Source organism: Diplotaxodon limnothrissa, linkage group LG22 (genome assembly GCF_057381915.1).
Source record: "Diplotaxodon limnothrissa isolate DT_005_m linkage group LG22, D_limnothrissa_male_GT1.1, whole genome shotgun sequence".
NCBI lineage: Eukaryota > Metazoa > Chordata > Actinopteri > Cichliformes > Cichlidae > Diplotaxodon > Diplotaxodon limnothrissa.
In genome coordinates, this window is record NC_140616.1 from 5,151,470 (window position 1) to 5,202,659 (window position 51,190).

General features: G+C 39.8%; 2 protein-coding genes and 2 pseudogenes across 4 annotated transcripts; all 4 read right to left on the reverse strand.

Annotated features, from left to right (window-relative positions):
• Positions 1-1,188: 1,188 nt before the first annotated feature.
• LOC146609254 (major histocompatibility complex class I-related protein 1-like) lies at positions 1,189-4,470 on the reverse strand (annotated as a pseudogene).
• A 5,662-nt stretch (positions 4,471-10,132) lies between these two features.
• Positions 10,133-22,549, reverse strand: LOC146609255 (major histocompatibility complex class I-related protein 1-like). Of its 2 annotated transcripts, none has more exons than XM_085346285.1 (7): positions 22,432-22,549; positions 20,958-21,224; positions 18,195-18,473; positions 17,789-18,091; positions 17,383-17,484; positions 10,669-10,686; positions 10,133-10,377 (listed from the first exon to the last, which is right to left on the reverse strand). In XM_085346285.1, the coding sequence occupies exons 1-7, from the start codon at positions 22,508-22,510 to the stop codon at positions 10,331-10,333; spliced, it is 1,095 nt and encodes a 364-aa protein (XP_085202411.1). In that variant the 5' UTR covers positions 22,511-22,549; the 3' UTR covers positions 10,133-10,330. The 2 variants fall into 2 exon arrangements, with proteins under 2 accessions (XP_085202411.1, XP_085202409.1); XM_085346283.1 differs by having other exon boundaries at positions 17,383-17,487.
• LOC146609256 (uncharacterized) lies at positions 11,653-16,582 on the reverse strand (annotated as a pseudogene).
• A 17,249-nt stretch (positions 22,550-39,798) lies between the features above and the next one.
• Positions 39,799-43,005, reverse strand: LOC146609257 (major histocompatibility complex class I-related protein 1-like). Of its 2 annotated transcripts, XM_085346291.1 has the most exons (6): positions 42,888-43,005; positions 41,679-41,939; positions 41,279-41,557; positions 40,861-41,163; positions 40,367-40,468; positions 39,799-39,975 (listed from the first exon to the last, which is right to left on the reverse strand). In XM_085346291.1, the coding sequence occupies exons 1-6, from the start codon at positions 42,946-42,948 to the stop codon at positions 39,926-39,928; spliced, it is 1,056 nt and encodes a 351-aa protein (XP_085202417.1). In that variant the 5' UTR covers positions 42,949-43,005; the 3' UTR covers positions 39,799-39,925. The 2 variants fall into 2 exon arrangements, with proteins under 2 accessions (XP_085202417.1, XP_085202416.1); XM_085346290.1 differs by lacking the exon at positions 40,367-40,468 and having other exon boundaries at positions 42,888-42,991.
• Between the last annotated feature and the right edge of the window lie 8,185 nt (positions 43,006-51,190).

Below are 51,190 nucleotides of genomic sequence, written 5' to 3' on the forward strand. Positions count from 1 at the left end.
TAGCCCCTGAGTCTAAAACAATGAAAGTAATGTGGAAATATCTTAAAGCTGGATTCTTTTTTTATTGCCCAACTCCTTTTGATGCTAAATGAATTTTACTGTACCAAAGTCTGTGAGAACATGACCACTTGGCCCACTTCAGCTTCTTATTTCTGGTCTCAGTCACTAGTTTTAAGTCTTATTTAATGCAGCATAATAATGTTTTAGTTCAAAATCCCATTGTTCAACTTTTATATAAAGTCGAACTTTTAAAGGGTGCATATCTGTGCATAACTGTTATCCAATCAAATCAGATCCAATTAAATCACTTTTATTGTTATTTGCAAAATACTTCACTGAACAAGTAAAAAAAATTACTACAAACCAAAAAACAAGCAAAATACAAAAGCACATGAAAAAGAAAATCTTTTAAGAGCAGATTTATGAAGCACTAATGATTAAGCCAGTTTGACCTCAAAGGGTCAGTCACCTCTCTTTAATTAGCTGATACCTTGAAATAACCAGAAGAACTCAGTACACTGAATTCTTTAAAATAATCAACAATTTAATATTATTTAATATAATAAAGTCCATTTAAAAATCAATACAGAAGTGACCAGGCAGCCTGCATAGTTTAACAACTTCTGAGAAACATGTTTAGATTATTAAGGCAGCTGGGACTGATGAACTAAATATTGATAGATGTGTGTCATCTGCATACCATTGGAGAGCTATACTATATTTTAAATGATCTGGCTGAAAGGAGTAGAGCAGGTATGATAGATAAGTCGTAATAAATGCACAGCTGGTCATTTAATGTCAACACTGATTTCTAGTTAATACAGGAGAATGGATGGTGTTAATGGATCACATTGAAGACTTTCAGGATAGCTCTGTCTTTATGAAGTCTAAAGCCTGTTGTTAGTATTAATAAAATGAATTCATTCAGGTGAAAGCCATTTCAGTTGAATTAACTGATGTCAAAGGACTAAATGAAAACTACAGTTAGAAGTTGTTTAGTAATTACTAAGTAACAGCGTAATCAGCTTTGAATTCTTCATTAACAACTTAATGATCACATCCTCATCAGAAAAAATTTAATAACTGTTATTAATTAAAAATAATAAAATGATATAAAATGACCAGTAATCTTCTTTGGTCTTAACTTGTTTCAGTAGGGTGGTGTGTTTGTGTATGTGGCCTCTGGATTCAGTCTCTCAGGGATCAAGCTCTTAAGTTCTCAAGTTCAGAGTTGTTGCCCGGAGCTGTAAGTTCCAAAACACACTTTTCGTCAGACTAATCTTGTACTGACTTTTACATGCAGTATCAATAAAACCCAGAGTAACAAAGAAAACTACTTACATGGTTCAGTATCTTTTTCTGAAATAAACACAAAATCAAATATTTTAGAGTGGCAAAGAAGTTTAGTTTTGCAGTCTGTAGAAGAGAATCAGCTCACCTCCTTTGAATCTCTCACCTTTCTTGTTTTTGTAAACAGCAAATCCAACGACAGCAAAAACAACAACAACCACTGCAGTGATAATGGCGATCGTCATGGAAGAGGGTGTCTCTGCTCAGTAAAACACAAATGTGCAGATAAAAAACAGAAGTCTATCCATCCATCCATCCATCCATCCATCCATCCATCAATCCAGCTCTCCAAATGTAAGGTCAAAGATAAAAGTTACAATTGTTACTATATACAGGCATTTAAAAAACAGGGTCTCCATTACTTATTGTCACAGTAATAGTTATCCTTATTGGGCTCCAAACCAAAGAAAAAAACGATAAAATATTCAAATATTACATTACAGACAGATCTTCACCATCAGCAAACAAAACTAATTCAGTGTTTTTCCTCTCACCTTTCCTCATGTTTTCCCGTGTGTTGGTTCTGATCACTGCTTCGTTCAGTTTTGTGACAATATTCTCAACACCAGAGAGTTGAAACACGCAGTCATATCTGCTCCAGTCTTCATGCTTGATTGATGAAACATTCAGATCAATACTCATCTGGAAGGTATCATCATTGTTCCAGAGGATCTCGTTGTGATCCACACCTTCATGGATCTCCTCTCCATCTCTCCTCCAGAACATCATGGCTCTGTTAGGATAGAAACCTGTAGCATGGCAGCTGACAGGAGAGGAGGGAGTCTTCTGGAGGAGAGACAGTGAAGGAAGAACTGGAAAGACAGAAGATGGGAAAGAGGGGAATGGGGGCAATGGAGGGAGAAGAAGTAAGGATTATTTTTTTCTACCTTTTGATTATAAAAGAGACGTGTGTATAAAGTTCATAAAAGAGTCCTAACCCCCTGAAGTAACTCTTTTAACAACAAGTCCTTTTTATTCATATGTTTTATGAGTAATGAAATTTGATAAGATTTTCTACTCTTCAGTGTGAGTAAAAATGTATATTTTGTCATTCTCTAACATGTCATCACATCTAAGATATTAAAACATAGGCGTAGTTTGGGTGTAACAAAACTGATTCAGCTGACATCACCTTAAAATGAAACGACAGGGAAAGGATGTGTTATTTTGTTAAATGCCTGTGTCCTCATCTTCTTCCCTTGTCCTCCCACCCTAAGGACAGTGCATATATACAGTCTTGTCTATTTTTCTGACAGCTATGCCTGTACCTGTGCTTATTTCCTCCATATTCTTTGTTCTTTGCCACATTCTGAATCTACTGTAATCAAGCCTGTAAATTGTGAGGTTTTGTTTCTTTTTTGCTTTGTTTTGTTTTTTTAAAGCATGAGTTGGTCACTTGGTCTTGTTTGTTAGTTTCTATTTTCCTATCATTTTTAAGCACTATTTCTACCTGAAGATGTTATTGATCCAAATGTTAAACTGTAATTACCAATTAAATGTTGTAGCAGCACACCCACTTTCAGAGTCACCTTCTAAATCACAAAATACAAAACTAGGCTTCAGGTGACATTTTCTTTGTAAAAGACAGCTGGGTGAGTATGACAGCAAAAAATTAAAACTTCATCAATAAATCACAAGTAATACTGTATCCATGAAATTGCATCAGGTGATTCTACCTGTTCTCTACAGGAAGTGTCTTCCACCATCCACATACTTCTTCAGCCACTGTGGACAAAACTGAGTGAGGAGAGTTTCAGCGTATTTTACAGAATCCCGACTAGCATCCCATATCTTTTTGATAGTGCCAGCCTCTGGTTTCAGTGCAATCCATGTCAGTGTCTGAAAGTCAAGTTCGAGAAAGTCTTCTCCATTATAAGCGTACTGCAAGACACCTACTGCCTCTCCAGTGTTTTCATCCCATTCACGGCCACTTTTCATCTGTAAAATGTGGACACCTGAGGAGAGAGACAGGAAGAACATTAAGAACACAAATCATAATTGTGTGAATCACGCCTGTTCTTCAAGGTTTAAGTTATGTTCATGATTCAAGTCACATAATCTGTCAGTCTTTTTCAAAATTAATAATGAAATTTAACTTGAATGTGCAGAATCCAACATCGACAAAGACGGAGACAGCAACCGATTTAACCCATTTAATCTGACAGATCTTTAGGTTATAAACTCTGAAAAACAGAAAAAAATCATAATATAAAAGGCTGTTCTATTATTATTATTATTATTATTATTATTATTATTATTATTATGATGATTATTATTATTTTAAGGCACAATGGAAATCTAGCAAAGTTTTTTTTAATTCAGTAAGCAAAGATTTTATTCTTTTTCATCAGTAAGCTTTGTTTAGAGATATTCAGTGATTTATCATCTGATAAATGAGTGAAATAATAATAATAATACACCTGCACTTTGGTTGAATTGTTGTTTCAAAATAGAAATCCAAGTTCTGAACACATTTGGGTGATCTTGAAAACACATTTGAATGTAAGTCTCCATCTCCTTTGGATCATTTTCCAAAATTTTCATTGCCCAGTCCTTTCTTGGGTGTAATATCATGTTGCTGGTTTCACAGTAACCCGTCTGAATGTCATCGACCAACATTATAACCATACACTCTGGAATGTTTGGGACTCCATAGGATCCAGTGGCAAAATACTTCAGAGTGTGTTTCACTGTGGAACAAATAATGTTTAAAATGTTAAGAATTAAAGAAAGAAAAGGAGTACTTACACACAACATAAAACAGTCCACCCTAATTGAAAATATGAGACATTAAAACACGAGAAAACCAAAAACATATGCAATCTAGATAATAAATTCACACATTTAAACACAAAAAAGCAAACACATCAAAATATCACATGGCACAGACTACAGTACAATTCTATCCTGTTTTATATCCTTATTACTCCAGAGAATAACTACTAAAATTCAGTTAGTAAGGTTCGGGCTAAAAAAAAAAAAGAGAAAAAAAAGAAAAGGTGAAACGAAAGTAAAAACGCAGTTTAAAGTCAGGCGAGATTGCTGTTAGAGGTGAAAGGATTTTTTTTTCTTACCTGCAAACAAGCTACGAAAGAAGAGAAGCAGAAAAAATAGTTTCATCCTTTATTTATTCTTAATTTCACAATTACTCCTTTTGTTGCAGAAATATGAATCACAAGTCGCAGCCTCCGTACAGTGATCGAACGATGTCGTTACCGGTAATAAAACCTGCCCAGATGTGCCTCCTTTGCTCTGCAATTTTGCCCCCAAAACACTAGATGGAGTATGTCTCTTAAAGTTGATCTTTTCAATCAAGACTAAAACGTATGTCAGAGCGTTTTCTGCTTTGCGGAAATGCAAAACAGAAAACGTTTGTATGGAACCGACCACACTCTTGACGTGTAGCTATTTGTGTGGACGTGAACATTACAAGATCAATAAAGTGGACAGTAAAAAAGAGTACAGACGAGTAAGAACAGAAGAAAGAATGAATGTATTTAAAAAAAAGATTTAATGAAACAGAACTGGGGTGAAATATATCAGAAACATGACGTTAAACATAAACTAGTAACAGAGTCAGTACGGAGTTAATAGTTAATAGTTCGTATAATTAATTCCTTAGAATATTTACATTAATGTATAATACCAACTCTCCAATAAAGCAATATAGTAGGAAACATAAACATATGGACTGTCAGTGGATAACAAAAGGTCTGCAAAATGCATGTATAAATAAAAATGCTCTATACAGAGATTTCTTAAGAAAGAGAACTAAAGATGCTGAAATCAGATACATAAGTTCATTAATATAGTTAGATATAGTAAAAAGGAATACTATAAGAAGCAGTTAGATATAAATATAAATAATATTAAAAGATTATGGGAAATACTGAACAGTGTTATAAAACGTGGGGCTGGACAAAAGAACTATTTTATTTTAAGTATTTCATTTGTAATGATCATGAAGAATACAATACGGATGTTGTAGCAAATAGTCTCAATGAATTCTTTGTAACTGCTGGAACAAATGTAGCAAGAACAATCACTGATCCTGGGAAAGCAAAGGAAAAACTGGATACACTGATAGACAGAAATCCATATTCTATGTTTCTCACAGCCGTTGATGAAAATGAAGTTTTTGAAATTGTCAAAAAAATGTGAAAATAAGAAATCTTTTGATTGTAATGATGTTGATATAATAGTGGTTAAAAGAGTCATTGAGGCTATTATAAAACCGTTTACATACATCTGTAATTTATCATTTCAAACTGGTCAATTTCCAGACAGAATGAAAATAGCAAAAGTTATACCTCTATAAAAATCTGGCAACAAACGCCATTTCACAAACTACTGGCCTGTCTCTTTACTACCTCAATTCTCAAAAATTCTTGAAAAACTGTTTAGCAACCGACTGGAAAAATTTATACATAAACATAAACTACTAACAGAAAGTCAGTACAGATTCAGATCAAGGAGATCAACATCATCGGCACTATTAGATTCAATAGAATACATCACAAATTCCATAGACAAAAAGCAATATGTTGCTGGGTTATTCATAGACTTCACAAAGGCATTTGACACAATAGATCATGATATATTAATAAGAAAACTGGAACGTTATGGTGTCAGAGGGTTAGTTTTAAATTGAGTCCGGAACTATTTAAGTAACAGGAAGCAGTTTGTGAAATTAAATGGTGGTTGCTCCTTATGTATGGACATTGCTTGTGGTGTACCCCAAGGGTCAGTTTTGGGCCCAAAATTCTTTAACTTATACATTAATGACATTTGTAAAGTGTCCAAAGTATTAAAAATGGTACTCTTTGCTGACGATACAAACATTTTTTGCTCTGGTGATGATGTCATGCAGGGAAGGACAGATTTTGTTTTGAAGTTGTTTTGCTTTGCATGTTTGCTGTTTCAATGTGGATAGTTTTATTTATGTTTTGTATTGCATGTTTTGGTTATATCTGTTAATTTGTCCCGGAGAGACTCCGCCCTTCCCTGTTCACTAATTTGACACACCTGAGAGGTGACAGCCGCTGAAGAGAGTGCTCGGAGACGCAGGGGGGTAATACTGCAAATGATCAGTGACTCATGTTAACACTAAACTTTAAACGGTACCTCTGTGTGTCTGTGTGTGTGCTGAACATCTAGGATTGAGTCAGGCTGCATTGACTGTGGGACTTTGTTGACGGCTCAGAAACATTTGAAGATTAAAATTTAGCATTATGGCTGCTGGTGGTTTGTAACGCCTCTACTCAGCTGTATTTTTGTTACTAATCTATGTTTGTTGTTGTTTAACACAGATTTCAGAAGAGCAAATATGCTTAATAGTTTAACTAGATTTCATTTGTCAGTGTGGGACTGCTGAGTCACCTGAAGAACTCATTTCATTCATTCTCCACATGATGTTCATTTACAGAAATGTTTCACAGGAACTGATTTCTCCCAAAGGTTGAACTAGTGTGTTTCCATAGATTACCTCTGTATGAATGTACTTCTTAAATGAAGGCAAGTGTTTGTCCTGTTTTGTTCCTCAGGTACAGTACGTGATATCAAGGGCAGGCGGTCAACACTGGGGGAAGACAAGAAGCAGACGTACTTCCAAGAGGGAGCTGCAGTGAGGACACAGCCAGGTCACTGAGGTCAGAGGTCAGAATCTGAAACAGCTCAGGTTTATATTTTAGGTGTTATAAAAAATCAAAATGTATTTATAAAGAAACCTTTAAATAATAGTCATAATTATGATTATTATAAGAAATATCAAACATTTAAGTGGATTTTCTGTTACACATATTGTGTTAGCCCTGCAATAAACTGGCAGCCTGTCTTTGTCCTGTATCAGCTGGGATAGGCTTCATCCTCCCGCAACCCTGAATTGGATACATTGTATTCCAATTATGTAATCTGATCATTTACAAACTCAAGGTATCTAATCAAAATGTAAGTAATAATTATAAAATGGGAAAGCAGAAATAAGTGTGACATACAGTGGGGCAAAAAAGTATTTAGTCAGCCACCGATTGTGCAAGTACCCCCACCTAAAATGATGACAGAGGTCAGTAATTTGCACCAGAGGTACACTTCAACTGTGAGAAACAGAATGTGAAAAAAAAAAAATCCATGAATCCACATGGTAGGATTTGTAAAGAATTTATTCGTAAATCAGGGTGGAAAATAAGTATTTGGTCAATAACAAAAATACAACTCAATACTTTGTAACATAACCTTTGTTGGCAATAACAGAGGTCAAACGTTTACTATAGGTCTTTACCAGGTTTGCACACACAGTAGCTGGTATTTTGGCCCATTCCTCCATGCAGATCTTCTCGAGAGCAGTGATGTTTTGGGGCTGTCGCCGAGCAACACGGACTTTCAACTCCCGCCACAGATTTTCTATGGGGTTGAGGTCTGGAGACTGGCTAGGCCACTCCAGGACTTTCAAATGCTTCTTACGGAGCCACTCCTTTGTTGCCCGGGCGGTGTGTTTTGGATCATTGTCATGTTGGAAGACCCAGCCTCGTTTCATCTTCAAAGTTCTCACTGATGGAAGGAGGTTTTGGCTCAAAATCTCACGATACATGGCCCCATTCATTCTGTCCTTAACACGGATCAGTCGTCCTGTCCCCTTGGCAGAAAAACAGCCCCATAGCATGATGTTTCCACCCCCATGCTTCACAGTAGGTATGGTGTTCTTGGGATGCAACTCAGTATTCTTCGTCCTCCAAACACGACGAGTTGAGTTTATACCAAAAAGTTCTACTTTGGTTTCATCTGACCACATGACATTCTCCCAATCCTCTGCTGTATCATCCATGTGCTCTCTGGCAAACTTCAGACGGGCCTGGACATGCACTGGCTTCAGCAGCGGAACACGTCTGGCACTGCGGGATTTGATTCCCTGCCGTTGTAGTGTGTTACTGATGGTGACCTTTGTTACTTTGGTCCCAGCTCTCTGCAGGTCATTCACCAGGTCCCCCCGTGTGGTTCTGGGATCTTTGCTCACCGTTCTCATGATCATTTTGACCCCACGGGATGAGATCTTGCGTGGAGCCCCAGATCATGGGAGATTATCAGTGGTCTTGTATGTCTTCCATTTTCTGATGATTGCTCCCACAGTTGATTTTTTCACACCAAGCTGCTTGCCTATTGTAGATTCACTCTTCCCAGTCTGGTGCAGGTCTACAATACTTTTCCTGGTGTCCTTCGAGAGCTCTTTGGTCTTGGCCATGGCGGAGTTTGGAGTCTGACTGTTTGAGGCTGTGGACAGGTGTCTTTTATACAGATGATGAGTTCAAACAGGTGCCATTCATACAGGTAACGAGTGGGGGACAGAAAAGCTTCTTACAGAAGACATTACAGGTCTGTGAGAGCCAGAGATTTTCCTTGTTTGAGGTGACCAAATACTTATTTTCCACTCTGATTTACGAATAAATTCTTTACAAATCCTACCATGTGGATTCATGGATTTTTTTTTTCACATTCTGTCTCTCACAGTTGAAGTGTACCTCTGGTGCAAATTACTGACCTCTGTCATCATTTTAAGTGGGGGAACTTGCACAATCGGTGGCTGACTAAATACTTTTTTGCCCCATTATAAGTACAGTAATGAAGCATTTGTACTTTGTTGTTTCCCACCTCTGACTGTATTACATATAATTTAATAACAGAAATAACACTGATAAAAATGATTAAATAAACAGATAAAAACATTTATAGATAATTTTTAGAGCTCATCTTAAAAAAGCAAAATGTATTTGGCACAACAGTGCATGTATATCATAATTCTGATTGCAAATGCTGCCAGACAGGACAGGATAAGAAAAGAAGGAAAGAAAGAAAGGAGAAAAAAAAGGTGATTGGTGTTCACAGAGCAGCATCATGTGACTCTTGTTCTGCAATAAATGAAGCAATGGAGTGGAGCCTCCTTAAGGCAGAGAAACAGCTCACAGAGAAAAAAAAACAGAATTAGAAATATAAATAAAATAAATTTATTGCTAATATTAATAAATTCATTGCTTTTGTTTTGCAGAGGTATGACCAGGATCATGATAACGTGTCTCTTTGCTTTTTTATAACTACCCCACACATATAAAGTGTATAAAGTTGAGTACAGTAGGCTCCAAAATATAATTCTACAACATGTGTAAATTATCCAAAAACAAATATTGCAATATTTATACTGAAAATAATCATTTTTGTCTCATAACATTTATTAAAGTATATTATTTGTAAAGTTAGTGCACAGCATATTTTGAGGACACTGGGCAGTATAAGAACATAAAAGAGTTATCAGTATACATTAGATGTACTTGATATGACTCCTCTCAACTATGTTCAACTTTATGTTTCAGTAAGCTGAACGAAATACAGACTGAAACTGGTGAAAGTATTTCACCTTCTGAAATTATATTGATCACTAAAGCAGATATATATTTGATATAAATGACCATAACTTGCAGCAATAAAGCAACCAGCACAAAATCAAATAATTTACCATTCATTAACAAAACAACACATAAGCAAGTAACACTCAGATTTTGCTCCAGGCATGCTTCAGATGTTTTCTTGTTATTTTTTTATTTTGTTCACTGACAATTTTTCAATGGTAAAACATGTTTGTTTTATGCCTAACAACCAAACTGTCATTGCATAACATACATTAAATTTAATACTTGTTTTATAGAAGAGTGATGATTCTAGTGCATGTGTACAGTGAAGCAGATTAAAAAATCAAATACGTCTAAACACAGACAGCTGGAAAAAAATTTCCGTCTACATACGAATATCTAATTGTGCACTAATCTACAGCAGGTGTAGCAACCTGTTCAACAGTGGTCTTTAAAATGCTCTCGGTAATTGTAATGAGTAAAACATGACTAGAGTTTTTAATGTAAGTCTTTGAACTGTAGAAGCTGATGAAGCATCCAGAGGAAAGCCATACAGAGAGTGGAGAGCAGAACTGCTTGCAGGCCAGTCACATTTGATTTAGTCTCTCAGCCTGCTCAGAACCATTATCAGGCACTGTAAGATCAAAAACATACAATCTGGATATTTTCAAAACTTTTCAAAGGTGTAATATGCAGTGACTGGTGGTTTCTGTTTGCAAACGTGCCCCTGCTCCCCAGTTCAACAGAGAGACGATTAGTTATGGTCAAGCAAGCAAGAGTATAAATAACAAAGATGATCTGCACTGGCAAAAAGGTTTTGCTTTTGCATAAATCTGTGCATGTCTTAAAATTTAATCCTTTAATATCTTTAATGACACATCACATCTCACAAATTACATATATAATACAAGCAGGTTTTACTTACTGGGCGGAGAATATTCAGCTGAAATAAACAAAAAAACTTTTATCAGTTGTTAGAGTTTTTTCATTTCACATACATTTTGTGTGCCTCCGTCATCTATTGATTTTTGTGTTCCTCTTTCCTGTTCACACTCTTAGAAGGGATGTGTTAAAATTGACACATCATGTGTTAAATTTTAACACATGTGCTGCATCAGATTAGGGACAACACATGATGTGTCAGTTTTAACACAATTAATGTGTCTGCTCCTTTAACACATCTTCTGTGTTAAAAAATGTAAACACAAAGATGTGTTATTTTGACACAAAGATGTGTTAAAATGTGTACATTTCAATTTTTTTTTAAAAAGGAGAAAAAAGATGGGTATATATTATACACTTATTGAATTCCATTTTTTATTTGGCATATTATAAATCATTACAAACTGAATGAACAACAACTGTCAGAATCTTTTCAATTAAAATGTTTTAAATTCAATTTTAGCCAAAGCTATATCACAATTTTTACTTTACAAAATCAAACAAAATTCATATCTGACTAGCTTTCTATCTCTCTAGATCATTAAAATGTCAAAAAAAATTGAAAAAAGGGCAATCATATATATGATTGCCCTTTTTTCAATTTTTCAATTTTTTCAATATATATATATAATGTTCTGATATAATCCAGACAATACATGAATTAAAATTTTTAAAGGTAACAATTGTCATCTTCAACAAATTGTCAACATTTAACAAATGTGCAGTTGCATGCAAACAGAAAAACATACATTTTGGCGAATATAGCATCCAGGTTATACAATTTTGTACCTTGGGTTTAAATACAAAAATCAAAAATTTCAGCCAATCAGTTCATATTGTCTGACCTTTCCACTGCATAGGCATAAAAATGGTCAGTCCTGATAAGCAGTGTATTTGACAAAGATGCCAAATGAGGTTTCTCACCTCTGTGAACAGAGACTCTCTACATTTTGGACAGGTGAACATTTTACTTGCATCCTTTAATCTGTGCAATCAGCTCCAGTACTTTGGTTTTCCTTTGGGTGGACAGCGGCAGGTCATAGACAAACTCAAAGAAGGTGAAGACGGAGCCAAGTGGTGCTGGATAGGACAAGTTACATACCCAGTACAGTTTGAAAAGCTTATCCACAGCACACGTCAGGCCATCATTCAGAGAAATGGTTACTCTGTCATTCTTAGCAACAATGATGTACTGCCTGGTTGCCCTCTTTAGATCACCGATGCATATCAGCTGGGGTTGGTGTGTTGTGGATGATGCTTCAGGATCACTGCAAAGCGATGCAATACTTGTTCCAGGCTTGGAGATGGGGGAAGATAAAGATAGTATTCAGTGAGGTGTAGACAAATGCTTTCCTCAGGTAAATACTAGGGGTGCAACGATATTCGTATCGATATTGAACCGTTCGATACAGTGCTTTCGGTTCGGTACGCATATGTATCGAACAATACAACATTTGTAATTTATTTTATCAATTTTCCTTCTGACGATGCTGTCTGTGTTGAGCGCTCAGTGAATCTGTGTTCGACTACTCCGCCTAGGCTGCACTGTCGAGCGCAGATCCACTGAGCGCTCAACACAGACAGCATAGTCAGAAGGAAGAGCGCAGGGCAAGCTAGTGAGACAGAAGTTAAGCTCTCCTTGCAAGATGGACCTCCCCCACTCTCATTCAGATCTGGCGTTTGGAATTATTTTGGTTTTCATGTGACGTATGACCCTGAAGGTAAGCGAGTCATGGACTAAAGTAAAACAGTATGTTGGATGTGCCATGCAATGCTCAATTACATTGGTGTGAACTAGTGTGTTAGCGCAGTTAGCTCGTTAATGTGTTGGCCGTCTAGCCCCATGCACGGAGCGATAGGCGGTAGCTCGTTAACGGAGATTTGCCGTGTTGTGGCGTTAAGGTCATTTCAACGAGATTAACCTGAAAGCACTAGTGGGAACACAACGAATATGACTGCACATTTACGCCGACATCATCCTAGTGCAAAGACAAAAACAACAAGCATGCTACTAACTTTAGCCGAGTCATTTAGACAGCTGTTAGCACATGATTCTCCTTATGCTGCTGAGAATATAGCCCAGAAGAAGCGGATAGTATAGCTTTTATTTTGGAAAGAGCCATTTCTCTGTAATAAACTCTCTTTTCCAAAGATGAGTGATTCCTCAATCAGATACAGGGCTTGCAATATCGCTAGCCCGACGTCCCGGAGCTAGCGATTTTTTCAGTCGGGCTACCAAAATCTATCTCTTCCCTGCCCGTCGGGCTATTGTAGGAAAAATATATGTCAATGCTTTTGCATTCTTTCAGAAATGTAGCTGGGTAATTATGTCATTGGCATCGGTGAGCCACTGTCAATATGTGACATATTGAAGTCGCGTTTGAATTTGCGCTTGTTTTTTTGCTTTCACTTTGCAATCGTGCGAACTGTGTATAGAGAGCGACAGTACTGATCTGTGAGTGATGATAATTTGTGCACCAATTCCTCTGACATCGTCTTATTAATCGTTAGCTTACTATGCAAACATGACAAGTGAAATCTCCCGCAGCAAGCTTAAACATGTGAGAGGTTGATCGCGCAGAGAATCGCTGAGCTTATGTGAGTGCGTGTGTAAAAGCAGCAGGATATATATTTTAGTTCTGCTGAGCCAAATAAGACAGGTCAGGGTGAAGAAGTGACAGCCAAAGAAAAGCTTACCACAAAACGGAGAAGTTATGACAAATCAGGCTATAAGGCAAAAAGAAAGTGCAGCTTTATGGTTTCATGGACAAAAGAATTTCTGTGGCTGCAATATGATGAGCTAAATAACCAGGGCTGCACATAAGTGGTCCGCAGGTGCACATTCGCTGTCAAAATAAAAAACACGCACAAGGGTGAGGGTTAAATTTAAAAACTGTACTTTTGAGTTAAAATATATATTTATAATTTTAATAAATGACAAATTAAAAATGCATGAACATTTTTTTTGTATCGAAAAAATATCGAACCGTGACACCAAAGTATCGAACCGAACCGTGAATTTTGTGTATCGTTGCACCCCTAGTAAATACCGTGAGAACTTTACTGAATACATACCAGTGCAAAAAAGGCTGCAACGACTGGCACCAACTGGTGGGAGTAGGTGTGTTAACACATGGCGGGGGGGTTCTTGTTTCCAGGGCAGCTACTGATTTGAGCTTCGGAATGATACTGGCTTCCCATTTTCGCAAAAAGAGATCCACCTTTCCTCCTGTAAAATTGCCAAACTCCAAGTCCAGCCTACGGAAATAAAAGAAGTGTTTAAGTTTAAAATGAAGCATTAAATACATTAAATCAAAAGTACATTCTGTCCATTTGGTAGCTGTATGGCTAAAATCAAACTTTACAGTATCACATTTCTGTTACCCATTCCACATCAAGCTTACCTACACAGTGAAACAACAATTTACTTGGAGTGGTATTTGAATACAAGTCCATTATTCCTTAATTTTAGCTATGATTTGGGTCCCATCAGACCCTGAGAAAAAATTAGGACTTTTGAGCTGATGTTCAACTTTCTAGCAGACAATTTCTTATGTTGTCTATCTGCGGTTTGTCCTGTAGAGCTTTTTTGTTGAAAATAGTGCTGCTGAAAGCAGAGTTTCATACAGATTTAGGTGATTTTTTGTAGGGTTTTCACTTCCACGAGCAGCACTTTCTGCATTGTCATTTGATGTCCCTACTATTAGATAGTCATTTGGTGGTACGACTAAGATTTTGGACCATGTGAAAAGTGATGCTCATTGTAATCAGTGCGCAGGGAGTAATGATCAAACTCTGAAGTTATAAAACTTTCAAAATATTCACTAGGAGCTCATAAACATACCTCCAAATGTATCGACTCCTGTTACATACTTTGTATGCAAAACACAACTGAGTGGAGAAGGAGTACATAAACCATTACCAGAGAACCAAGCAACTTACCAGACTTGGCATGTCCAAAAACCGTGGGTACTCTCCGAATATTCCAGGCTCTGAGACTGGTGTATGTTTCCTCCATGCCTGACATGATAATTGGAAGGTTCTCAGCTGAGGGCCGCAATAACTTGGGTGACCCACTCATCTGTGCTGCTGGTATTCCCATCCTCTCGCCTGAGCTTCTTGTCTTCACCACAGTCATCTGTCACTTTTCGCTTCTTATAATGTCTCTGCCCCTGGTCGAGATTCCGTCTAAGGTTGCGCAGTTTAGTCTCTAGGAATCCACAATGAGAGACTGGATCATAATAATGCTCCTGAGGAAGAAAGGACAGAGGTATATGGGTAACAGCTGAGCAATTTTAACTGAGAAAAAAAGCTCTAATAAATAATTAGATAAAGGTTAAACGATACACAGTAAGTGGGAACAAGTGCAATTTACAGTATGTAGTGGAATTTACATTATTAAAATGCTAAATTTACTTACAAATCCTTCCCCCTGTCCTGCCACTTAAGGGTGGAAAAGTGGTGAGGATGCTTTTTGCTACAGTTAGCTTCTCTGCACTAAGAGGGTAACTGGAAAACAAAGGTAAACTTTTTTACTTCTGTGCACTTCAACATTTTTAAAGGAAAACATTCATTGCAAAATTTTAACAAAGTACAGTAAAGTGCGATACTTACTAACCACACCTCTCCACCAAATCCCCAATGCAAGTCTTCACAAGGAGCCTCCTCGATGGCACCGACAGGTTTCATACTCCTTAAGAATCTGTGGGGCTTTCCTGAGTGACTTCAGGGGTTGACTTTGTTCTTCTGTGGTAATGGTAGACTGTGTAAAGGCAACACCAGACACTTTACCTCTCTGCAATAATCTTCAAAGTCATGACAGCAAATTTCCACAGAGCATAAAAGCACGAGTTTACTCAAAAAGCTGCAGCAGAAGAAGGCGGTTTCTTAACTACGTGATTATAACGCAATGACTAAAAGAAATTCTGAATAATAAATAAATTGATTTTATCTTCTAGTTGCTACTTGGTGAATAAATCTGATCCTGACTAATAGTGATGTCTGATGTCTGTGGCACTGCTGACAATAAGAATTTTTTTTTTTTACAAATTTCTTTCTCATCTATAAAAGTAAGATAATTTGCATAGTCAAGTTGCTGTTGTTTGGTTTTTTAAATAACACTGACTATTACTTCCTCAGAAGTTTTGCATAAAAAAGAAACTATATCAGAGCATGTTTCCAGCAATAAGCCTTAAAAAAGAATGTGCACATACTTTAGTTAATCATACTAGATGCAAAAACTGCTTTAACTGCTTGAAAAAATAATTATCTCCTCAATATGAGGTATATTTCATGTTAAAGTTACTCAGTCTTTATTCCTATTCTCTGCTAGTAAACGAATGGTCGCGGTGATAACTACATTTGCTATATTCAGAGCTAACGACAATATTGTCATTTTACTCAACACTGCTACGGTTAGGTGCTGACTCTGGCGTTGCTCATAGACAACATAATGCCTGTCGGAGCCGCTAGCCAACTACCACACTGGTTCTAAGAGCAATTTCTGAATACTCTAATACATAAATAAAGTAAATAGATAAATACATGAATAAAGTAATACATAAAAATACTACCAAAACACATTAACTCTAATGGAGTATGGCACGAAATCCAAGAACTAATAATAAAATTAAGAGTAGGATATGTTAGCAAGACTGTTACATTAAGGTTAGCTAGGTATAGTTAAGCAGTAATTAACTTAAACTCTAAACTCCTATATTTTATATAAATTCACATTCTTCCAGAAACCCGGCATATTTTCAGTACATTAAGATAAACTGGTAAATGATACTTACTGTAAGGTCTGACAACATACTAGGCGACGTAACCTCCATCTTTGTCTCCTTTGTCTCATTGGCGCGAAAGATAGCGCCCCCTTCCCGCCGCCGGTATGTCATGTTGCTGGGCAGAATTTGTTTCAATTTTAAGCATGTGTGTTCTTACTCATTTCATTTTCTACTTTTGCTTCAATTGTATTCACATGTTACGGTCAAAATTAAGCCTGTTCTTTGTGGATACTTATGCTTATAGTATAGCCATGGCCATTAATTGGTATGCTATACATATTGAGAAATAAAAAATTAATCCTCTTTCAGAATTTTAGTACACCATACACCTTGGTCCACATTACATTATAAAATGTTTTATTTGTTGAAAGTAATGAGGAAAGGATTAAGGAAAACAAACAATAACTAAACATTTTATTTATTCAGTTAATATAGTTATAATACATTGTTAATCTACAATTTATTTCACTAAACACAGGGCTAGCATCAAATTACTGAGCTGCTAATTTTAGGTCCTGTTGTTAGATTCTGAAAATAACACACAAAATGTGTTAAACTGTGCAACACATCAAGTGTGTTAAGCGTTTTACACATTTTTTCAATGTTTACACATTTTCTTACACATGTTATGTTAAAATTTACACAAAATGTGTTAATAGTGTAACAACACATTTTTTGTGTCATTTTTTTAACACATCCTTTCTAAGAGTGCAGAATGAAGAAGCCCATTTCAATTTCTATTAATTTGATTGGTTTGCTCTCACATCACTATTATACTGTCATGGTCCTATGGCTCTAAAACTCATACTCTAATTTTAGATTTTGGCCATTTGTAACCAAACTCATGTGACAGTATGGATTCACGAATTCAAAAAATAAAAATAAATATTTCTCCCATTTAGATTTCTCACCTTTCTTCTTTTTGTAAGCTACAGATACCACAGCTGCGATGAGGATGAAAACTAGAACAACCATTGCAGCACTGATGAAGATCACCATGTCAGTGGGCTTCTCTGCTGAACAAAATATTTCAACACTTGACATATGTCAATAGTACAGAAAAAATGTGTTCAGGTATTAAAGAATGAGTTAAAAATGAAAAAGAAAGGACCTGATAGTTAATGAGTGTCTGAGTGAAACAGCAACACACCACTACTGCTGCTCCATTACATTTACTCTGATCCCAGTTTTAGCCATGACTTATATTGCATGTTAATATTTATTACTTGTCACAGTTGGAGTAAGCCAAGTGTGATAATTTGAAAGCTCAAGAAAACCAAATGATATTTTCAAAATCCCTGCAGGTTTCAGTCTTACCCCGGTTGGTCCTGATCACTGTTTTGTCCAGTTTGGTGATAATGTCGCTACTAACTCCAGAGAGCTGAAACACACAGTCGTACCTCTGCCACTCTTCAAGTGTAAGTGATAAAAGTTTCAGATCAACACTCATCTGGAAGGTCCCGTCATTGTTTGGGAGGATCTCGCCAGGATCAACACCTTCATGGATCTCATCTCCATCTTTCCTCCAGAACATCATGGCTCTGTCAGGATAGAAACCTGTAGCGTGGCAGCTGACTGGAGAGGAGGGAGTCTTCTGGAGGAGAGACACTGAGGGAAGAACTGCAGAGAGACAGGTTTTTGAAATTTACTGTAAATTTCAAAAATTAATACAAGAAGGCAATATGAATTCTCTTTTTTACTAGATGAGATTCTATAATTCTACCTGCTGTCTGCAGAAAGTTCCTCCCATAGTGCACATATTTCTTTAGTAAATCAGGGCATTTAGAGGTGAAAAAGTTTTTATTGTATTCCAATCGAGTTTTTTCAGTATTCCATCTCATTTTGGTGATGACAGCCTGTGGTTTTGGAGCAATCCATGTCACTGTCTGCAGGTCAAAAGCTAGAAAGTCTTCTCCATCATAACCATACTGATTAAACCCATTAATTTCTCCAGTCTCATCATCCCATTCACAGCCATTCATTCTTTGCAAAATATGAACACCTGAAAATAGAGATAGCAACATTAATTGCAATAAACAAGTGAGAAACGAGCAGATATCACACCTAATCGATGAAGAAACAATGCAAACACAAAATCAAAGGCTCTACACCTGCAACTGGTACAAAAATCAGTCTATCAGCGTTGAAGATTCTTATTTTTTTCCCTCTGGCTTCTGGCTACTAGTCAACCTGTTTGCCTATTGATCCCGCTAAACTGTTTTGTTAGTTAGTTTGTTTGTTTGTAACTAATCCTCTGCACTTTATGATTCACTGTCTTCCATGTGTCAACTTCTCTCTCTCTCACATTTTCTTCATTCATCCCCAAAGTACTCCTTCCACCTTCCTAACATATTCTCTTCTCTCTTTAGTATATTTTAATTTCTATCGTTGATCATCCTAACCTGCTGCACATCATTTCCAGCTGAATCTCTCTGCCTAGCTGATAAGGACGAACTAGTCCCCAATAGTCCAGTTCCTATCGATCCTGCTTATCTGTTCCACTTGCACTTGCGCTACAATCAGCTGATTTCAGTTTGTGTTCCTGAGAAGGAAAATAGTGGTGCAACTGTTTCTATTACAACATCTCATAGGTTCAAGGAATTTCAAACAGGACACCCTCTCACATCAGTTCTCTGACATCAGCCAGCCTTACCTTGTTCACGGTGGGGTTCCTAACGTGGGATTTGGAGACCATTAGAAAGGCTCTGCGAGATGAGCCTGATTTGAGTTCCAGTACCCCCAACCGTTGCTATGTGACACTCTGCTGTGATCCACTAGGCTCACACCACCCAGTTTCCCTGTCACCATGGTTTGATAGAAACCTCTCACTGCTCAGACCTTACTTCTAGTGGGATACTCTGGAGAAAGACGTCAAGGACTATGTGGCAGCTTGTTCCATCTTTGCCAGAAATAAAAGCAGCTGTATGCAATAGAGAAAGATCATGACCATGCCCTCTGTATACCTACAATAGAGCCAGTAGATCTGGACTCAGACCAGAGAGGCTTTGCTCACAACCACTAAACAAATTAAGATGTATGCCGATTCCCACAGGACTCCCACTCCTAGCTTTGTAACTATTCAAAAGGTATGGCTTTCTGCTAAAAACATTCCTTTAAAATCTCTAACTTATAAACCTGCTCCCATTACATTGGACCGTATGAGACTGACTCAGTGATCAGCCCCTCTGCAGTGAAACTCAAGTTGCCTCCATCTCTACAAATTCATCCATGTCTCTGAAATCAAACCTGTTCAGTCTAGTCCATTATGTCCTCTGTCCAACCCACTATCACTTGCCCATCACCCGGCCTACACCGTCAGCCAGATTGTAGACAGCTGACATCGAGGCATCACCGGTTTCTCATTGACTAGCAAGGATATGGCCCAGAGGAGCATTCCCGAGTACCCCGTTCTTTAATCCTTCACCCTTCCATAAGCTCTGATTTTTCAATCAGTCATCAGTAGTTTTTTGAGTAATAACTGCAACAATGATAACAACAAAGAGGGGAAATACCTCCAACATGCAAAAACATTTGACAACACAGCATGCAATTAATTTTCACAAATGTAATATGGTTGATAGTGATGGTGGTGACTCTTAAAGTGGAGCCAATGAGAACCAAATGAGAATTAATAAAGAATAGAATTGAGAAGTGATATCAATAATTGAATTAGAATCGCTAAATTCAATTCCCATTACTACTAGCCAATCAATACAAGTCTTTTCCTCCTTCCTTAGTGTCCAGCCTTACATACAACTTGCTATAAGCCTTTTCTTTCTCTTTGCTACACACCTAGCCTCCCAGTACTCCTGTCTACTGTCTTCATCTCCCTGGCTATTCCACTTTCTCTTTGGTGACTGCTTCCTTTAAATACTTTCCTGTACTTTCTAAGTCCACCACCAAGTTTACTTGTCCTCTTTCCTCTTTCTAGAGAATACACCAAACACCTTCTTAGCAGTTTCTCTCAATACAGATGTACTTTCCCAGTCATCTGGTAACTCTTCCTTACTACGCACAGCCTGTCTCACCTTTGAATTCTATGCAACATTCTTCTTTATTCAACTTCCACCGTTCAGTTGTTTGCTCGTCTTGATTTAACACAATACCCTATGTACTGTACCTCCCTCTTCTTAAAGTAGGTGTTCACCATACCCAAATAATTTTTTCTCGTTTTTATATAGCCCATTATAGAGCACTCAAAGCACTTTAACATGCCGCTTTCACACTGCAATGGATGCATCAGAGACCAACTTGTGGTTAGTATCTTCCACAAGGATATTTGGCATTTACACTAGAGCAGCCAGGGATCATACCACAAATCTTCCAATTAGTAGATGACTTGCTCTACCTCCTGAACCTCACCCACCACTCTTCACCTTTGCTAAATTCACCCACTTGACCCATTCAACATCAATCTTGTATTTTAAAATAAACGAATAATAATAATTTCAACAATCATCAGCAGTCAAATGAAACAAATCCATACCTTCAGTTTGGTTGAAACGTCGCTTTATCCTCTCAATGTGACCTTTGAAGAACTGATGATTACCTAAACACTGAAAAATGTACCACTCCAGGTGTTGAGGATCATCCTTTAAGAGATTTTTAATCCAGTGTGCTTTGAGTTCTGGTCCCCTTCCGCTGCTATTGCAGTCACCTATCTGAACTTCATCGACAAGTGCAACAGCCACAAACTCAGGGATGCTTTGGATTTCAGTGGTTTCAGTGAAGAAATACTTCAAGGAATGTTTTACTGTAAAATTGATGGGACTTTGTATTAGGTCATTTTCATGTATGACTGTCAATAGTATAATCAAGAATGTTTTTGTTATATTTTTTTACTTGGTGTCCATACAGAAAGGGAAATTTTTGTGTGGGGTTATGATTATTTGTGTGAATGTGTGTGTGAATGGGAGGATGACTGAATGTAGTGTAAAGCGCTTTGGGGTCCATAGGGACTAAGTAAAGCGCTATACAAATACAGGCCATTTACCATTTACCGTTTACCATTTAAGAAGGACAAGCATATCAGTCAAACTTATTTCGTGTTTAGCATTAACTTGAAAACACTTTAACTCATAACACTGTTACTGGAGTTTACATGGCTGCAACTGGATATATCACTAAAAAATATCTGTGACACATATTTAGACTTACATGAACTGTGGCCTCTGCAACATTAGAAAACTACACCCTGGATTAAATACTAACCGTTTTATGTGGTTTTTAGTATTTATGATATATAAATACTAACTGTTGCTGCTGGGTAAAATTACATTAATGGTCAACAAGTAAATGAAAATTTAAAATTAACTCTTAGAATTGCTAATATCATTTTGGCCTATGCATCTATTTTTATTTATTTATTTATTTTTTTGTAAAATATCAATGAAACTAAACATTTTTTTTATTTATTATATTTATCACATTATTAAAATGAATTTAAATGAAGACTTAATTTTTAAAAGAAAAGATCATTTAAATATGCTTTGAGTAGAATATGTATTTGTGATTATTTTGAAATATTACAATAAGTAGAAATTCCGGGTGGGGAGGGATCTCAAATTGCAGCTGTTAATTTCAATTGTATTAAAATTAAATGTTTTTAACATTTTTGCCTGTTTAGGCTCACATGTGGTGATTTGGACATGAGAATATTCAATGGCATATTCATCATTCACTAACCGCTGAAACATTTTAAAGAGCTACAACTCTCTAACCAAGTAAGTAAACTTGCATTTTAATCAGTGATAAACTATACCATAAAAAAAGGCTTTATCTATGCAGTCCCTCGAAAATAATTTGACATGTCAGGGGCTTTTTATCTTTCCTCTGAACTTGAGAATAACTAAATGAAATTGCAACAGCTCATAGTGAAACTAAAAGTCAAAGTCGCTTGCAATTTAAGCTGCTATAAGTTAAGGAGAACTTTATAAAAAATACTTGAAATATGATCTTACCTGGAAACACAGCATGACAGCAGAGGAGTAATATGAACACATTCTCCATCTTCTTTTGCATTTTTCTGTTTGCTAACATAAGAAAAACAACTGAGAGAGCTACTGTGTAACTTGTCCAAGTTCCATTTCCTGTTTGTGTGTGCCAAAGTTTTCTGAGTCAGAAAAAATTAAAGATTAAACAGGTTATGTGCTTTCAACAGCCTCCCTGCTTTTCCCAAACATCTAAGTCTACATCCACTGTGATGTGGCTCCTCCTACTTAAGAAAATGGAGACCTATTTAGCTTTCAGTTAATATCAGGGAAAAGACACAGTTATGGAAAAATAATGGAGGTCCTTCTCAGTGAAATGGATTCTTTTAGTCATCTGAAAAAATAATCATTCAGGTGCATCTGCTTATTACCCAAACATAAGCATACTGGTAACTTCACTATTTATTATAACTTAAACATTACACATCCCCTAAATCATCATTATCAAGTTGTCACAGTAGATGTAATCATAAACATAGACAGAGAAGACAGGCTCGGATGTGATAGTTGTGACAGTACAAAATGTGAAAGCCAAAGATACAAAAAAAGAGATTCAGGCAAGTTCTGTTCAAATATATCATTTTGAAAAGTTTATCAGATTTTATTGGTTCAGATTGGATTTTGTTAGTGAAACAACTCACAAAAAAGTGACTGCATCTGGAGAAAAATTAAGAGATAAATTTGTTTTAAGAGCAATGTTTTTGTGTTCTGAGAAGTTGTTTTCTTTTCAGTTATTTTCTTCTTCTTTTTTACCCACAAGCAATATTGGTGCAGGATAAATGATGTAGTGAAGTAAATTCTATCCACTGTCAGATAACGACTGTGTGATGACTATTCTTCCCGTCCCATGAAGGCCACCTGGGTTGGCTGGCAGACTGTTTACTTAGCCTGATAGAGCGAAGGACACTGTCTCCACTGAACTATGGACACGCACACACATACACTTACACTGATAAGCACTCACTCATCCCCCCTCCCTTTCCAACGCCTTCGATGCTTGTTTCCGGCGAGGGAACACAGCGGGTCTGTGTGCCGCGCTGGAATGATAGCGCTGTGCAGGGTGGCTGCTGTGTTTCTTCGGATTACTCCTCACCCCCCACCCACCCCTGTGGCTTGTCATGTCTTCACAATGTTGTGCTGTGGACATTTATGTGCTTTTTGTGCAAAGGAGTTTTTTTGTTTCCTGTTCTCATGCTGTCCTACCATGGAAGCACAGCATGAGTAGGGGTCTCTTTTTTCCTCTTGTACTTTCCCCACTGTAGTGTACATTTCAATGTTTTTTCCTGATTCTACCAATCTCCGACCTGTATCCCCATGTAATGTTTGTGCTATATGTGTATGGTCGGGGGGGGTCCCATTTCACTGCAGGGCAACCTGCATGTGACGAATAAAGCTTTGATTGATTGAGATGAACTTTTACCTGTACTGCTAAATAAACTTAAAGACAAACCAGAAAACCATCAAAAATGCATGTTGCTTGAATTACAGCACAGCACAGGCAATCAAAGGTCAAAGTCGTGGAACCTCACAAGTCACATGCAAGAACTCAAGCAATTCATTCTCACAAAAACATCTAATAAAATAATAAACTGATAACATTTTATTTCCAGACGGAATTCTGTTGCTGGCATGCTTCAGATGTTTTGCTGCTATTTGGTAATGGGTGTCTGTGTTCTACACTGTCCATTTGTTAGTGGCATAGCATACTGTTGTTGTTAGATGCATGACCATCCCTATAGCTAAAAAATATGCTTACGTTTTGTAGAGGACTTGTGCTGATGCCAGTGCATGTTTAGTCAATTAAGAAGATTCAATTCAAAAATGCATGTATCACATAGACAACTGGAAAAAAATAATTAAAGTCTCTACAGGCAAATATCTAATCTACAGCAACGGTCTAAAAAATGCTATCAGTATCTGTGGTTAATTTTCAAAGATATCCATGTTTTATACATATAAAAGAGAAGATGGGTGCACTGAGACTACAAACGTTGACACATGACACCAAATGTCCACCGTGATGAAACTACAATGTGAAGAAGATGGATTGGTGATCTTACTTCACCAGTGTTCCCTTACCCATTTATATAACCTTGTCTTATGAAGGTTATATAAAAAGGAGCAGCCTATAAAAATATCTCTTCATTTCAAAGGTTGGAATTTTAAAGGAGGAACATTTAGGGCGTGATTTACTAACGTCTGCAGCAGCACAAAGCCTTTTTTAGATTATGCATGTCTGGTTGTAAGAGTTTCACTTTTAGGAGGAGCGGGAGTCACAAGTTCAATTCCCACCCAGCATCCAGTAAGGGTCCGGGCTAGACCCCACATGCTAAAAACCAAGCCCTGGAATGGCGCGGCTATGTCTGCAGCCTGTCCGCAGCTCGGACACAAGCATTTCACTACATGCTGTACTCTGTATGATTGCGTATGTGACAAATAAAGGTTGTTTGTTTGTAATATTTCAGTGAGTTACGCAAAAGTAAATTACAAAGTCTGAACACAATTTACTCCAAATTGTACAAAAAAAACCACCAAAAGAAATCCTTTTATATGCCTGTTATGGTTATGATAGCAGCTAAGGGGCTGTTTATTAGAATAAGTGTACTTTGCGTGGATGACTAAAAGTTGTTATTGCAGTGGCAAAAACTTGTCCCTGTCCTAAAACTCTTCAGTCTTCATGCTGCGTGCTTAGAGGTTAGCCCCATCTTTTGCATCTCAGTAATACTGGGACTAAACTGAAACAGAGCAAAAATTAATTGAATGGAACTTTTTCTTAGCAGTGCACACACATTGACTTTAATGAATAATGTACAGTAACAGTGTGCTATTAAAAATACAAAGCAATTAACGCATTTATGCACATGGCAGAGACTTTATCTTGCTGTTTTCAGAAAGACCCACATTTGTGATTTTAAATCTGAGTATACAATAATTTATTTTGGACAGGGCCTACATCCCTCTCTACCTCATGCCTCCTCCTCAGGTTTGCTGGTTTTTACTGAAGTTAACTGGCTGCAAATAAATTATGGCACACTGTTGGGAGATCATCCTGGGATTGCAGCATCACAATAATTTGCTCCACTTTGTAAATCTTACCCATAGTCTGTAAAATGAAATACATCTCTTTTTTTTATATTTATCTAATGTGATCCAGTGGAACTCCTTTCATCCTCTCTGCTGAGGATTTCTGTGACTGCAGTAAAATTCCATTCATCCATCACTTATCCAAGCCAACCTCAAGGAAAATGTAATTTAGGATAATCCTAAACCTTGCAAAAGAACAACAAACCTTACTAACTAATTATACAGAACCTTAAACACACTTTGATCAGTTAATATAGATTAGAGAGGTCATATAAATCTCTGTTCTTTGTGCAAGGCAACAACTCAACAAGAAGTAGTTTTTATTATAACAGTGTTGTTGTAACAAGGACCCAGACTGACAGGCAGTTTTGCCAGCATGTGAATGTTCTTATATATGAGCACAGTGTTAAGCACATTCAGCGGCACGCTCCTGCTCCAGCTAAGGTCATGATCCTGGGCCATGTTGGCCCAGCATTCTTAGTTTTCGTGTGTTTTGTGTTTTGTTCTTTATTTATGCCATGGTTTCTAGGTTGTTCTGTTGAGATGTTCCTTATTTGATTACCCCCTGTGTGCCCCTCTGTGTATCTGTGAGCCCTTGTTTCCCCTCCTTGTGTTTTATTCCATGTTTTCCCCAGCACGTTATGTCCGTGCTCTCCCCGTGCTCTCTCTCCTCCTGTCTGAACCTCTGTGTACTTCCTGTTTTACTTTGACAGTCTCCCGTCAGTGTTGCGTTCACTCCTGCCATGTCTTGTTATGATTATCAGTGTCACCTGTGTTCCCCGTGTGCTCCCACTTCCCTCGTTAACCCTCTGTGTATTTATGTCTGCGTCTCCCTCAGTTCTGTGTCGCGTTCTCCCTCATTCATGGCCATGTGTTTCTCCGTGTAATATGTTATAGTTTCCAGTTTAGTTTGTATGGTTTTTCTCTCCAGCAATAAAGCTGTGTTTTGAGTTCATTCCTGCCTCCGTGAGCTTGCGTTTGGGTCCTCATCCTGCCTGCACACAGCCGCAACCATGACAGCTACCTACTAAAATAGAGAAAGCATAACCACCAGATCGGTCCCAACTACCAGCCAGCCTCACTGACACTTTCCCCTGAACCCACTGCCCCACCCACAGCATGAAATGGAAAATGCATTTACAATTAATGTTTTCATAAATAGTGTTTACATTTACTTTGTTTATAATGTTGTGGCAGGGAGGTGTGATCTTTGGCTCCGCTGCAGAGGAGGGATGGTGCAGCGGGCTCGAGGGGCAGTGCCAGGAAGGCTGAGGTTCAGGTGGAGGGAATTAGCGTGATGAACTGTTCCTTTTTTAGTAATGCCAGGGACCGGCAGTGGAGAGTGGAGTGTGGAGCCAGCTAGAAACCTGTCCACGGAAAACTGAGAGGTGCCAAACTGGAAGCATTGTGTGTGCCATAACCTTTGAATAAAAAGCAATTAAACAGTTACTGAACACTGTATAGGTCCGAGTCATTCACAAATGTTAATTGTTTTCATGAGTGGTCTGGCCTTTGCAATGAGTTATGGGATGGCATTTTCCCCTATTCTTTAAGGCTGGTCCCAGTGTATCCTATCTTAAAAGAGGATCCTATGCTTAGCATTTTTTATTTTCAGTGGAGAAGACTTTCTTGAATATAACATGGAGGTGGAGCTATGGACCGCTTCAAACCCTGCGGCTAAATGAACTAAACACCAGTAATTTCATCTTGTTGACTACCTTCCATCAGACTGCAATTTCTGATATTATTTGTGTGTAGACACATTTAAGTCAAAGTACTTGAATCACAGATGGTGATAAAGAAAATCAGTGTTAAAACAATATTTACATCCTCAGTAAATTTAATAATCTAATTCAGTCAATATTGCAAGGACTGCCTGCTCACTGTTGTACTATTGGTAAAATTTGTACAATTTTAGGTAAAGATTTACTTCAAGTCTTTAAAGAATAAGTACTTATTCTGTTTTACTATTAAACACTTTAATCATCATAGTTTATAAAGTCAACTATTCATGAGCTAAATAAAAAGAGCTTGTAATAAGTTCCACTAAAGATTTGATATAATCTGCTACGATAGTTTTTTTTTTTTTTTCCTTTCCTCTGTTACTGTAGCACAGTTCCTGTTTGTCTTGGATCAATAAGGCTGTAGCGCCTCTTAGTGGCCATTAAATACTGTACATTTCAATTAATGCACTGATTAAAATGAAAGACGCACTGATAGTTATTTAAATAAACATTATTCCAAACTAATGATACAAACTTTGTTTCTGATGTCTCTCCTCCAGAAGAGTCCCTCTTTTATAATCAGATACCATGGTACAGGTTTTGTCATGGTCCTGGGCCATGTGGGCCCAGTATTCTTAGTTCTTTGTATTTTTGTATTTCGTTCCTTATTTAGGCCATGTCTTCTGAGTTGCCCTGTTGTGTTGTTCCCTAAGTGTTTTCCCTTCATGGCTCTCTCCCCCCTGTGTGCCCTCTATGTATTGATGAGCCCTCGTCTCCCTTTGTGGTTGTTTCATGTTTCCCCAGCCCGTTATGTCTGTGTTTTCCCCGTGCTCTCTCTCCTCCTGTCGGAACCTCTGTGCCTCTACATGTCATGTTCAGTTCACCCCGCCCTGTCTCGTTATGATTATCAGTGTCACCTGTGTTCCCCGTGTGTGCCCACTTTCCTCGTTTACCCTCTGTGTATTTCTGTCTGAGTCTCCCTCTGTTCGGCGTCGTGTTCTCCCTCATGCTGTGTGTGATTCCCCTGTGTTCCTTGGTGAGCTTTATGTTAGTTTTTCCCAGTTTAGTTTTGTATTGTTTCTTGTGGCCAGCAATAAAGCTGTGTTTTTTGAGTTCATCCCCGTGTGTGTGAGTTTTGCGATTGGGTCCTCATCCTGCCTGCCACACAACAAATCATGACAGAAGAACACGACCACGATATGGACCCAGCAGTTCACAACCCCTCCGCAGACCTCCAGGACGACGCGACCATGTCGGACTCAGCGGACATTTCAGAGGAGGTAGGGGAGGAGCTGAACCGGCTCTGCCGCATTATGGATCGCATCATCGGATGCGCGGATCCAAGTGTGGTTTCCACAGGATTGGCGGCCGTGGACGCCGTTTTGTTGCGGGAGCCACGGTTGCGACAGCTCCCCCACCTCGTCGAGGCGTTTGATTCCCTGGGCCCCCTTAAGGAGGAGCTTCGTGCCCGTGCGCTGGCCCAGAGGGTCCTGAATGCCGCCTCAGCAACCACACCTCCGTCCCGTGAACGGGTGTGATCGCCGCTGTCTCATGAGCCAGTAGCGGTCAGAGTTGGAACGGTGAGGCTCGCCACAGACACACCTTCCGCCCGCACCCCGCCGGCTTCCGCGTCTTCACCGCGGTCTGGCCGCACGGCGTGGCGCACGGAGACAACGGAAGCCATAGACTTTGGCGAGGAAGAGCGGCAGCAGGTGTTACGGGCTTATCGGGAGGACGAGCTCCGGCGGAAACCCTGGCTCATCCCGGAGGAGGACCTCTCACCTGTTGCACAGCCTACCAGCCGCTCGCCGTCTCCAATCCGCTTAGGCTATTTTTCGCCTGTCTCATTTCTGGCAAGGATGGGGGCGGACGACGGGGAACTCACCACTACGTCACCCTCTGTGTTGGCGCCATCAGCGCCCATCACGCCAGCTTCCTCTGCTCGAAGGAGGCGGCGCGCCCGCCGCCATAAACCGGACAATGCTAAAACCACAAAACATGAAGTGGACGGCGGGTTCATTTTTGATAGAGCCATTTTTGTCGACCCTGAGCCTGCCATTTCTCGGACAGTTTTTTCTGAGCCTGCTCCTTTTCCTGCTCGTGTTTCTCCTCCCAGGCCAGTTCAGTTAGCTCCCTCGCAGCCACCCTCAGTTCAGTTAGCTCCCTCGCAGCCACCCTCAGTTCAGTTAGCTCCCTCGCAGCCACCCTCAGTTCAGTTAGCTCCCTCGCAGCCACCCTCAGTTCAGTTAGCTCCCTCGCAGCCACCCTCAGTTCAGTTAGCTCCCTCGCAGCCACCCTCAGTTCAGTCTCCAGTGTCACCCCCAGTTCAGTCTCCAGTAGCTCCAGTGCCGCCTGTAGCGCAGGCCCCAGTAGCTCCAGTGCCGCCTGTAGCGCAGGCCCCAGTAGCTCCAGTGCCGCCTGTAGCGCAGGCCCCAGTAGCTCCAGTGCCGCCTGTAGCGCAGGCCCCAGTAGCTCCTGTAGCCCAGTCCCCAATAGCAGTACGGTCCGCTGGTCAGCTTAACATCCAGCCAGGGGTCTCAAATCTCTCTGGCTCTGCATCAGCTCCTGCTGGGAGCTCGGATGAGCTCATCCAGGACTCCGCGGCTCCCACGCCGCCATCTACCTCGTCAGCTGGAGGGTCCGAGGGGCCCGTTCAGCCTCCTGTCTCCGCTGGAGGGTCCGAGGGGCCCGTTCAGCCTCCTGTCTCCGCTGGAGGGTCCGAGGGGCCCGTTCAGCAACCTTCCTCGTCAGCTGGGGGTTCAGGAGAACCGCACCAGCCTCATGCCACGTCAGCTGGAGGGTCCGAGGGGCCCGTTCAGCCTCCTGTCTCCGCTGGAGGGTCCGAGGGGCCCGTTCAGCCTCCTGTCTCCGCTGGAGGGTCCGAGGGGCCCGTTCAGCAACCTTCCTCGTCAGCTGGGGGTTCAGGAGAACCGCACCAGCCTCATGCCACGTCAGCTGGAGGGTCCGAGGGGCCCGTTCAGCCTCCTGTCTCAGCTGGAGGGCCCGAGGAGCCCGTCCGGCCTCACGCCTCGTCTGCTGGAGGGCCCGAGGAGCCCATCCAGCCACCTTCTGCTACGCCTGGTCCAGCCTGTGCTTCGTCAGCTGCAGCTCCAGCCTGTGCTTCGTCTGCTGCAGCCTCAGAGCCTTCGTCTGCTGCAGCCTCAGAGCCTTCGTCTGCTGCAGCCTCAGAGCCTTCGTCTGCTGCAGCCTCAGAGTCTTCGTCTGCTGCAGCCTCAGCCTGTGCTTCGCCTGGTCCCGCCTTGACTGGTCCCGCCTCGACTGGTCCTGTGCCCACCGGGCCTCGGCCAGTACGCCTGACACTGGAGAGCCGCCGCCGCTGCCTTGCGCGCGGCCGGCCCCCTGAACTGCTCCGTCGTCTCCTTCGCCGCCGCCGCTGCCTTGCGCGCGGCCGGCCCCCTGAACTGCTCCGTCGTCTCCTTCGCCGCCGCCGCTGCCTTGCGCGCGGCCGGCCCCCTGAACTGCTCCGTCGTCTCCTTCGCCGCCGCCGCTGCCTTCCGCGCGGCCGGCCTCCGGACCAGCTCTGCCACCTGTGCCACCCGCCTGGTCGGCCCCCCGACCGTGTGACCCGTGAACTCTGGTGCCTGTGGGCTCTGGGTCGGCCCCCTGAACTTTATTTTGACTATGGTCATGTGCTCCCGTGTTTTCTGTTGTTTATTTTGTTTCCCGTTCTGGTCCCTCCGTCCTGGTCCCCCGCCTCCCGCCCTGGGTGGGTTGTTTTCTGTTTTTGTTTTTGTTTCTCGGGTTTGGGCTGTCGGGAGCCAGCCCTTTAGGGGGGGGGGTGGTGTCATGGTCCTGGGCCATGTGGGCCCAGTATTCTTAGTTCTTTGTATTTTTGTATTTCGTTCCTTATTTAGGCCATGTCTTCTGAGTTGCCCTGTTGTGTTGTTCCCTAAGTGTTTTCCCTTCATGGCTCTCTCCCCCCTGTGTGCCCTCTATGTATTGATGAGCCCTCGTCTCCCTTTGTGGTTGTTTCATGTTTCCCCAGCCCGTTATGTCTGTGTTTTCCCCGTGCTCTCTCTCCTCCTGTCGGAACCTCTGTGCCTCTACATGTCATGTTCAGTTCACCCCGCCCTGTCTCGTTATGATTATCAGTGTCACCTGTGTTCCCCGTGTGTGCCCACTTTCCTCGTTTACCCTCTGTGTATTTCTGTCTGAGTCTCCCTCTGTTCGGCGTCGTGTTCTCCCTCATGCTGTGTGTGATTCCCCTGTGTTCCTTGGTGAGCTTTATGTTAGTTTTTCCCAGTTTAGTTTTGTATTGTTTCTTGTGGCCAGCAATAAAGCTGTGTTTTTTGAGTTCATCCCCGTGTGTGTGAGTTTTGCGATTGGGTCCTCATCCTGCCTGCCACACAGCAAATCATGACAGGTTTGTTCTGGAGAACAGACGAAGATGGGTTTTAAGAAGGCATGGACCACAGAGAAATACTCTCTAACTATGATAGGACTTTCCAGATGACTGCTTATGCGAGTCCTTCATCAGTTTGTGAGTTACTGTGTATTTTAGCTCTTTGGTGTACATAAGAGTAACATCATCACCACAATGAACAAATTAGTGAACAAAACAAACTCAGATGGACCAGGTATCTACAAGGAGGAACAGGATGAGCACGACCAGAGCCCTACAAAATGATCTCCAGCAGGCTACAAGCGTGATTTTCTCTGACAAAACAATCAGAAACGGACTTAATGAGGGTGACCTGAGTGCCCAACGTCCACTAGTGGGCCCTGTGCTCACTGCCTGGCACTGTGGAGCTCAATTAAGATTTGCCAAAGAAGAGCAGAATTCAGAATTACCAGGTCCATCACTGGTGCCCTGTGCTTTTCACAGATAAGAGCAGGTTCACCTTGAGCACATGTGACAGACATGAGAGGTTCTGGAGAAGCTGTGCTTCTATGATTTCTGCAGTGATTGTTCTTGTCATCCTCATTTATACTCGTTATACTGGTGTCATTAAATATTGTTCCATTTCATTTTAAGGCTTTCCTTGAACTGCAGTCTATTTAATCTATTTTTAGATTTGTTTTTCTAAAAGAAAATAGCTATGCGATGTCTGTTGTCTGTTTGTTTTTGATTTTTTTTGTCTGGCAACAAAAAGTCTTTGCATACAAATGTCTGACCATGTACTAATTTACAACAAGTTTACAACATGTTCACAATTGGCCTACAAAATTTTATTATTACCTTTGGGTAATAATAATGTAATGCATTTCTTTGCACTCTGGGAAATATTGTGGTAGCTTGATCAAAGTAATGCATGAGCTAGCTGTGCCCCGAGAGCTGTTCTTTAAGTGATGATGTATGAATCCTGCTTCCGGGCCTAAACTACTCTGTGTTTATTAAGCCTGTTGTGTTGTTAAAATGTTTTAATGCTTTTTATCTTGTTCTATTACATCTGAACAAGCCCCTAAAAACAGTCAGTGATCACTGTCAGCCTAGCCATCAGAAACCCTTGCATTAACTTTTATCAAGTAGAAAAAAGTTAGCATTCATCCTCCAGCTTCACTGTGTTTATATTATGCTAACATAGCTGTGTCACTAGCGATCACGTAGCACATCATTATATACCAGCTAGCCCAACTTCAGTAACCCTACAGAAGTCACCGCTGTTTAGTTTTCTGTCTTCATTTATGTTGGACGTGGTAGCAGAGCTGGTATATCATGTTTAGGTGGAAACAAGCAATCTAACTTATAACTCTGTTAAATTTCATATATTCTGTTTTCATGGATGCCTGGATGTTACACCTGGTAGAGCAGCCACACTGATCATTTTTATTAAAGATGAAAGAATTTAGACAGTTTGTTACTCTCAGTGATGCCGCAGAGTTCCTTTGACTTTGGGATCTGCAGCGGAGTTTGGACCTGGAAACGGCTAATGACATCAGACTTAATGGCCGGATAGCATTTCTATTGCTTAATGCATAATTGTGTTGTGAATATTCATCCTTAATATGTAAAAAAGCATAAGGTTCAGAAAAATTATAGTAATTACAAAATGGTACATTTCAGGCTAGAATGGCAAAGGGGAACCTGTCAGTAGAGGAACGAAAGAGAAGGAACAGGGATAATCAAAAAAGGAGAGAAAAAATTAACAGCCAGCCTGAGTTGAAGAAAGAGTTTCTCATAAAGGAAAGGGAAAGATGGAGAAATAGAGTGAAAGAGGGAAAAATAAAGAACATCAGTGATCTGAAAGAAAGAGAAAAAAGGCAGAGAAGGTTTTGGGGAAAAGCACAGAGAGTCAAAAGGAGAGAAAGTCCAGCAGGGTCTAAACACACAACCACAGAGAACTTTAGGAATCAAGGAGGAGTAGGCAGCTACTTGCTGGTGAACTATTAAGATGTAGAACTTAACATGTGCAAAAACAGAATTGTTATGATGTGTCTTGTGATATTACAAAGGTTGTTCAGGCTTAATGGTCATTTTGAAAGAAATAATATCTTGTTTTCTATTAGTGTGTCACCACCGTCAAATTTGTGTCACCACTGTCAGCACCTTGTCAACTCCATAATATGGAGTTTTTGTTTATTTTTCTCTTTTGGAGAACCATATATTTTCCTCCCTCATGATCTTCCAATAAAAATACGTAATTTTCTCAATAAATGTGTCATTTACATGCTGCTTAATATGATTGTTTCTTATAGAGATTAAATACAAGCTTCTGAAAATATGTATGACTGTAACTCTAATAATAAAAAGCCAAAACAATCTTACTTTTAAACATGATATAATTCGTTTGAATACATATGTGCATAAACAATAGAATAGAGAAGCTGCTAATAGTCAAAATAGCTGAAACAACTTAATTTAAAATATATATTTTTGCATTTCTTTGTGTCTGACGGTGTTGACACAAGCCTTGCACTTCTCCAGCAAAAACATAAATTATTAAAAAATGTTACACCTGGGAGATTGTACCAAAACATGGTGAGACAGCCAAAACTTTGTGTAACAATTATATGTAGATATGTTTTTGAAAACTCAAAAAATAGATGTTAGAAAATTAAAACCTGTTTTGTCCCTAATCTCAGGAATCACTGGTTGAAAATACTATTTAACGTGCAGCCTAAGATGCACTCATTAAAAAAAAATTATATTCCCTACTCTAACATTTACACATACTTCCATCCGCGTCGGCTTATCCTTTCCAGGGTCGCAGGGGGCGCTGGAGACTATCCCAGCTGTCATAGGGCGAGAGGGCATAGGGCAGCTGCACACCCTGGAAAGGTCTCCAGTCTGTCGCAGGGCTAATACATAGAGACACAGACAACCATTCGCACTCACATTCACACCTATGAGCAATTTAGATTAATCAATTAACCTATCCCCACTAACTGCATGTCTTTGGACTGTGGGAGGAAGCCGGAGCACCAGAGTACCCGGAGGGAACCCACGCAAACACTGGGAGAACATGCAAACTCCACACAGAAAGACCCCGGGCTGATGGTGGAATTGAACTCAGGACCTTCTTGCTGTGCAGCAGCAGTGCTAACTACCATGCCAGCGTGCTGCCTGTATTTACACATACTTAAAGGACAAAATGCAGCAGCGAACTCAGTGGACACACAGCAGCAGGTCTCTCTTCATCCTTGTTTTGCACAAGTAAAAAACAAAAATTGATGGTATAATTGATAAAAGGCAGTCTCGATTAATATTTTCCTCATTCAAAGTAATCAAAAAAAAACTTAGGGGCCCTTTAGCCCTAAGAACTAATACTTAGGGATGTTGCAATTAGGATGATTTGAAGTTCTGTCTCCACATGCTAATTTAACTGAAACCAGCCATGTTCTTGCCAACCAAATTACGATTCGTCTTGTAAATAAATATTGTTTCATTAATGCTAGTTCAAATGTGTTTATGAGTTAATAAAATATGAAATTGTCAAATCACAATTGTTTTTCTTATTTTTTAAGTTAATAAAAAATAAGAAAAAGTTAGATGATATAAGCTGTAAAATCAGCAAACAAAACTCTCAAAAGTGGCCCGGCTGTAGTAGGTCTCGACCTCCCGTTAGCTTCGAGATGGTGGGTGTCAGATCTCCGAAAACGTCGGAGCACTTTTGCAAATATGTGATGTCTTGTAAACCGAGCAGATATCTGACGTTTACACAACTACATTCACGCCTCAAAATAGCTTAAAAGTGTATTTTGTGACCCAGAAAGAGTAATATTACAACTAAGTAGCTGCCACCATTGTTGGAATGCAACTTTTGCAAGATATCGCAAAAGTCCGTCTTAATTTTTTTTTCTCCCATGTCCCCTGCGGGGCTCCGTAGTATCGGCGGCTCACCCACATGTTGCAAAAAGGGCAGTGGGCTCGGTACTGAAGCACTCATCCTCGTCGCCAATTTGTTAAGTTTGTAATTAGGTCTTTAGGCGACGTCTGGGTTCAGCACTTTATTTCAGGCTTTACAGCGGCACTCCATCTTTTCTCTCACCTGCTTTCTTCTTCTCCCCTCTCTCTTACCAGCCTCATTAGCGGCACCCCTGGTCTGACAGGGTAACATCGTGTAATAATTTGCCTCCTTTGTTATAGAACCTTGTCATGCAACACAGAGCACCTGTATAAAAAAGCCCAAAGCCGACTGTACTTCCTCAGGAGGCTGAGGTCTTTTAACATCTGCAGGAAGCTCCTGAGGATGCTTTACCAGTCGGTGGTTGCTGGAGTACTTTTCTATGCTCTGGTGTGCTGGGAGAGCAGCACAGCAAAGAAGGACTCATCCAGGCTGGAAAAACTGATCAGGAAGGCTGGCTCTGTGGTCGACATGAAGCTGGACACTTTGGTGACAGTTGCAGAGAAAAGGACACTAAAGAAATTGCTAGACAAGAAATGCCACCCCACACCATTACTGACCCACTGCCAAACTGGTCATGCTGGAGGATGTCGCAGGCAGCAGAACGTTCTCCACGGCGTCTCCAGACTCTGTCACTTCTGTCACATGTGCTCAGTGTGAACCTGCATTCATCTGTGAAGAGCACAGGGTTGTTGCCCTCCTACGACTTCCTCCACATCTCCTGATGCACTGGCCTGTCTCCTGCTAGCGCCTCCATGCTCTGGACACTACACTGACAGACACAGCAAACCTTGCCACAGCTCACATTGATGTGCCATCCTGGATAAGCTGCGCTACCTGAGCCACTTGTGTGGGTTGTAGACTCCATCTCATGCTACCACTAGAGTGAAATCACCGCCAGCATTTAAAGGTGACCAAAACATCAGGCAGAAAGCATCGGTACAGAGAGTGGTCTGTGGTCACTACCTGCAGAACCACTCCTTTATTGAGGAAGTCTTGATACTTGCCTATAATTTCCACCTTTTTTCTATTCCATTTGCACAACAGCATGTGAAGTTGATTGTCAGTGTTGCTTCCTAAGTGGACAGTTTGATTTCACAGAAGTGATTGACTTGGAATTCTATTGTGTTGTTTAGTTGTCCCCTTTATTTTTTGAGCAGTGTATATATTTCCACTAAATTAGATTTTTTATTTTTTTATTATTATTATTTTTTTGTGGTATTGAGAAACCTCTATGACAACAGCTCAGCAGATCAGATGGATCCTGAATCTCACTCAAATTCACTCAAATTCACTTTACATTAAATATGAACTTTCTGCAATTTCTGATATTATTTGTGTGTATTTGCATTAAAGTTAACCTATTTGAGACACAGGTTTTAATAAAGAAAATTACTGGTCGAATAATGTTCAGATAGTGCCTAATCGTTGTCGTAATCAATGGGGCTTTACATAAATTTTGTCAAATTTGGTGTACGTGTTGGGTCTTGCATCTCTCAACTTTCTCTTCACAATATCCCACAGATTCACTATGGGGTTCAGGTCAGGAGAGTTGGCAGGCCAATTGAGCACAGTAATACCATGGTCAGTAAACCATTTACCAGTGGTTTTGGCACTGTGAGCAGGTGCCAGGTCGTGCTGAAAAATGAAATCTTCATCTCCATAAAGCTTTTCAGCAGATGGAAGCATGAAATGCTCCAAAATCTCCTGATAGCTAGCTGCATTGACCCTGCCCTTGATTAAACACAGTGGACCAACACCAGCAGCTGACATGGCACCCCAGACCATCACTGACTGTGGGTACTTGACACTGGACTTCAGGCATTTTGGCATTTCCCTCTCCCCAGTCTTCCTCCAGACTCTGGCACCTTGATTTCCGAATGACATACAAAAGTTGCTTTCATCCGAAAAAAGTACTTTGGACCACTGAGCAACAGTCCAGTGCTGCTTCTCTGTAGCCCAGGTCAGAAGCTTCTGCCGCTGTTTCTGGTTCAAAAGTGGCTTGACCTGGGGAATGCGGCACCTGTAGCCCATTTCCGGCACACGCCTGTGCACGGTGGCTCTGGATGTTTCTACTCCAGACTCAGTCCACTGCTTCCGCAGGTCCCCCAAGGTCTGGAATCAGTCCTTCTCCACAATCTTCCTCAGGGTCCGGTCACCTCTTCTTGTTGTGCAGCGTTTTCTTAAAACAATGAAAGGCTTGAACTACTTCAGTTGTGTGTAATGAATCTAAAATATATGAAAGTCTAATGTTTATCAGTACATTGCAGAAAATAATGAACTTTATCACAATATGCTAATTTTTTTGAGAAGGACCTGTATATGAAACACTCATGAGGTAGCTACTCTGATATGAACTGTTTGACAGTTTAGCAGCAGTAATGGCAAAGGATCACATACACTTATTATTCATTTTATTGTTAAGTTAAGTTACTGTGTTGTGTTGTGTTGTACATAGTGCCAATGTGGGACAGTTTTCCCATTTTATTGTAGTATTGTACTATGTATGAGTGTGCAATGACAATAAAGAGTTATCATATCTTATCTGTCTCCTGTTTACAACTCAAAAACATGAAGTACCACAAAAGCTGCATTCACAGAATACTTTAATATAAGAGGTTTAAATCTCTTAGTGCTATGTACTCTCTGTCACCGTCTATGGAAGTAATTCTATGGAATTAATGAACCCGTGGAAATGAAACTTGACTTAAGTGAGGATAAGCTGTTTATTCAAAAACTGGTGACCAATACAAAGCAAAAGGCAAGAGGAAACTAAGGCTAAACTAACTGGATTAAACACTGGAATATCATGACATGACAACATGAACCCTGGATATGAACCACTTAAACACGATTACCTGAACATGACACATAAATAACAGATAACCTGACAATGAACAAAGGAAAACTCACGCACTTAAAACACAGAGGGGTGACGAGGGAAGTAGAAACACATGGGAACAAAGCTGGGACGAACAGACATAACGAACCAGGGGAAACAAAACTAAACACAATGAACACAAAACGAGAGACTGTCAAAATAAAACACACAGCAAGACACAGGCAGGAACATTAGAAGAGGATTGACTGGGGAGACAGAGGAAGGAAACACAAAGAGGGAAGGGAGACAAGTCATGGAGGGAAAGAGAGAGAGCTGGAGAAAGAAGGAGAGATGCAAAACGGGCTGTGAAGAACATACATAAATACACACGAGAGACAGGGGTAACATGGAAACACAAGGGAGGCAACATTAAATAGAAAAGGGAAACAAGACGCAAGGACATACACACCCACAGACCGAGAGAAAGCGAGGGACACAGGACAACGACACAAAGGAAACCTCAAAAACAAGAAATTAAACTGAGATCACAGGAAAACTTTGCAGCAGTAACAAGAATAAATTCCGGACTGACTAGTGAAACTTAAATCATAATAGCACAGAAATACTCAAACAAAATAAACTCAGTCCAAGACCCAGAACCTTGACAATATCAGGAATCTGTATGCTCCCAAAGCCAGAAGGCAATTTACAACATTCAGAGTGAGAAAACTATGAATCCATTTAAATCAGTGATAGATAAAAATGTTCAAATTCTGAAGATTAAAAAAAAAACAACAAAAAAAACATCAGAGAACATTTTTATTAGAGCATCAAAGCAGAGCTCACATCTGAAGCAACATTGTTTACTTAACCGAAATAAAAAGTATATGAACTATTTTTAATCAAAATAAAATTTAGAATTAAAATAAAAGAAACACAAATAAATATATAAAATTAATAGGAACAAAATCTAATTGTAATGTTTCAACCAACTGTTGCCAAGTCTTTGTTCATAGGGGGTCATGCGATTCAGTGCATCTTCAATCTGGAGAATTTTCATACAACTTTATAATGAAATAATAAAATGACAAAATTTCATTTCCAAATGAGAGTCTGTTGCTGTCATCCTTCAGATATTTTAGTGTCATTTGGAAAATACCACATGCTTTGTACGATTCCAATTTCTCAATAAAATCACACACTTCAGTTCTACCAAACAGTCATCATCAGATACATATCTATCAATAGAGTTAGTTTTGCTTTGTAGAAGACTTGTGATACTGCTGCATCGATACTATGACTACATACTGAAGCAAAATAAAATCACAAATGCATGAAATGTACACACAGGAGCTGCATACAGATGTCTGACCATGCACTAATTTACAACAAGTGCAGCAGAATGTGATCATTACCTGTGCCTAATTTATTCACTGGTGTTTTTAACATATGTATTTGAAACACTGAGGCGACAGCAGCAGCTGGAGGAAAGTCATACAGAGAGCGGAGTGAAGAACTTCTTAGGACACTCAGCTTTGTGGATTTAGTCTCTCAGACTGCTCAGAGCCATCGTCAAGAGCTGGAAGATCAAAAGCATACAGTTTACACATATTTTAGCCTTTTCAAGGGTGTAATTTCTAGTGATTATTGAATACATGGCCCTTGCTTCCCAGCTATGAAAGTGAGAGGGAGATCAGGGCTGTTCAAGTGATCAGATCATGTGTAACAAAAAAGAACAAGTCTGTACTTTGTTTTACAATTAAATAATGCATATTATATCTCTAATAAATGTTCTACATTACTTACAGGATGTAGAACATTTAGCTGAAACAAACTAAAATCAACCATATCTGTTGTAATTTTGTGTCAATTTCCTTTTTACTTTGATTATTTCCTTCTCACCTCATCCTTCTACTGCCCTATAATCATTTTACTTGACATGAACTTGAACTAAACTTTAGATTTCTCACATTTTTTATTTATGTAGGTCAAAAATGTCACAGCTGTGATGATGGTGAAAGCTAGAACAATCACTGCAGCAGCAATGAAGGTTCCCACGTCAGTGGGCTTTTCTGTTGAACAAAATATGACAACACTTATAATACTGAACCAAAATGTGTGCAGTTACTAAAGAATAACTGGAGAGAAAATCAAGGACCTGATAGTTGATGAGTCTAACATCGTTAAATGTCACACAAAGCCATCAAAACTTCATTACTTAAGCATTAGTTATGCGCCTTGTGCACTCTAAAGTAGTGATACACCATAATGCAAATGGTACTTCATTACTTTAACCCAGTTTGAGATGCCATTTTTACACCAGACTTATGCTACACTTGTAAAGACTTGCCTTTATTGATCAATAAGAATGGCATTTAGGAATTAAATTTGACAACTAAACTGTTTAGTTAACAACTTCATAATATCAAGCTCAGTTTTCAAACCCTGCAGGATCCAGTCTTACTCCAGTTGGTCCTGATCGCTGTTTTGTCCAGTTTGGTGATGATGTCCTCGTTCACACCAGAGAGCTGAAACACACAGTTGTACCTCTGCCAATCTTCAGGTGTGACTGATGAAAGTTTCAAATCAACACTCAACTGGAAGGTCCCATCATTGTTGGGGAGGATCTCTCCGGGATCTACACCTTCATGAAGCTCCTCTCCATCTTTCCTCCAGATCATCAAACCTCTGTCAGGATAGAAACCTGTAGCATGGCAGCTGATTGGAGAGGAGGGAGTCTTCTGGATGAGCGACACTGAGGGAAGAACTGGAGAGAGATTGGCAGTTGTCACATTCTTTTTTGAATTTTATTTTACTTTTAATGCAAGAAATCCATATTAACTTTCTATTCTATTATGTTTCATCAGATTGTGTAATCCTACCTGCTGTCTGCAGAAAGCTCCTGCCATACTGCAAATACTCCTTTAAAAACTCAGGGCACCGATGACCTAAAAAGTTTTTGTTTAATTCTAATCGAGTTTTTTGAGCATCCCATCTCAGTTTGGTGAGGACAGCCTGTGGTTTTGGAGTGATCCATGTCAGTCTCTGCAGGTCCAATGCTAGAAGGTCTTCTCCATCATAACTGTACAGATTGAACCCATTAATCTCACCAGTCTCATTATTCCACTCACAGCCATTCATCCTCTGGATGATATGAACACCTGAAAAGAGAGAAAGTAACAGTAACTGTGGTAAAGCAGTACAATGTCAGCACAGCATAGTGAAACTGCACCTTTGGGACAAATCAACATTACAAAAGTAACAAGTGAAACAAATCAGTACCTTCAGTTTGGTTGAAACGTTGCCTCAAAGTCTTAATTGTAGCCTTAAAGAAGTGATGACTGTCATTAGATTGTAAACTATACCACTCCAGGTGCTGAGGATGATCCTCAAAGAATTTAACCCAGTCTTTCTTTAGCTCTGCTCCTCTTACACTGTTGAAGTCACCTATCTTAACTTCATCAACAAGTGCACCAGCCACAAACTCTGGGATACTCTGGACTCCAGAGGTTTCAGTGGAGAAAAACTTCAGGGAGTGTTTTACTGTAAAATTGGCAGGACAAAATCAGATGACATTTGTATTATATAATTTCTGTACCATTTAAGAAGGTTAAATAAAAACTAAAACTTGGTTCAGATTCATCATTTTAATTAATTAAATTAACACCTTTAAATCTCAATCTTGAGTGAGAGAATAGCCATTCAACAGGGCACTGATAGGAATCTCTGAAGATGAACAGCACAGTCAATTTTAAATACAGTCAAGCAGATGTAACCAGATGTACCCTTGACCTTCTCCAGAAAAGGAGAGATGTTATAACCTTATCTCCTATTACAGTGATTGCCCCTTGTCTCTTCCACCCATCCTCAAGGACACAGAACAAAAGACTTCACCTGTTGAATTTCCCCCGACTGGGTGTCACCAACTTTCTCAGAGTTGTAACTGTGTGTGTGCAATAAAGTTAAAGCTGAATGCTCTTTCATATGTGCACCTTTTAAATGACCCAAAAGTGATATTGCTAAAACATGTAATGAACACATAAAAGAAAAGAAACATTTTCACCACATTGTGTAAGTTAAAAGGATAAAATAGAAAATAAAAGATCAAGTAACCTGCTTTTAGAATAAGTTAACAGTTTTTAAATAACTTAACTGTGTGTATAATGTTCTGTAACACTCTGTAGTGCTTTCCTTTCAGCTACAGTCCAGTTTGTGAAAAACACAAGGATGTCACAAGAGAGGATACTTTGAACAAAAGATCTGTAAAAGCATAGCCACAGCTGCTGATCTAAAATTCCTCTTCTATATGCTTAAATATCTCCCTGTGTCTTTTTGACGAGTTAGGTGTTGTTAGTAGTCCATGTCAGGCGTAAAATGGCGACAGCTCATAGCAAAACTAAAAGACCAAATCTCTTACAATGCAATTTGCTGTAAGTCAAGAGAAATATTTTTAAATAAAAACTTAAATAAACTTTGAATAAAATATCTTACCTGGAGATGCAGCAGGAGAACAGAGGAGTAATATAAGCACACACTTCATCTTTTTTTCCATTTTCACATTCACTAAAACAAGAAAAACAACAGACAAAAACAACTGCAAGTGGTTGCGTGACTTGTTCAAGTTCTGTTTTCTGTTAGGCTGGGGCGAAGTTGTCTGAGTCAGAAAAAAATTAAACATTAAACCGACTGTGTGCCTCCAACAGTCTCTCTGTTTTTACCATGGCATGCACACTGGATTCCACCTGAAAGCATAACTCTGGTTTCAGATACTTTAGAGAGATTTATTTTTTTATAAATACTACTTCTGCTGCTTCAATTGAGTTGCAAAAGTCAGCTTGGTTAATAAGAAAAAGAAAAAAAACTGCAAAAATGTTAAACATTATTATTTAGTAAAACTACATCCCCTATATACTGCAGGTTTCAGGCAACTGAGTTACAAGTACTTATGCAAATAGATAATTTAATATGTTTTATTTCTTATAATTATAGCATCAAACTCGAAACCTGCACTGAAATTAGACTGTTTAAATGGAGCTACTTTAGATGAACAACTTAATGATAGAATTATGAGGACACACATTTGTGTTTTGGGGGATTTTTGTGGAAGTTGTTGCTATTAGTCTAAAATGAAGGCAGGCAGGTTACACAAGTCCAAGATCTTTTAATGCTAATGTGAATTTAAAGGATGCAAACTGCATGCATAACATTTTTTGTGTCATTAAATGTGTAATTCAAAGTCAGATTGATATTATGATTGTCACAAATGGTGTAGTTTTACCTAAATTATGATTCTTCCCTAAATGAACTGATTGTGAGTTTTACTCTACCTGAGCAGTCAAAGCGTTTTATACAACATGCTTCATTCACCCCTTCACACTTTCGATTTCTTTTTATGCAACATTCATATACACTATTCATATACACTATGCTCTCCACTCAACAGTACCAATGCCACATCAGCTCCACTAAGGTGCTATTGAAGGCTCTTAGGGTTCTGATGATCTTGTACAGTTCCAGGAATTCCAGGATCAATGTGTGAGGCACTGTCATAGGCTTTCTTGTAGTCCACTTAGGCAGTCTACAGGTTGGTCAGTCTAGTCTACAGTCTCGAGTGACTGCTCTACCTAGCAGGAACTGGTGTTCTCCGCTGGTGTTACTGGTTATTCCTGTCTTGGCCCCACTCATGTATTGAGCTATGTGTCTATTCACCAAATACACTTTATTTACAGCATAAAAATACCCTGATCAGGGAAGAGAATGATTCAAAACAAAACCTAAAGACCCAAAGGTCCCAATCAGGCTCCGCCACACTTCTTGGCTGTTAATGACCTTGTAGTACCATGTCACCCTATTAGAGCACTTCGCTCTCGCTCTGCAGGCCTACTTGTTGTTCCTAGAGTATTTAAAAGTAGAATGGGAGGCAGAGCTTTCAGTTTTCAGGCCCCTCTTCTGTGGAACCAGCTTCCAGTTTGGATTCGGGAGACAGACACTATCTCTACTTTCAAGATTAGGCTTTATATTGTACAGTGTATATATATATATATATATACTGTACAATATAAAGCGCCTTGAGGCAACTGTTGTTGTGATTTGGCGCTATACAGGGAGTGCAGAATTATTAGGCAAGTTGTATTTTTGAGGAATAATTTTATTATTGAACAACAACCATGTTCTCAATGAACCCAAAAAACTCATTAATATCAAAGCTGAATGTTTTTGGAAGTAGTTTTCAGTTTGTTTTTAGTTTTAGCTATTTTAGGGGGATATCTGTGTGTGCAGGTGACTATTACTGTGCATAATTATTAGGCAACTTAACAAAAAACAAATATATACCCATTTCAATTATTTATTTTTACCAGTGAAACCAATATAACATCTCCACATTCACAAATATACATTTCTGACATTCAAAAACAAAACAAAAACAAATCAGCGACCAATATAGCCACCTTTCTTTGCAAGGACACTCAAAAGCCTGCCATCCATGGATTCTGTCAGTGTTTTGATCTGTTCACCATCAACATTGCGTGCAGCAGCAACCACAGCCTCCCAGACACTGTTCAGAGAGGTGTACTGTTTTCCCTCCTTGTAAATCTCACATTTGATGATGGACCACAGGTTCTCAATGGGGTTCAGATCAGGTGAACAAGGAGGCCATGTCATTAGTTTTTCTTCTTTTATACCCTTTCTTGCCAGCAACGCTGTGGAGTACTTGGACGCGTGTGATGGAGCATTGTCCTGCATGAAAATCATGTTTTTCTTGAAGGATGCAGACTTCTTCCTGTACCACTGCTTGAAGAAGGTGTCTTCCAGAAACTGGCAGTAGGACTGGGAGTTGAGCTTGACTCCATCCTCAACCCGAAAAGGCCCCACAAGCTCATCTTTGATGATACCAGCCCAAACCAGTACTCCACCTCCACCTTGCTGGCGTCTGGAGCTCTCTGCCCTTTACCAATCCAGCCACGGGCCCATCCATCTGGCCCATCAAGACTCACTCTCATTTCATCAGTCCATAAAACCTTAGAAAAACCAGTCTTGAGATATTTCTTGGCCCAGTCTTGACGTTTCAGCTTGTGTGTCTTGTTCAGTGGTGGTCGTCTTTCAGCCTTTCTTACCTTGGCCATGTCTCTGAGTATTGCACACCTTGTGCTTTTGGGCACTCCAGTGATGTTGCAGCTCTGAAATATGGCCAAACTGGTAGCAAGTGGCATCTTGGGAGCTGCACGCTTGACTGTTCTCAGTTCATGGGCAGTTATTTTGCGCCTTGGTTTTTCCACACGCTTCTTGCGACCCTGTTGACTATTTTGAATGAAACGCTTGATTGTTCGATGATCACGCTTCAGAAGCTTTGCAATTTTGAGACTGCTGCATCCCTCTGCAAGATATCTCACTATTTTTGACTTTTCTGAGCCTGTCAAGTCCTTCTTTTGACCCATTTTGCCAAAGGAAAGGACGTTGCCTAATAATTATGCACACCTGATATAGGGTGTTGATGTCATTAGACCACACCCCTTCTCATTACAGAGATGCACATCACCTAATATGCTTAATTGGTAGTAGGCTTTCGAGCCTATACAGCTTGGAGTAAGACAACATGCATGAAGAGGTTGATGTGGACAAAATACTCATTTGCCTAATAATTCTGCACTCCCTGTATAAATACAACTGAGTTGAATTGAATTTTAGATACAAACTGAAGACATCAGATATATCAAGCAAGATATATGGAATAATGCAGCGGAGAAAAACATGATAAATAACTCTAAACATGTCATAGTCCTGGGTCGGTGACCCAGTGTTTTCTGTTTGGTATCATTAATCTTTGATTTCTAGATGTGTCTTTGTTAGTTCTTAGGGTTTTGATTCTTAGTGTTTTGCTATTCCTAGCTTTGTCCCTCCCCCGGTGCTCCGTTCATGTCCCTGAGTTTGTGTTTGTAAAACAGTTTGCGTTTTCCTGTTTTACTTTGAAGGTCTGTGTCTTGTCATGCCCATTAGGTTCAGCTGTGTGTCATTTCCTGATTACCTTGTGTGTAATCATAGTGTGTGTCTACCTATGCTCGTCATCAGTTCGTCTGTGTAACTCGGTGTATCTCTGTGTCTCTCTGCATTCTCTGTTCATCGTTCTCCATCCTCCATCCTCCATCCCATGTTTCTCCCCAAACATTATAGGTTCAGGTTTGTTTTCTAGTTTTCAGTCTAGGTTATTTCTTAGTTCCTTACTCGTCATCCTTGCCTCTGTTTGTCATCATCCACTGTAAATAAAAGCTCACGCCCATCCCTCCCTTGGTCTGCATCTTGGGTCCTCCTTTACAAACACCACACGACTGCTGCCGCAGCTGTGACAAAACATGTCTTATGACATATTTGGATTACTCAAATTAGCCACTCTTTGTTGACAGCACTACAAACCCTTGGCCTTCTCTCAGTGTGCATCATGAATGGTTTTCACTTCACGCGTGTGCCTTGTCAGGGTCATTTGTGGAATTTCTTGCCATTTTTAATGGGGTTGAGACCATCAGCTGTGTTGTACAGAAGTCAGGTTGGTACACAGCTGACAGCCCTATTTGACAACTGTTATACTGTCATATTATGGCAAGAACAAATCAGCTAGGTAAGAGAAACGACAGTCCATTGTTATTTTAAAAACTGAAGGTCAGTCAATCCAGAAAATTGCTAAAACTTTGAATGTGTCACCAAGTGCAGTCACAAAAACCATCAAGTGCTACGATGAAACTGGCTCACATGAGGACCGCCCCAGGAAAGGTAGACCAAGACCTCTGCTGCTGAGGATAAATTCATCCGAGTCACCAGCTTCAGAAATCCCAAGTTAACAGCACCTCAGATTAGAGCCCAGGTAAATGCCACACAGAGTTCCAGTAGCAGACACAGCTCAACATCAACTGCTTAGAGGAGACTGTGTGAATCAGGCCTTTATGGTCAAATAACTGCTGAGAAACCACGACTAAGGAAAAGCAACAGGCAGGAAAGATTTATTTGGGCCAAGAAACACAAGGAATGGACACTAGACCAGTGGAAATCTGTGCTTTAGTCTGATGAGTCCAAATTTGAGAGCTTTTGTTCCACCCGCTGTGTCTTTGTGTGACACAGAAAAGGTGAATGGATGGTCTCTACATGCATAGCTCCCGCCTCCAAGCATGGAGGAGGAGATGTGCTGGTGACACTGTCGAGGATTTATTCAAAATTGAAGGCACACTGAAACAGCATGGCTACCACAGCATCCTGCAGCGACATGCTGTCCCATCCAGTTTGCTTTTAGTTGGACCATGATTTATTTTTCAACAGGACAATGACCCCAAACACACCTTCAGGCTGTGTAAGGGCTACTTGACTGAGAAGGAGAGTGATGGAGTCCTGTCTCCACAGTCATGAGATGGTTTGGGATGAGATGGACCGCAGAGTGAAGGCAAAAGGGGCCAACATGTGGCTCAGCATCTCAAGCTCAAGCCCAGCATCTCTGGGAACTCCATTTCAGGTGACGACCTCATGAAGCCCATTGAGAGAATCCCAAGAGTGTGCAAAGCAGTAATCAAAGCAAAGGGTGGCTATTTTGGAGAAAATGTAAAACACATTTTGAGTTATTTCACACTTTTTTGTTTATTACATATTTCCCAGATTTTGTAGCTGCTGCTTTACCTAACGAAGTAGAGATGGCTTACCGTGACAAGAAAATGTAGCTCAGGCAAGACCGGATGAGCACCATATTAGATGATCACTGGAACAGCAGCACACAGAACTGTAAACAGATCTTTAAATCCGAAAGTAACAAGTTTCAGGAACGCTTTAACCACACTGGAGGTACGTCAGAAAAAATGTTTTTCCTGGCTTGATGTCAAACAGTTGTAGCTATACAGGTTTTTACAGAAGCACAAAGTACATTATTGGTTATCAACAGTTATGATGGAGAAGACTTTATATCTTTGGACCTGAAGACTCTAACATGGATTACTCCAGTGCCACAGACTGTTGTCACAAACCCACATAGCAAACAGGTCTGGCCCGGATCTGGTGTCAAGCCGGCACTGCTGGCTGACTTCTGGCATGGTAAGTGGTATGTCAACCAGATGTGGGCCAGACCTGGCGTAGATGGCACTGTCTATGCGATTGCATGCCACATCTGGACAGATTGTGGTTTGGTCTATGTGGTCCAGACCCATAGAAAACAGGTCTGGCCCGGATCCGGCATCAAGCTGGCACTTCTGACTGACTGGTGTCACGGCAGGGTGTATGTCAACCAGATGTGGGCCAGGTCTGGCAATGATGGCAATATTTATGTTCCTATTTTCCTATTTTAGTTAAAAGACCCAAATGCCAAGTTGCAATACTATACTGCTGTGGTAGCCAACATTTCAAATGCAGATTTGACAGGTTTGTGAGTGTACACTTTATACAAAACCTAGTTTTCTCTGAAAAGAGATTCATCATGTTGCTTTTGCACTATTATGTTCTGTCATATGTTGTTATTACATGGCTTGATTAACTTTGTGGTGTTTATGGACATCTTATCACCACTCACACATCACAAACACTATATTCTAATATCTGTTTACTTCCCACCGTCATCTTTGAAGAAAGAAACTGTAAATGGCTAAAGAGTCAGCATTCACCTGTAATGAGTCATTCACATGTGAACAATGACTCAGTGGTGATGTTTCCATTGGCTGCCTCTAACTTTATTCCAGCTTTGCTACATTTTTAAAACAGCATCCATTTGTTTTCTATTGAACAACGACATCTACAGATTTTTTAGAAATTTACTTCAAACATGTAATTTTCACTTTTGGACTTTTGGAGTCACTGTTTTCTGATGTTTAGGTACACTGAAATTTTAAACTTGCTGTGTGGATTTCTTATACTTCTTTTTTTACTGACTTCCTGATTGTATTTTTAAATCTCATCTTGTTCTAATATGATACATAATCAACTGGTGAAAACAGATTTCATGAACAGAAACACATACACACTAAATGTGCAAGGATGAATGAAACCTGTAACAAACGCATGCATACCAACAGTTTTCATTTCGGTGAATCCTCAGGCTCAGTGTGTGTTTTCCCATGTTACCACCAGAGGGCAACACAAATCGACATCTCTGCCATAAGGAAAGTCCCAACTGAGGAAACAGGCTGTCAGTGTGTTTCCACACCTCTGGTTTTTCAGAGGGTTTATTTTTTTAAGGAAAACATTAAATTTGGCAGTGAGATTAGTCTTTTATTGTTTTTTTTTTTTCATTCTAGGGGAGTTATACCTATCAGAGGAAAGGTAGCTTCAGTCTTGTCATTGTCAGAATAATGATCCAGTAAAATAATAAGCAGATATTCATATACAGTGGCTTGCAAAAGTATTCGGCCCCCTTGAACTTTCCCACATTTTGTCACATTACAGCCACAAACATGAATCAATTTTATTGGAATTCCACGTGAAAGACCAACACAAAGTGGTGCACACGTGAGAAGTGGAAACGAAATCATACATGATTCCAAACATTTTTTACAAATAAATAACTGAAAAGTTCAGATCAACACTCATCTGAAAGTTAGGTTTCAAAAGCAGTAATGATTTGGCAAACATTGCTAGATTCGATTCACTCAAGAATGCATTTGTGTACAAAAATTCTCACCGCTATCTGAAAAGGTTGGAAGTCACACACATGCATTATCATGTGTGTTATAGTGTATCATCATAATACAACTCAATTGGCACTTGGTGGTCAAAACAGAAGCTCTTGTGATCTTGTTTGTATAATTATGACTGGATTCCTTGTAAAGTTACATTCAGTGCCATGCTGCATTAATAAAAGTGTGATTTCACCGTGTTGAACTGCTCTTGTCTCTTAACAAAGGGTGCAAATATTTTCTAACTTCATGCATAATTTGATGTAAATGGCAATAATTCACCAGTGACCCCCTAGGTTCTTGCAAACTGGTAATTATTTTAACAGGATTAATCTATATAAAAGTATAAACTTAAATATAGTGTTACATCTTTAGTACTTAGAAACAACTTCCTTGATGCTCCCCGAAGAGAGGGAGCATGTAATCTGTTCTGTTTGTCTGTCTGGTCACACCATATGTGAAAATCAGTAAAAACTTTATATTACGCACAATTTTGATGGATCGTGTTCATGTTGCCCCTGAAAACAGGGGAAAGAATCACGAGAGTGATTTTGACTTGCTTCTCTCATGCAGTTGTTTATTGCAATGAAAATGAACATAAATATTTCACATCCTGTACTGCTCAATGTCACAGAGTGGAAGCAAAAGCTAAATAATAAACCAAAATACTAAAGTGGTTACTAAACATATATCGGAACATGTTTCCTCACCAAATGGATAATAATAGCAACATTTCTAGCTCCTGCCGTTAGCTCAATGGCTGTTATACAATACAAAACTGAGGATCAAAACCGCCGTGACTATGTGCACAAAACAAACTGTAATATAATGCTTCTAAAGCTTACAAACAATGAAGAGTTACATCTTGATGCATGCTCAATCATCCAGGTAAGTAAATCTCCAAAAGTTGATTCTGTTCATCTGGGGATAAGGGAATCATCTCAGGTTTTTACAGCTTATAGAAAGATTTCAGCCAATTCAGCATGTTGTAATGAAGACATCAAACAACAGCAGTAAAGTTTTGCCATCCGTGGGGCGCTGCGCTCTCCGAGTCCTCCTGTTTGTTCAGTGTTTTTTGGAAAGAAATGTTAGCCAGGGCACCTGAAGTGCAGAAGCACTCAGAGAGCACAACTCCTGCTGAAGGGCGTGGCCTTGACCTAG

Coding starts and splice junctions, on each gene's coding strand:
- LOC146609255 (XM_085346283.1), bottom strand. CDS start 22,510: ATGTTAGCAAACAGAAAAATGCAAAAGAAGATGGAGAATGTGTTCATA. Junction 18,092..18,194: donor GAACTTTCTGCAGACAGCAG/GTAGAATTATAG, acceptor GTCTCTCTGCAG/TTCTTCCCTCAGTGTCTCTC. Junction 17,488..17,788: donor AGTGATCAGGACCAACCGGG/GTAAGACTGAAA, acceptor TATTTTGTTCAG/CAGAGAAGCCCACTGACATG.
- LOC146609257 (XM_085346291.1), bottom strand. CDS start 42,948: ATGGAAAAAAAGATGAAGTGTGTGCTTATATTACTCCTCTGTTCTCCT. Junction 41,940..42,887: donor TTCTCCTGCTGCATCTCCAG/GTAAGATATTTT, acceptor CCAATTTTACAG/TAAAACACTCCCTGAAGTTT. Junction 41,164..41,278: donor GAGCTTTCTGCAGACAGCAG/GTAGGATTACAC, acceptor ATCTCTCTCCAG/TTCTTCCCTCAGTGTCGCTC.